Source organism: Malus sylvestris, chromosome 6 (genome assembly GCF_916048215.2).
Source record: "Malus sylvestris chromosome 6, drMalSylv7.2, whole genome shotgun sequence".
Lineage (NCBI taxonomy): Eukaryota > Viridiplantae > Streptophyta > Magnoliopsida > Rosales > Rosaceae > Malus > Malus sylvestris.
Window position 1 is genome coordinate 24,491,852 of NC_062265.1, and position 67,012 is coordinate 24,558,863.

The window sequence follows — 67,012 nt, forward strand, 5'->3', positions numbered from 1 at the left end:
TAAGATGCTTATTGTGTCATAGGAAACTATAATCTGTATTTGTTTGTTGTGTAGATTTCAAATTGGTATGAAATTTAGTGTATTTATGATCAATGCGAAACCCAATTTGTTGAATTACCCGTAAGAGTAAATTATGGAGGTTCTGCTATTTTTGAATATTTTTAATTCAACAAGATCCTTTTCATATATGATTATGTACATGGTTAAGAATTTGGTGTCCAGTGCAGAAAGAACCTCAAGGACCATTCGCAAAAGCATATGGAATGTCCGGGGAGTGCATCCGGAGAAGGAGCATCATCGGCTATGCCAACATTTGGCAGCAGCTAGGTTGAACATCGTAATGATTTGGTGACGGCTTTGAATTTGTTTCTCTCTCCCTCTGGTTTTGCTACTTATAGAGCACCTGCTGCTTGCTTACATGTACCTATATCCATTTTTCCGACTAATGTACTATGTTTAATTGATCGGAGACATCCAAACCATCTTTTTTTTTATTTTTTATTTTTTATTTGTACAAACGAGCCATTACAAATGATTATAAATTTGGAAATGATTTCCATACTCTCATTTTTCCCTTCCTCTGTTGGATTCAGGACAAACATGACATCTTTGAAAAGTCATGTTTCAATCTAAAGTTCAAAGTAGCATGACAAACTGAACACAAATAGTACTATTACTATTTTTTAAACTGAACATTGATACTATCACTATTTCTCAAACTGAACACAGATATTATCACTATTTTTTAAACTGAATACTGATATTATCACTATTTCTTAAACAGAACACTAATACTATTATTATTTATTAAACTGAACACTGACTATTTCTTAAACTGAACATTGACAATTTCTTAAACTGAACACTACCAATTTCTTAAACTGAACATTGATACTATCACTATTTCTTAAATTGGACACTGATTATTTATTAAACTGAACACGAATACTATCACTATTTCTTAAACTGAACACTGACTATTTCTTAAACTGAACACTACCAATTTCTTAAAATGAACACTACCAATTTCTTAAACTGAACGCTGATATTATCACTATTTCTTAAACTGAACATTGATACTATCACTATTTCTTAAATTGGACACTGACTATTTATTAAATTGAACACGAATACTATTACTATTGCTTAAATTGAACACCGATACTATCACTATTTCTTAAACTGAATATTGACTATTTCTTAAACTGAATACTGACTATTTCTTAATCTGAACGCTAATACTATCACTATTTCTTAAACTGAACACTGATACTATCACTATTTCTTAAACTGAACACTAATACTATCACTATTTTTTAAACTGAATACTGATACTATCATTATTTCTTAAATTGAACACTGACTATTTATTAAATTGAACACGAGTACCATCACTATTTCTTAAATTGAACACTGATGCTATCATTATTTCTTAAACTGAACATTGACTATTTCTTAAATTGAATGATGACTATTTCTTAAACTAAACACTAACTATTTCTTAATCTGAACGCTGATATTATCCCTATTTCTTAAACTGAACACTGATACTATCATTATTTCTTAAACTGAACACTGATACTATCATTATTTCTTAAATTGAACCCTGACTATTTATTAAACTGAACACGAATACTATCACTATTTCTTAAAATAAAAAGTGATTATTTCTTAAAACTGAACATTGACTATTTCTAGAACTAAACACGAGTATTATCACTATTTCTTAAACTGAACACTGGTACTATCACTATTTCTTAAATTGAATACTGACTATGTCAGTTTAATAAATAGTGTAGTACCTATGACAGTTTCATAAATAGTCAGTTTAATAAATAGTGTAGTACCTGTGTTAGTTTCATAAATAGTGAGTTTAATAAATAGTGTAGTACATGAGTCAGTTTCATAAATAGTGTAGCATCCGTGTAAGTTTCATAAATAGTGAGTTTAATAAATAGTGTAGTACATGTGTTAGTTTCATAAATAGTGTAGTAACCGTGTCAGTTTCATAAATAGTCAGTCAGTTTAATAAATAGTGTAGTATCCGTGTCAGTTTTTAAATTAGTGTAGTACCCGTGTTAGTTTCATAAATAGTCAGTGTTCAGTTTAACAAATAGTGATATCTCTCGTGTTTAGTTTTCAAAAATAGTGGTATTCAATTTAAGAAATAGTGTACTATCCGTGTTTAATTTCAGAAATAGTCTATTTAAGAAATAATGTAGTATCCATGTTTAGTTTCAGAAATAGTACCCATGTCCAGTTTCAGACATAACCATTTAAAAAAAAATAGTGAGTGGAGAAATAACATTTCAATTATTTTGGTTCAATTTCAGAAATAGTGTGTATTATTTTGCTATAGTTCCAGAAATAGTGTGGGTTATTTTACAATAGTTCCAGATATAATGTGTTATTTTGTCCGGAAAGCAATATCAATTTCGGATGCTCAAGCTCTAATTTGTACACATAATTCAAAACCTGTGGAAAGAAGAAACCAGTTTGTAGAAGACATTTCTACTTGTTACATAATCGAATGTTGTATATAAGACAAAACCTAAGAACCCCAAAGAGCTAAGAACGGCCACAAGCACAAGGTTAAAGGCTTGCCTGTTGCCTGTATAGCTTCACTTCTCATGGAGGTCCAATGTACCCCACAAGAACTGTTCGTCATGCGGCATGGGATGCATTAGATTTGCTTTTCCCGTTGGCGGATACCCTCGGCATCTTATAAGCCTGTTGATTGCTATACCCATTATGGTCATTCCCCTTCCTCTTCAAGCATGTGCTTCTACTCCACTGCAACATGTATTGTCAAATCAAATTTCATCACAGTGCCAATCAAGATACACTAATTCACACAGATTTCAGTACCAACTTTTTCATCATTTCTCATCAACCAAGCAGAAAAATAAAAAACAAACAAATTTGATTCGATTTAGTTTACTAGTGCTAAATCGTTAAAGCACTAACCACTAGAGGACCATTCAAAGATGAATGGATGAGATGGAAAATATACAGAACCAAAGTCTCCAAAGCATATGTTGAAATCAAAACATGATGGCACCAAGAATTCGGCTCCCATAATAGCACTTTGCCTTAATTAGTATGCTACTGCGTTTGAAAAGATGGTCTTTGCCAATGAGGCGATCAACCCATGCAATAAGAAGCACCATGGATATGTTTAGGGAAGCCAAATAACAAGGGACATAAATTCCAAAAAATCACAAACCACTCAGATCACCAAAAGCATACCATAAGATCAAAGTAAAACTATGACTTGAAAAGGACAGAAGCGAGAGAAGTCACCACTCCACAGAGTACTACTAATTGAATACCATTCAAGATTATCGGTTATAAGGCAAAAGTCAGCATATACTTTCAACAAAAGACTTGAAAAATAAGTTTCATTAGACAACTCAGAGCTTCCATAAAAGAATCCGATTATATGAATGAAATCTGGTAAATCATTCAATTCATATGTGACAAATTGAACTTCATTTTCATTTCAGCTCTGTGTGAATGACTCCTTGCTCATGAAAGCATAGCGTACATAGCTCTCCTAACTGATTGAAGGAAATATCGACCCCAATATTACAAGCTTGACTTGCCACAACAAAAACAAATAGTCTTTGCAGAAGAAAATCAAAAGTTTTTTAAATAGAATCAAAATAATGACTAATGACATAGACACGCAAGTAATAATTTAATTCAAGGGAAATGCAAGTTACACAACATAAACTCAACACAAAAACTTTACTAGACATAGATGGCAGCGTCAACACTAAGTTGTAACTTATACCTATCATCAATCTAATAAAATTAAGAGGTAAAAGCTAAAAACCTCTGCCCGAATCCATTGGACATCTTTCACCATAAATTAAGAGGCAAGGACATCGCAGATGTCATTGGCCAGCGCCTCCTCAACATTCATACCACCCAAAGCAGTCAAATCAATATCTCCATCTGGCAGATACGTCTTTAGAGGTATAACTAAATCGCGGCAAGGTAAGTTTCAGCTCCATACAACAAATTAATCTAAACAAACAATTTATATGCAGAATTCAACTTCACCCAAATAAATTTTCATGCCCAATTCATAAACTATACATACAAATATATCAGAAATTGGTTGTTTTGTTGCTCAATAAGCACAACAATTTGAATAAAAAAGTCAAAGACAAAGATTTATACCTTTGTTTTCTGAGATTTGTGCTCAGATCCTTGCCAATATTAGATGCATGCACATAAATATCTAAGTCTATAATAACGTGAAACAAAGAAAAGAGATGCACAGGTAGAAATAAAATACAGAGTAACAACTTCAATCTGAACAATCGAGACGGTGAATTTCCGATCGCAGTTGTTGTCCTTGCTTAGAAGATCTGCAACAGAAGCCAAAATGCATCTTTTTAGATGCTAATTGCGCTTAATCGAGAGACCAAAAATGGTAGAAAGATCGCAGAGATGAAGAGAGAGAGTGAAAACAATTGCTTAACTTTGGCTTTTTTGCCGATGGTGAAAACTCCAGGTCATTTTCTCATCTTTACAGAAGAGAGACAGAGTGAGAAATTTTGGAAGAGGGAGTGACAAAATCATACCATTTTGCATGTCGGAGATCCTCTGCGATTTTGATAGAGACAGAGATGGAGCTGCGATGCGAGATTAGAAAGAAAAATGGAATGTCTTGAATGCCAGGAAGAAATGAGGGAGAAAGAGAATAGCAGAGAGAATGAGAGATCCATAAATGAAGGGAGATATTAGACGGATGTAGGCTTTGCAATAGGGGTGGGTTCAAAAAACCGAAAAAAAACCAAAAACCAAACCGAACCGAAACTGAAAAAATCGAACCGAATGAAAAAACCGAACCGAATTGAAAAAACCGAACCGAACCGAATTCTTTTGGTTCGGTTCGGTTTTAGTGATCTAGAAACCGAACCAAACCAAACCGAACCGAATTAATTAAATTAATTTTTTTATTTAATTATTTGTTTTGGATATTATTTTCTAAACCCGATTTGTAAGTTAAAATGTGCTAAACCCAATGTGTTGCCAAACTTTAAACTCAAAATATTAAAAAAAGACCTATAAAAACTCTAAACCCTAATCTTTGAACAACATCATACAATTTAACTTTTCTAAGTCATTTGTACGATTTTTGTGTTGTGAGGTTGTTAGTTTGGACTTTGGAAGACTTGATTGATGATTTTAGTTCAACTTTAAATGTTTATTTTCATTGTCTTTGATTCTAGTTAGAATGCTTATGTTATGATTGTGTTGGATATGTTAAAATTTAAAATTTCAATGTTTTTCATTTTTTGAAAAAAAAAAACAAAAAACCGAAACTGAACCGAAAAAAACCGAAAAAAAAATGAACCGAACCGAAATTTCGGTTTGGTTTCGGTTTTGGCAAAAAACCGAACCCACCCCTACTTTGCAATCAGGGACAAAATCGGAAAGTCAATATTTGGGCCATTTTAATTGGACTGGTTTAGTGCTGGGCTTTGTCCTAACCATTAAATAAAGTTAGTACATGGTTTTTTGTTAAGATTCAAAGTTTTCAAGCCTTTTTCATTAGTTTTCTTATTCTTTAATGGGTATTTACTATTCACCTTAAAATTATAATCTTTTTTGTGAATGTTTGAAGAGATTGTGGTGAAAAATGAAAATTTGAAGCAAGAGAGACAGAGGTAGTTAGGGCTCTGACGTTTTGATTTTTAATTTTTTTTTTTTAATTTTTTAGCGTTTTAATTTTTTTTTATGTATTTATTAAAAAAATTATTAAAAAATAGAGCTTTTCTTTAATTATATGGGTAAATTTATAAGCATATTTTTTACTCAAGGGGTTATATGAAAGGGAGTTAAAACTTCAAGAAATGTTAGTGTAATGTTTCAAACACGAGTGAATTTTGTGAAGACTCGATAAGTCTAGTCCGATAATTTTCTATACAATTATATGATTACACTAAGGGAAAGAAAGAATAAATTAGTTGCACTATCATCATTTTTTAGGGAAAAGGATCCGAACTATCATCATTTTTTAGGGAAAAGGATCCCCGTCGGATCCTTTTCCTAAGGATCCCGGGGATTGTATAATTATGTATGTTCATCGTAAAATTAAATATAAATAATATCTAACGAAAACTGATTGCACGATGTACGATGAACATACATGATTACACAATCCCCGAGATCCTTAGGAAAAAGATGCGACGAGGATCCTTTTCCATTTTTGAGATTCAAACTTAAGATTTTTTACTCATAAGTAAAAAAAATATCGTATAACTAACTTGTAATACTAAGTAACTTTTGATCAAAGTTAATTTGCTAGGTGGTGATGAATGCGTGAGATTTATTAAAAAAAAAAAAAAACTTCTATAATTTATAAAGTCAGTCTCTTAAACCAGTCAACCGCTTAACATTTCCACCCAACCCGAAATCTGTATCTTCTTGTGGATGCGGAAGGCTTCGTGGAGGCTGGGCACAGGAGGAACATCCATATCCGCATCACGGTCCGCCACCAACTGCCACCGGATTCGAGCATTGGTCAATTTAGATCGAATCGAACACAAGTTTTCTGTTTTTTGCGTGTAGGGAGTTTGAAGCTCGTATATCATGGCAGTGGCCTTGGTTGGAGGGGCTGCGATAGGAGCACTGTTTGGAGTACTGTATGATGTCGTAAAGGAAACGATGGGAAGGACTGTTATGCAGTACAAACCCCTCCTTGAAGATCTCAAGTTCACACTAGACTGTTTACGACCGCGGATCATCCAAGAGATAGGAAACCATAACGTGGAACTGGGTCTCCCAAACGATGACATAGAACGTCTCCAACAACAAATGGAGGAGGGTATAAAGCTCGTTGGCAGGTTATCGAAGCTTAGCATGTGGAACTGCTACGTCTTGTGCAGTTACTGCAAATGCTCTAAGCCGAGCTACACCGATCGACTTATTCAATTGGATAGGTCTCTTAGAGCACTGTTAGAAGTGCTGAGGTTGCAGGAAGCCAGGGACATGAAGGAGAACTTGCTTTTGAATAGGAAGATCTACGAAAAACAAGATGAATTGGCTACAAGGCAGTCGGAAATACTGAAAATTGCAGGGGAGATACTGAGAGAGCAGCAGGAAGCAAAGGGTGTGCAAGAGCTTTCAGGGAGTAGTACACAAACAGTGGTGGTGCAGGAGCAAATTGGAGGCAGTGGTGTGCAGCAAGCGGCATCAATAAATGGAGGAGGGGCTGCTCTAGCAGCAGTGTTTGAGATACTATTTAGTGCCGTTCTACAAACGAAGGAGAAGACGAGGATGTTTAAACGCATCCTGGGAAATCTCGAGTCCACGCTAGACTCCATAAAGCCATTGATACAAGAGATTGCAGAATATAACAAGGTATTGCATCTTACAGAGGAAGAACTAGAAAGTTTGAGAGTGGAGATGGAGAAGGGTGTAGAGCTCGTTCGCAAGTGCTCCAAGGTTAGTCTTTGGGCAAGCAACAAAAAGTATGAATATATCAACAAACTTCTTGGATTAGATGAATCTCTTCAAAGATTGATAAATATACTGAGAGTGCAACTAGCAAGGGATGCGAGAGAAAGCTTGGTTTCGGTAACTAATATAGACACAGTGACCAAGCAAATTGAAGAGAGTGGTATGATACAACATGATCAAACAGAAAGTCAGCGTCCAGTAGTTGAACTTCCGTTGGCTACGGTTGGTTTGGATGTATTGAGTGTGCAGGGAGCAGGGAAGATGACGAAAGCAAGGGAATTAGAGGAGGGGGCCAAGAAAATTGAAGGGAGTGGTGTTGTACAAATTCAAACTGAAATTCAAGGTTCTTCAAACATGGTTTCAATGGTATGTCTAAATTCTCTTCATTCTTTATTCTTTTAAGTTAAACGTGCATTTGGAAGCCTAGTTTTGAACACTATACTGATGCCGGATTGTTCATGAACAGGAAGAGTCTGAAACCGAATTTGAGCCACAACAAGTCTTCTCCTCAGAATTTGGCACAATCCACGAGAATACGCAGGGTAGCAGACATGATACTTCTCCAAGGTTCTCCAATTGGTTCAGTAGTAGAGCCAAAAAAAGAGGAAAAAGTGGGAGCGAATATCGGCAGAAACATGTGAAAGGTAGTGAAAATCCGACGAGTTATTATTACAAGTGCACATATTCGTTTTTTGATACCAATAGTAGAGGAACCAAAACTTTTCCTGAAATTTTATCCACCACATGATGTGGCAACTCACAAGAAAGTATCTTAGGGACCGTTTGATAACTATTTCAGTTTCTAGTTTTGGATTTTATTGTGGTATATGTATCGTTGTCTATTATGGGTCATTGACAACGTCATGTACCTATAATAAGATAATCTTTATTAACATGGCATCAGAAATTTATGAATAATTTTTTCCTGGCAACAGAAATCTCTGCCATTCCTGATGTTAAACTATACACCTACAGAGAGTTGAGAATCGCAACTGAAGATTTTTGTCCAGAAAGTAAAATCGGGAAAGGCAGTTTTGGTTCTGTCTACAAGGTAAGTTCACATTTACATTTTTTAATGTATGCGTTTGTAAAACCATTGCTTCTGCATTTGGTAATTAATTGTCTACAAGGTTAGTGACACCTATTTCAATTGCTTCTGTGAATAATCATCAGGGACGCCTTAAAAATGGAACAATAGCTGCTGTAAAAGTTCTTTCAGCTGGAACGACAGCAGGGCGGATGGAGTTTTCGCATGAGATTAGAGCGGTCTCAAAAATAATGCATAAAAATATAGTGAGGCTGTATGGCTGTTGTTGTGAAGGAAACCGAAGAATTTTGGTCCATGAATACCTCGAGAATAATAGTCTTGCACAAACTCTTTTTGGTAAGTACATACCTTCCTTCTCGAGCTGAAATTCGTTTCTGGTCTTTACAAGAGAGTGAGTGATTACGCAAATGTGTTATTTCCATTTGATCTGAGTCAGTCCTTTTCTGAGCTTAATTTGTTCATTCCTGAGAATCGTCTTTAAATGAGCTGTTTTTGTTTCAGGTGAAGGTAAGAATCATGTCCAATTTAGTTGGCAAACGCGGCGTGAAATATGCATCGGGGTTGCATGTGGGCTTGCCTTCCTTCATGAGCGTACAAGTCCACCTAATATCCATAGAGGCATCAAAGCAAGCAATATTCTCCTCCATAAAGACCTAGTGCCTAAAATTTCAGATTTGTGTCTTGCGAAACTTTATCCAGCCAGCACGACGCATGCTAGGACCCATGTTGCAGGGGCAATGTAAGTTGTGATGTCTCTCTTTCTTTCTGGGGTCTTTAAAATTCAACAGTTCTCTCTCTTTGTTGATCTATCTTAATCCAAATATTTACTGCCTTGCAATTACATCTTTGTTTCTGGTATTAGAGGTTATATTGCACCGGAGTACGCAATACGGGGGCAGTTGACAAGGAAAGCAGATGTTTATAGCTTTGGGGTGCTCCTTCTGGAAATAGTCAGTGGCAGACGTAATACTAATCCACAACTTGACGGGCAGTACCTGCTTGAAAGGGTATGTATTTCAGGTTGTGTCATATGTGATTTTGGTAGATGATTGTTTTCTTACTCCCTGTTTCTTTTGTTTCTTGATCGTTGAGTAAACTGTCGAGTCAAGGAGCAAAATCACTCTGCCTAATAGTATATTGGATTGTCTGTTTATAAAGAATTATGCACAGCAGATACCGAATCTATTACCTTAGGCATTGTTGTTGATGATGAGTGCATATTCTTGTATTGCAGACATGGCAACTCTACGAACAGAGGGCGCTTGTTGGGCTGGTAGACACATCAATGCGCGATGATTGTGACACCGAGGAGGCTTGTCGATTCTTACAGATTGGTCTCATCTGCACCCAAGACACTCCGAAACTCAGGCCACACATGACAACTGTGATTAAGATGCTGACAGGAGAGGTGGATGTCATGGATCTTGAAGTACGAGACCCTGCCAGTAGTGTTAGCATACACTCCTCAGCTCCCATGTCATCACTTCAAAGTTCAAGCAAGACAAGTCATTAGGCAGCTCAAGGAGTTGAAATGGATACACGGTTAACTGCAACTCTTGTAGCAAATCTGGTGATTAGTTAAAATTATTCAGACAATTATGGTTAATCACATTGTTTGTACTGTATGTGTAAGGAAAAGTGTAACTGATCATCTATGTAATCATGAGCCAGAGCGTCTAACGACTTTTATCACTCACTCACCTTTTTCTCGGCTTCCAAACACGTCTCATGTGTTTTTCGTTCTTGATTTTCTTGCCTCCTCCAGTTTTCTTCGCCTTGCGCCATGGCTACTACAAAGAATACAATGACTGATTTTCTATCTGCAACCAATGTTGATGATGAGACGCGGGATGGTGGCGGCTTGGCGTTTAATTATTATTATTCTTCGTGCCTGGGAAAAAAAATATAAGAATTCATTTAGATAAATACAACAAAGTTTTTGAAAATCCTCCTCAGTTCTAATTTGACTACACCCCTAAGTTACGACTTTGAAATACATGAAGGACTATTTGTGATAAAAACTCATTCCTAATAGGATTTGGACTAAGGCTTAATTGGAATTTCGGAATTTCAGTTCCTAGTAGGCTAGTAAAATTTGGTTTTGTTAATATATAGATTCGGAATTTCAGTTCCTAGTAGGCTAGTAGAATTTGGTTTTGTTACCTTTATAAACGCTTAACCTTTTTCTTTGGGTCAAATTACAAAGGCTTAACCTTAGGCTTGCTGTTTTTCATACTTCGCTTGATATCCATTAAAACTTTAGAGAGAGTTTTTGGTGGTCGACCATCGTAGATAATGGCACTGGATGTAGTTCGAGCGGCTGCGATGGAAGTAGATGGGGTCACTGAATCATTGCCTTGATTGCCAACATTAACGCTTGAGGTTTTATGAAATTTTTTTTTTGCCCTTATTGGTCCGCATCGGTTTTTCACCTTGGACTATCCTTGAGGACGTCCCCAACATGGTGCAACTTAAAAGTTTGGTTTTTGAGCGTCGTTTCTATCTTGTAAATCACTATTAATTTGACACCCTATGCAAGGAATAACCAAAGACCAATAGTTGCAAAATAAGATGTGTACATGAAAAACAAACTATGAAGGGAGACACTCATCACTACTTGGGTGCTCCTTCCAATAGCCATGTCAATTATGGCTCTCTCCAAGCTTTCCTTCCATAAAGTGCATAATTTATTGATCAAGTTTCATCAATTGTAAACACTACCAGTCTACCACCTTCCCTTTGGTTGGTGTTAGAGTTGGAATTGAACTTCTCAACGATTTTAGCCCCCAATTATTTTGATTTGTCCCGACGACACCATTTTCGCTAGTACAAACTCATACTAAGCACAAAGCAACATCTTCATCATTTGACCAATTAGGTCCTCTAATATGATCTCTTGACATCTTGAAAAATTTGGAAATGAGAACAAATAGTTTTGGAAGTGGGTAGAAATAAAAAATAGAAGAATTGTATGAGAAAAATGAATTTTGTGTGGATATTTGAACAAATATATAGGTATTAATAGAATTTTTGGGTGAATTTTGATTTAATTTAATTGTTTTAACAGTTGGATTTTATTTTGAGTCGTTATATATATTTTTTATTACCATTAAATCATTGGATTCAATGTATTTATAAATTTCAATTCAAATATAAATAAATTTGAATCCAGACCATTAAATCAACCTACCTTCCAATCATCATGAGCCCCTGATCGAAAAAGAGTCCTTGCGGGAGTATTGGGTGGCAACAAAGATTTTAGCATGGGCTAAAATTAAATTTTGAGCCCAAAAATTATTTTAAGTCCAACAAATGATGAAAGTTTTGAGACGGAATTTTAACCTAACTATTGAAGTTGTTCCAATTTTTGGTCACCTCCACTTTTAATGCGTGCATTGCCATACTACTTCAATCAATGTTTTTGAGTTTTGACTCGAAATTCAACTTATAGAGACAACCACAAAAAGTCAAACTGGTAATAGAAGTTAACGCGTTAAATGTCTGTTGAGCGGCGTAAGGGAGGGACATTCCCAAGATTGGATTCCTGAGTTCGTCTCGCCGCTGTTCATTTCTGTAATCGGAGCTTCTCCGGGGAAAACAAGGAGGAGGCCTCAGCAGCCACCCACGCGGCGGCCACGCTGTTCGGATTTTGAGCAAAAATCTGGTCAGAAAAGTGAAAGCATCGATCAGGTTAGACTTCAGATTGAAAGACAAACAATTATACAAAGTTATGTGATTTTCTTGTGCTTGGTGGTGGTGTTGTAATCATGGCGCTGTCCTTAGTCGGAGGGGCGGCCATAGGAGCGCTGTTCGGAGCGTTGTATGATGTCGTTAAGATATCGATAGGCAAGACTGCTATGCAGTATAAACCCCTCCTCAGAGAACTTAAATTCACGTTAGACTCCCTAAGGCCGCGGATCATCCAACAGATAGGAGAACTTAACGTGGAATTGGGTATTTCGAACGAAGATATAGTGAGCCTGCAAAGACAAATGGAGGAGGGTACAGAGCTCGTTAGGATGTTATCGAACCGTGGCACGTGGAGCTGCTACATCTTGTGCAGCTGCTGCAACTGCAACAAGCCGAGTTATGCGGAACAACTTGTTGAACTGGATAGGTCTCTTAGAATATTGTTGGAGATACTGAAGCTGCAGGAAGCAAGGGATGTGAAGGAGGTCTTGGTTTTGGCTAGGAAGATCAATGACAAACAAGATGAATTGGAAAGGAGACTGGCCGATTTGCTCAAAGTGCAGCAAGAATCGGGGGACGGGGGAGAGTCTTTGGGAAGTGGTGCAGAGACAACACCAAATGAACAAAATGGAGAGAATGGTGGACAACAAGTGGCACCGTCAGGTGGAGGAGTAGGGGCTGCTGCTCTAGGAGCGGCGTTTGGGGTGTTGTTTGACACTGTTATGCAAGTGAAGGACACGACTACCATGCTTAAACGCCCCCTCGGAGATCTCAAATCAACGCTAGATTCCGTAAAGCCGTTGATAGAAGAGGTGGCAGAATGTAGCAAGGTATTGAATCTCCCAAATGAGGAATTAGAAGATGTTAGAATACAAATGGAGAAGGGTGCAGAGCTTGTGAGCAATTGCTCAAAGATTCGTCACTGGACTACCTATAAAATGTATGAGTATACCAACAAACTTCTTGGATTGGACGAATCGCTTCAAAGATTGTTAACTGTGCTAAGATTGCAGTTAGCAAGGGATGTGAGGGAGACCCTGGTTTCTGTAAGCAATATAGAGGCGGTGATCAATCAAATTGAAGGGAGTGGTGTGGTTAAATTACAAAATGAGCAAAATGAAGCTAAAGGTTCATGTGAAGCGCCCGCAGCCATGGCTAAGAGTGCAGTTGGATTGAATGCACTAAGTGTGGAGGGAACAAGGGACGTGACTGAGACATTGGATCCGGAAGCGAATATAAAGGTAGGGTGGCAGAAAGTTGAAGAGAGTTGGGTGGCACAAAGTACAACTGAACATCCATCACGTACAGTTGGACTGGATGCAATGAACATGCAGGTGGGAGCAAGGAGTATGGAGGAGACCTCTGTAAGTGATGTAGAGCCGGGGCTCAAGCGAATTCAGCGCAAAGAAGTATCCAAACTTGATGCGCCATTTAGGGTATTGGGGAAGGATGTTCTTAAGGATGAGGAAGATGAGGAACTTGGTGAGCAAGTGGAAGATCACCATGACAGGAAGAAGAAAGGAGCTGAGTCTGTGACAGGTGCAAGTGGAGACGGGATGGCGATTTGTAAAGCTGATGGGTGTGCAGTCGATCTGAGTGATGCAAAGGCGTATAATAGAAGGCATAGGGTGTGCGAACTTCATTCGAAGGCTCCACTTGTGATTGTGTCTGGTCTAAAGAGAAGGTTTTGCCATAAATGCAGCAGGTTTGGCCTCTCAACCTAGTTTTATAATTATCGCACTGCTAATTTTTTTGCTTCTATGATTTCTGTCTGGTTTGGTTTTCGGATTTCAGTCTTAGTAATTTACTTAGTTGTCCTGAATCTAAATGTTGTGTTGTAGATTTCATGATCTATCAGAATTTGATGACACCAAACAAAGTTGTCGTAGGCATTTGCCCTACATTGAACGTGATGGTACAGGCACTCAGTTAAAGGACGCAAGTGGTGATATAGATACGGTGATCAGTCAAATTGAAAGGAGTGGTGCGGTACAATCACAAAACGACCAAAGTGAAATTAAAGGTTCATATGAAGTGGTGGAAGCCACACCACCAGCAGTTGGATTGAATGTACCGAGTGTGCAGGGAACAAGGGATTCAAGGGAAACATTGCAGACCTCAGTGTGCAGGGAACAAGGGATTCATACAGAGCTAGGACTCAAGCAAATTCAGGGGAAAGATGTGTTTGATTCTGAACCTCCATACGCTGAATACAAGGAAACTGAATACGTACCTCCATCAGTTACAATTGACATGAATGTGCTTTTGAGAGGATTGAAGAGGTTTCTTCTTAATGAAGAGGTGTCAGCGGTTGTGCTAACGGGTCCTGGGGGAAGCGGGAAAACCACATTAGCAAAATTCTTCTGTGAAGATGAGGAAGTCAAAAATATATTCAAGAAGAACGTCTTCTTTGTTCATGTTTCAGAAAATCCTAACTTGAGCCTTATGGTACAAACACTATATCAACAGATGGGTTTCCAGATACCTGCGTTGCAAAACGAATCAATTGCACTTCACTGGTTGCACCAATTTCTCATGGAAACAGCACTGCACCCATCAGTGTTGGTCTTGGATGATGTTTGGCCTGGATCAGAATCCCTTCTTGACAAGTTTGATGAATTCAAAACACCAAATTACAAGATTATGGTGACATCAAGGTTTGAATTTCCGGCATTTGGTTTTCCATATTATCTGAAACCACTGAATGCTGAAGATGAGATGACTCTTTCTCATCATTCCCGCGCACACAACATAGAATTACTGGATGATGAAGACCTGATATGTGTTTCTCCACCACCCATCACATTTGATGATGAAGACCCGATAACTCATTTTCCTGATTCCTCCGCATCCTACTTGGGAGACGGAAGCTCTCATGTTTCAACAGCTATAAGGCCAATGGATCAATTTCATGATTCCTCCGCATCAACCTTGGGAGATAAAAGCTCGTATGTTCCAAAAGATGCAGGGACAATGGTGAGTTCTTAGTCTGCAATGAACACCTACAAATTCTCATGCTTTCGTTTTTTTCGTTTGTGTAAACGCGTTCATACTCTTACCAACGTGGCTCAGGTGCTTATCCAACTTTAACATGCTCTCTTTGTTTCGATTTAGTTTGAGCCCGACAACCCCGTCAAGTCTAAGCAGACATATATGCAGCAGAAGTTGGAACTGAAGGTGAGTGCCAGTGACAAAGCAATGAAGAAAGTCATGAAAGCTGTCCACGCCATAAAGGGTATTCTAATCTTTCTTGCCTAGTTTTGTTAACAGCACTTTATATGAGACGAATACAAAGTATTATGTAACGAAACCGTTTCATTTTTTGGGTGATTTGGATGAGCAGGGGTTCATTCGACCAGTTGGGACGCGGAGAACCAGAGGCTAACAGTGATGGGGCAGTTGGATCCGGCGCTAATAGCTACTAGGTTGAGAAAGATTGCTTCGAAAACAGAGGTAATATCAGTTGGGCCAGCGAAGGAAGAGATCAAAGAAGACAAGAAAGATAAATTGACCGAGAGAAAAGACGATAAGAAAGCTAGAAATCTCACTATGAAAGAGAAAATGGAAGACAAGAACCAAGAAAAGAAAGAGCGAAGTCTTACCGTGAAAGAGAAAATGGAGTTCGATAAAAGAGATGAGGAAGAGAGACTTCTAGATGAGGAAGAGAGAGTCATTACACCCAGGTGACACAGCCGTAAGGAATCTCTCTTCCGGCTCCTCCGGTGGCTGTCCTTGTATTTTGTTTGTAATCTGTAAAACGATAAAAGGGAACTAAAGAAGCAATCATCCAAGAACTCTGCTTCAGATGCCAACGATATCAAGGGTGAAGATCAGATAAACGTACATTTTTCGATCAATGCTGTAAATGTTTCAGATAGCAAAACAGAAAACAGGTGGTAATGTTGTACCGTGTTCCTGCTAGGGTGTATCATATCTGCATTTTTCTAAGACATTCATTTTATTCTTAATTATCTTTCAGGTTTTGGTACATCCATTTGCTTTAAGGTTTATATACACCGCGATCATCTATACGGTGCTGTGAACTACCTTTGTTTGGGTTAAAAACTGAACTTTAGGCCCAAGGATGGAGTCGGCCCAAAAGGAGGCCTGGAGGAATAGAAGATCAAAGCCCAGCCGAGACTTGGGAAGGCAGGAAAGGGCCTTTTCTGACTTGATACAATTCACAAAGGCCACTTGCCTACCTACCCAAGGACCAAGTGGTATAGGCTGATCAGACTGCACAGCCCATAAAGTACTTTATGGTGGCATTACATGTAATAAAGCTGATGAGTCATCACCCTCAGACCGCATTCGGGCAAAGCTGTTGCTACAGGAGCCAAACCGAGTAGTCTATAAAAGGAGGAAGAGAAGACAGGAATAAGGACACTCAATCAAACAAACAAAAGCACAAACTTTGCTCAAAAAGCCAGATTTGCCTTCAAACGAAGCTGTAGTCAGCCCAAGCTTTCATCCCCCTCAGGATAATCTTTTCTCCTAAACTTTGTAATAGCTCTGCTACCTTGTTCAAACTTGTTGTAGTATCGATTCACCCTTTTGTATTCTCCTTTCCCCTCTCCACCTAAGCTTTCAGACCTTTGACAGAACCACAAAGATAGGGACCTGCAAGACGATCAGCCTTAATTGATAAGGTTTAATCTTGCCCGACCTGCTTTGTTTTGTCTTTGTCTTTTCTTTCTTTAAAGTCTAGCGATATGTTGTATGTTTTTAGTTATATACAAGTTGTCTCTAGCAAAATCACGATGACAAAGCTTTCTCAACACTTGGATCTGATTTAAATATATCTTCAATGCTTAAATTAGATCCAAGTCCTAAGCCCGCAGGCATGTAAATCTGATTAGTTTAAAAGTCATTGGTCTCAAGGCATAAAAAAGAACTTTATGTGGACTTAACCCATCCACAACAATCCTTGATAAACGAGAAGTCCGAAGTTACTTGGGGCGCAAGTAATCGACCTATCTTCTAGTTTTCTTTCTATTATATCATGATTATCATAGAACGTTTAAGCATGGGATGGACTCTAATGGAAAGCCTCAAGGCCTAAACTTAAGGTCCCACAAAGGCATCCATTTGGATTCATCCTATTCAGCGATCTTAAGAGTCTAAGCATAAGAATGAACTCTGATGGGAAGCCTCAAGGCCTACACCTAAGGCCCCACAAAGGCACCCATTTGGGTTCGTTCTATTCCTTGGATTCGGGTAATCAAAAATATAATAGTTAGAAGACTCCTACAATCACAAGAATACATATGATGCGTTCGAGTACTGGTTTAGTTATGTATAGGAAGCCTCAAGACCTACATTTAAGGCCCCACAAAGGCACCTGTTATAACTAAACACGGTTTCTTGGATACATATATATATATACAATGAAAGAACGACAACCATTTTACATCTGCCATGCTAAAGATGGCAGTGGCACGCCTGAGCACCTAAATGTTAACCTTGATTGTGAGCCTCAAGGCCTATACCTAAGGCCCCACAAAGGCACCTCTCAAAGTTAACTCTGTCCTTCTCTTTCAGCCTTGCCCGAAGAGCCTTGCTCGAAGAGTCTTGCCCGACGAGACTTGCCCGACAACGCCCAGAAACGAAGCAGAAGCCCGACAGCAGCCCTCAATCGACGCCAACCTCCAGGGGAGCTGTGTGCTCGTCGGCCAGGAAACATCCCCAGCGGAAATTCCTGCCACGAACAACCTTGTTTCTTGGAAATGAAAAATTCGAGAATCTGGCACATTGGTGATTGCATAAATCGCCCAAAACAACCTTACTCTAGCACTACAAACATATTCTCTAACATTTCAGATCTTCGATTTGCCCGTCAGGGACGGGAGATGCGCGGCAACCATGTCAAGAAGAAAGCAGAGCTTGCCGAGAAACCAACCAGCCCAATGTTAAAGGACTAGTACTGGCTTCATCAGCTGACTTGAAATCGAAGCTTAGAGAATCAGGTAACTTTGATCCCCACCTCCAGGCGAAAGTACTGAAAGTGGTTGATGTTTCTTATGGAGGAGAGGATGGTTTCAATCAGGCTGTTAAGTTGTCGGCGGAGTTTCTGTCCAACGTGAAATTTATACAGGAGCACAACTTGTTAGGAAGACACCTTGAAGAGGTTAACCATGGGCGTAGATGACACGCTAAAGGCTTTGGAGATGGGAGCGATTAACACACTTATTGTGAGGGAAAATCTTGACAGCAATAGGTATGTGTTAAAAGAACTCGAAGACCGATGAGATTGTTGTAAAACATTGCGACTTTCGATATCTTGGCAGCCAAGGAGATCTAGAGGTTCAGGAGAGGATCTCGCTGCTGAAATGGTCAGTTGACGAGCACAAGTGTTTTGGTTATGATCTTAAGTTTGTCACCAACAAATCACACGAGGGTCGCAATTCTGTCAAGGTTTTGGAGGCATTGGAGGGTTACCGAATGAATATTTCTAGCCAGCTTACTGAATGAATTATTCACATCTTATTCAAATTAGTAATATGCCAGTTCCAGATACAATATTCACACAACAGACACAAGGAATCCACAACGAACAACAACAATTGAAATCTTCAATTGTTAAGAATTTGACAAGATAAATACAAGCACGAGCATCCATACACTTACATTTGACATGCAGATGGATGAACTTGAAAGCCTTCACAGATGCTACCAGTTTTCCTTTACTATCTTCGATTTCTCGAGAATGAATTTCCCTTCCTTGTACTTCTGTGTTTGTTCATAGGCTCGTTCATACTTCCAACCCAGCACCTCATGGCAGTCGCAGCAGGAGACATCAGCGACCGTGTGCAGACCAGTCATGAGTTGTCTGTCTTCTTTTGGCCCGACTGTAATGTTCATTGCATGTGAAAACAGAAACGCTCGACCATTTCTACCCTATGATTTAATAAAATAGATAGTCGAATCATGTTTCTTGCAATCTACTCAACATACTCAAATCCTGAAGACTATCGTTTACACACACAATAACCATATGAACACAATGCAGAAAATAGAAACTCTCAACCAAACACAAGACAACCACTCGGCTCCTGGCATAGATAACCGAGTACAAATTGAATCTTCATTTCATTTTCAACATGCAAAAAGGAAAAATCTTTATTCCTCATTTACTCCAAAATTCCAAATGTAGGGAACAGTAGACACCAATTCAACTCAAAATAAGAACAGAGATTCGTTAGTTAATTGAGTATGAACTGAATCTTCACTTCAAATTAGGAAAAAGCTAAAATTGTACTCCTCACTTACTCCAAATGGCAAATGTGATGAAACGTAAACACCAATTCATGTCAAAACGAGAACTGATGATCGTTAGTTAATTGAGTATGAACTGAATCTTCATTTCAAATTAGGAAAAGTCTAAAATTGTATTCCTCATTTCCTCCAAATGTAGTGAAAAGTAAACACGAATTAATTTCATTGTAAAGACCGGATTTTTATTAGTTACCCAATAAGCATAATGAGAGGCAATCAGAATATCCACAACAACTTGATCAAAGTAAAGTTGTTCACCTGGAAGGCTTTCGAAATGACATCGTCGTGAAGGGCAACGTGGTTTCGGCAATTGCAGCAGCTGTACAACCTCGGCCCAACCAATTCCGCCATCAATAATCGAGAAAACTACGAACAAGACCAGACCCCTTAAAGCCAAAATATACAAAATCAAGACCCTCTCCTTACAGAGCATCCAGCAATCGGCATAACTTCTTAGCAAAAAATCAAAATTACAAAAATTCGGGAGTAACAAAATGCTTACCTTTTTAAACCAAAAGATATTGGTCTATATGATTTTGGATATCAACTAATCTTGTACGCAATTTCTGTTGACAGAACAAAACAGGACAGTGATTACGTGAAGAATCAAACAACTTAAGCCAATGATTAAGAGCAGTAATGGTGATCAGTTAAGCCAATAATTGCACAAAAACCCAACTTCTAAAACCACCACAAGATCAGAAACAAGGTAAAACTAAATCACAATAATTGGAAATGAATCGTGGCTTAAAAATAAAACCCAGAATTTAAAAAGTGAAAATTTTGAAACTTTTTCATTAATTATGAAATGGGCAGTGGAGTGATCACCTGAAAATGCACGCGATATTGAAGATGTGAAGATTAAACGGATGGATTAAGATTGATTAAGAGTTGTACCTAACCAGTGTGCCATGGTGACTTTAGAGAGAGAGAGAGAGAGAGTTTAATCGTAGTAGCAGTAAAGGAGAGATGCGTCAGTGTTTGGGTGAGGAAGTAGGATTCTCTTTTTTCGTTTTTTCTCTGCCTCTCTTATTTGAATAATTACGATCAAGTCATATCAATATCTTATATTAATTTTATATAAAAAGAAAAGAATAAAATAGAAAATGTAAAAGAAGGGAAGAGAAGGAAATGAAAAGAAAAGGAAAGAGAATTTTACCCCTGTGTCTTATGATATGAGGTTATCTTAGGAATGATAGTGAGTAGAGATATAGGATTTTAATTTTTTAACTTTTGGGGGTGGGTGAGGTTATAATGTGGGTGAACAAATAAGACATTAGGATGGGTCTAGTAACCCATCACACAGAAAAACACCAAACAGTGAAACCCTAAAGAAGCTACAATCTCTGTAGCTACTGCCTCCGTGGCATAGCTCTTGCTCCATGACATGATCAACACAATATGTCGCCCCCTTGACCACTTGCGAGTGTCCCATTCTTGAGTAAAAGTAAGGTCGCATCATCTTCCCAGGACCATCACAACAACGATCGCTGCCACATGACATAGGAAGTCCACAAGAAAAAAGATCCCACATGCAACATCACTAACAAAGGCGAACAACATGAAGGGCCAACAAGGGTCAACAAAGGTGATGGTGTGAACACCCAAGCAGAAACTCTAGACATCCTCCCTAAATTCTGTGACAAATTGCGAAAGGGGTGTGTGGAATCACTCCACACACCCCTTTTTACTTCTTTCACACCTTTTTAATTTTCGGCCGTTAGATCGAATGAATTGAAGAAGATCAACAGACATAAATTAACAAGGAGTGTGTGAGAAGTAAAAAGGGGTGTATGAATAGCACACCCCATTGCGAAAAACACATACGGTAATCGATCGAACTTGTAAATGGATGGGAAGATGATGGAACCCACTAATGAAGATGATGGGGAGAGATGAATTGTGGGAGATGGAAGAAACTGGTGATTTGGATTTGGGGTAAAGCGATTGAAATCAAAGGCAAGAAGAGCGTAAAGTGATGATAGCTGCCACCGACCCTAGCCAAGACTACGGTCAGCGACGATAAGGAAAGACTAAAGACATGTCATTTCACCTAATCATCAGCCACATGTCTTTTTACTTAATTCTAGTTAGCTTTTACATTAAAAATTACTTTTACAATTTGAAAAACAAAAATAACCAAGGTTAAGGGAAATGACACGTGACAGATGATTATGTGTATGATGAACATATACTATAGTTTATGTTTATGATCTTAAGCAAAAATGCTCACTTAGTCATTAGAGATATTTCGATCATTTAATCTCAATAAAATAGTAGAATTATGAGGAATGAGTTCATTCACAGAATAGTGAGAAGGACTCTCACTGAAAGAGAGAGCAAGGACTTTCACCGACACTATTTATATAGTTTTGCATTCATTATCATGCCTGCATTAGGGATCCTTACATAAATTAAAGGCAGTGTCTCGTGCACATTATTATTTGTATAAAATAAATTTTTTACTACTTAATTGTTTATTTCATTAGAGCGACAAACATTTTTTTATGAGACAATTTGTCACACGTTATTATAGTACAATTTTTTTTTTTTAATTTATGTACACCAAGAAGATGCTCTTAGCTCTGATGATTGCATCTTGAGTCCCCATAAATTAAAGGCTAGGTCTCTTGCATATTAGCATAATTTCCTTATCTGTTTAGAGAGCAACGTGGCCTGATATTGGACAATATTATATGGGATATTACAAATACATGCAAGTTCCAACACCGGCAATAATGTCAATTTTGGCAATTGTATTATGATGCTAGGAAGACTAAAATTTTAAATTAAATTTACAAATCAAATGATGTGTATCTAATAAGATACAAGTACATTAACCGACACTTAATTAATAATTCAATCATCAATAACTATATCATTTGATTTTGAAATTTTGATTTCACTAACATTACCTATCGAAAACAGCTACAACTTTTTAAACTTTAAAATACTTTTTTCAAGTCTTAAACTTGAAAACACAATTCGTGAGTTTTTTAAGTTTTTTAACTCAACCGTGAGTTTTTTAAGTTTTTTAACTCAACCAACCTCTGCTCCCTCTCTGATCCTCCTCTCTCCTTGCCCTCTCTCACTTTCCAATATTTGTCGCTCTCTCTCACTCTCTATCCTCCAATTTTACAGATGTGTTGTCTCTCCTGTCGTTCTTCAATTTCTGCCTCTCCTCACCAGAATCACTAAATCAAGTTTAGCCTCTACGATCTCATTTGTCCAATAAACCTCTTCGACTCAGTCATCGACATTGCGTCGATTTTGAACCGCAATGAGGGTTTTTTCTACACGCCAGCTACCGTTGCCGTCATTGTGGAGCAAAAAATAATTCAAAAAATTATGCGATGCCATTTGGATTTTTGGTTTAAAATGACAAAATTATCTTTAAGGCACATCAGAATTCCCACATGCATGCAACGAACAATAACCACTCAATCAAGGAAGAGTCAAAGATGATCAATATGGTATTTATTCAAATCTCTTTCATCACTCCTCATCAATCCCTTATTGATTTTAGGCTTTTTAGTCAAAATGATCTCTAAAATTTGCATAACTCCTCACTTTGGTCCATGAAATTTGAAATCGATAAAATTGGTCCCTGAGTTTGTCCACGATCAATCATTTTGGTCATTCCATGAAAACCTCCATTAAATAAGAGTAAAATGACAAAAATACCCTCAATTTTTGTCAAATCATTTTAATCCTCATTTAACATAATTTTTACTAAAGGACCAAAATGATTGATAGTGGACAATCTCAAGAACCACTTCTATTGATTTCAAATCTTATGGATCAAAATAAGGAGTTATTGTCATGAACCATTTTGACTAAAAAACCTTGATTTTATTCAACAGGTAACTCCAAAAACTTTCTTTTTAAATTAGGAATAATTGTCATGTTAATTGCAGGATAATATTTCACAAAATATCTTACAATTGTTCACCCAATTACACCATATATGCCCAATTTATTAATTGCAAGATATTATTTCCCAAAACTTCCTATTTAAATTTCACTTTGCATGAACAATTCTAATGGCCAATTTGTTAATTGCAAGCCATTCCTTTTATTTCACACCTACAGCCTTGTCTCTAACTGGGCCTCTCTACCCTTATCTCTATTTCTCTCCCTAGAGTTGAAATCCCATCCCCAGAATTTTACTATTCATTATGTATCTCGTTATTACAAACGACTGGGTACATGCATAGTAAAAATTGGAACTTGGAACCAGAAAGATTTTACAAAATAAGTATCAATCATTTTATTCAAAGTAGAGGGCAAAGATAATATCATTAAATATAAAATATTATTGATAGAATAAAATAAGAAGGAAAAAAAAAAATGGAACTTTAACGAAATGCACCTGGTACCGTTCACTTTAACGAAAAACCACATTTTTACACTAAAAAATCAATCCTAGTACTATTCACTTTACCCTTTATTTTATCCTTATCATTCAAACTCAAAGTTTTCAAACCATTTTCATTAGTTTTCTAAAAAAAAAAAGAAAAAAAAAAGAAAAGAGGAGGAGGCTTCTGGAAGGCAAGAGGGGGATTGGGGGGAATCGGGCGATAAGGTGCCAAGAAGTGGAAAAAAAAAAATGGAAGGGGGGAGGAAAAAGTAGGGAAAGTTGAACGGCACAGGGAATCCTCCGCCTCGTCAAGGTGCTTTCTTTGTCCATTTGATTATTCAATTCATGAATCCCTCACTTTATCCGAACTATATTTCAGAAATATTTCTTGTTATTTTATTGATTTGGGTAATTGGGTATTTGCGGTGTGGTGAGTTTAGTTTAATTCTGGTGAACAAATGGTGGTTGCACGCTAGTTAGTGAATCTCTTAGTTTGTACTCTATGCCCTCTAGTTGATAGTTTGAAATTTGAATGTTTGACACTTTTTGACTTCAAATTAGTCTAATGGGTGTTTATTGAAGTCTCAGTTTGGTGTTGTACTGGCATTGCTTACCAGGATTAATCTGCATTTCAAGTTCATAGTATACTTTGGTTAGATTTGGCAGATTGTGTTTATTTAGGATTGGAAGGCTGGTACTATGTGTGCACAGGCTTATGGTATTCTGCTATACGAGTGCATAATGCTTGTTGGATCTCATAACATGTGGTACAATGTAGCTAGACGATATTAGTTCTATTGATTACCCTTAAGGTTATTGCTTTTGCGCAATGGTTATTTTCTCCCTTATGAACACAAATATGGGCAGTGAATTGTTTGCATAGTGTTTATATACATATGGGAAAAAGAATGGCAAGCAAATGTGTGTGATTGCCTACATTGGCATTTGTTTCTTTTATTGATAGCATAAAGGGGTTGTAAAATGTTATTCCGCATATCTCAGCCGTTAGTTGAACTCTTTCATATGCATCTTTCATATAAAAAATAAATAAAAAATAAAATAAAAAATTCTCAAGGTGCAGAGAGGAGAGAGAGAGAGGTGTGTGTGTGTATTTATATACATTATCAGAGATGAGATTGATTAATTACAGGAACAAGTTATAGCAGAGCTCCTCCGTTTCCTTTTTCCGTTAATCTCCCTATATGCCTTCGAGTAATAGAGATAGGAAATCTACTTCATGCCTTCTTGTCTGCAACCGGATTAGACGAAAGGGATTGAGGTTGATCCAAACCATTGGGCAAAAGTGTGATTACATTTGCCAAACCTGTGGCATGCTAATTATCAGTAAAGATTCTCATATTTTCTTTAGTACTCTTTCCATAGCTACTCTATATTACGTTTGTAGAACTCATCAGGTCCTCTTCTGGTGGTTTATATACATATGTATATCCGCAAGGATGCATGACTTTTAGACTTTAATTGGAGATCAGTTCGATTGCATATGTTACAAGAGTGAAGCTATACGATTGTTTATACTAAATATTGCTTCTGATCTTCGATAGAGCTTTCTATAGTAGTGGACTTGAGCAGGTTGTTAACATATATTTTATTTCTTACTACTTTTATGCAGTATTAGATTATATGCATGGACAAACCAATGCTCTCCCAACTTTACAGATGCCTATTTTAACATGTGAAACAATTTGACCTTTTGGGTACAAATGTTGAAAAAGGCATATATGGTAATTGCTCTATGTATGAAATATGTATTTAAGGTCTCCAGTTGTTTAACATTATCAGACCTGTTGCACATGTCTGGAGTTGGAACAAATATATACGTATAAAACCTGAAAGGGATGGAATTGTTTCTTATTAAGGATATATATATTATATTTCTGTTGAACTTACTTGTAAAACTGAAATTCATATCATGCATTGTCATAACGGAAGGCATAATTCAGTGAACTACGAATGGTTTGATCCCTGTTGAGGGTACGTAGGCAGTCTAACGAGAAGGTTAGATGCAGCCATAAAATATATGGAAATTACTACGCAATTTGGACCTTGAGTGATGCTTTACTCATATCCAGGAGGCAAGGTATGTTAGATATACGAGTATTTGGTGACGTCGCGTGTCGATCCTGAACGTATTTTGGGATCGGGGCGTGACAAGAGTAGTCGCAGAAGCGTAGAGATCTTGATGGTTGTTCGAATGAGGCTTATGTAAAGCCCTGTCCATGGCAGCTATTTAGCTTCCAAGTCTTATGTATCTGTTAGGCACCAGCCATTGCTATTGTTGCTTTCTTAACCCAAACCCAAATTGAAACCGAAATCTATGTATCTGTTAGGCACCAGCCATTGCTATTGTTGCTTTCTTAACCCAAACCCAGATTGAAACCGAAATCTATATCAAAACTCATTCTCCAACCCAATTCTTTAATGGGTATTTACCATTCACCTTAAAATTATAATCTTTTTTGTGAATGATTGAAGAGATTGGGGTGAAAAATGAAAATTTGTAGCAAGAGAGACAGAGGTAGTTAGGGCTCTGAAATTTTGATTTTTAATTTGTTTTTTTTAATTATTTAACGTTTTAATTTGTTTTTTTTTTATGTATTTATTAAAAAAAAATAGAGCTTTTCTTTAATTATACTAACAGAGAGCACACACTTTGTGTGTGAATAATTTCTCTTAATAAGTGCTTTTTAATATTACATAATTACTGTTTTGTTATCTTATGTAAATATTGTGTATCAAAAGTGAGGGTAAAATTGAAAAAATAAGTATATGATTGTCATTTTTTTTAAAAATGGTAAAATAGGGATATGATTGTCATTTTGTTAAAAGGTACAAAATTACTATTTTGCCCTCTTTTTGTCAATAGTGTGTATCAAAAGTGAGGGCAAAATAGGAAAAAAATGAGAAAAAAAGCTGACAATGAACTAATGAAGGTTCTCTTAATAGTATAGATGAGTAAATTAGTAAATTTGTAAGTAGATTTTTTACTCAAGGGGTAATATGAAAGGGAGTTAAAATTTTAAGGAATGTTAGTGTAATGTTTCAAACATAAGGGAGTTTTGTGAAAACTTGATAAATCTCAGGGTGTGTTAGTGTAATTAATCTGATTTTTTTTATACAATGATATGATTAGACTAAGGGAATGAAAGAATAAATTAGTTGCACCATCGTCATTATGCAATTCGATTTTTCACTCACAAATAAAAAAATATCATATAACTAATGCGTGAGATTTATCCTAAAAAATAAATAAATAAATAAATAAAAGAGAGAGAGTACCAAACTTTTATAATTTATGAAGTATGCGACAGGAACAAAGAGATTGAGGACATATGATTGGCGACAAAGAAAAATATTAGAAAACAGAAACCAGTTGTCAGTTGACTGACTCAGACTCTTTTACCAGTCAACCCTTCACATTTCCACCTAACCCGAAAACTGTAGCTTCTAGTGGATGAGGAAGGCTTCGTGGAGGCTGGGCACAGGAGGAGCATCCATATCCGCTCCACGGTCCGCCACCAACTGCCACCGGATTCGAGCAAAACTGGTCTGAATCCGACTGATCAGTAATTTAGATCGAATCGAATACGAGTTTTCTGTTTTTTGCGTGTAGGGAGTTTTCGGATGCTCGTATATCATGGCAGTGGCGTTGGTTGGAGGGGCTGCGATAGGAGCACTGTTTGGAGTACTGTATGATGTCGTAAAGGAATCGATGGGAAGGACTGTTATGCAGTACAAACCCCTCCTTGAAGATCTCAAGTTCACACTAGACTGTTTACGACCGCGGATCATCCAAGAGATAGGAGATCATAACGTGGCACTGGGTCTCCCAAACGATGACATAGAACGTCTCCAACAACAAATGGAGGAGGGTATAAAGCTCGTTGGCAGGTTATCGAAGCTTAGCATGTGGAACTGCTATGTCTTATGCAGTTGCTGCAAATGCTCGAAGCCGAGCTACACCGATCGACTTATTCAGTTGGATAGGTCTCTTAGAGCACTGTTAGAAGTGCTGAGGTTGCAGGAAGCAAGGGACATGAAGGAGAACTTGCTTTTGAATAGGAAGATATACGAAAAACAAGATGAATTGGCAACAAGGCAGTCGGAAATACTGAAAATTGCAGGGGAGATACTGCGAGTGCAGCAGGAAGATAAGGGTGTGCAAGAGCTTTCAGGAAGTAGTGCACAAACTGTGGTGCAGGAGCAAATTGGAGGCAGTGGTGTGCAGCAAGCGGCATCAATAAACAGAGGAGGAGCTGCTCTAGGAGCAGTGTTTGAGGTACTATTTAGTGCCGTTCAACAAACGAAGGAGAAGACGAGGATGTTTAAACGCATCCTGGGACATCTCGAGTCCACGCTAGACTCCATAAAGCCATTGATAGAAGAGATTGCACAATATAACAAGGTATTGCATCTTACAGAGGAAGAACTAGAAAGTTTTAGAGTAGAGATGGAGATGGGTGTAGAGCTCGTTCGCAAGTGCTCAAAGGTTAGTCTTTGGGCAAGCAACAAAAAGTATGAATATACCAACAAACTTCTTGGATTAGATGAATCTCTTCGAAGATTGATAAATATACTGAGAGTGCAACTTGCAAGGGATGCGACAGAAAGCTTGGTTTCGGTAACTAATATAGAGACGGTGACCATGAAAATTGAAGAGAGTGGTATCATACAATACGATCCATTAGTTGAACTTCCATCGGGGGACGGGGGAGAGTCTTCGGGAAGTGGTGCAGAGACAACACCGCATGAACAAAATGGAGAGAATGGTGGACAACAAATGGCGCCGTCAGGTGGAGTAGGGGCTGCTGCACGAGGAGCGGCGTTAGCAAGGGATGTGAGGGAGAGTTTGGTTTCCGTAAGCAATATAGAGGCGGTGATCAATCAAATTGAAGGGAGTGGTGTGGTAAAATTACAAAATGAGCAAAATGAAGCTAAAGGTTCATGTGAAGTGCCCGCAGCCATGGCTAAGAGTGCAGTTGGCTTGAATGCACTACGTGTGGAGGGAACAAGGGACTTGACTGAGACATTGGATCCGGAAGCGAATATAAAGGTAGGGTGGCAAAATGTTGAAGAGAGTTGGGTGGCACAAGGTAAAACTGAACATCCATCATGTACAGTTGGACTGGATGCAATGAACATGCAGGTGGGAGCAAGGAGTATGGAGGAGACCTCTGTAAGTGATGTAGAGGCGGGGTTAAAGCGAATTCAGGGCAAAGAAGTATCCGAACCTGATGCGCCATTTAGGGAATTGAAGGAGGATGTTCTGAAGGATGAGGAAGATGAGGAACTTGATGAGCAAGTGGAAGATCATCATGACAGGAAGAAGAAAGGAGCTGAGTCTGTGACAGGTGCAAGTGGAGACGGGATGGCGATTTGTAAAGCTGATGGGTGTGCAGTCGATCTGAGTGATGCAAAGGTGTATAATAGAAGGCATAGGGTGTGCGAACTTCATTCGAAGGCTCCACTTGTGATTGTGTCTGGTCTAAAGAGAAGGTTTTGCCATAATTGCAGCAGGTTTGGCCTCTCCACCTTGTTTTATAATTATCGCGCTGCAAATATTTTTACTTCTATGATTTCTGTCTGGTTTGGTTTTCGAATTTCAGTCTTAATAATTTAGTTAGTTGTCCTGAATCTAAATGTTGTGTTGTAGATTTCATGATCTATCAGAATTTGATGACACCAAACAAAGTTGTCGTAGGCATGTGCCCTACATTGAACGCGATGGTACAGGCACTCAGGTAAAGGACGTAAGTGGTGATATAGATACGGTGATCAGTCGAATTGAATGGAGTGGTGTGGTACAATCACAAAATGATCAAAGTGAAATTAAAGATTCATATGAAGTTGTCGAAGCCACACCACCAGCAGTTGGATTGAATGTACCGAGTGTGAAGGGACCAAGGGATGCAAAGGAGACATTGCGGACCTCAGCAAGTAATACAGAGGCAGGACTGGAGCAAATTCAGGGGAAAGACGTGCTTGATTCTGAACCTCTGTACGCTGAATACAAGGAAACTGAATACGTACCTCCATCGGTTACAGTTGGCTTGCATGTGCTTTTGAGAGGATTGAAGAGGTTTCTTCTTAATGATGAGGTGTCAGCGGTTGTGCTAACGGGTCCTCAGGGAAGTGGGAAAACCACATTGGCAAAATACTTCTGTGAAGATGAGGAAGTCAAAGCCATATTCAAGAACAACATTTTCTTTGTTCTTGTTTCAAAAAATCCTAGCTTGAGCCTTATGGTACAAACACTATATCAACAGATTGAACCCAAGGGTTTCCAAATACCTGCGTTGCAAGACGAATCAATTGCACTTGAATGGTTGCGCCAATTTTTCATGGAAACAGCACTGCACCCATCAGTGTTGGTCTTGGATGATGTTTGGCCTGGATCAGAATCCCTTCTTGACAAGTTTGATGAATTCAAAACACCAAATTACAAGATTATGGTGACATCATGGTCTGAATTTCCGGCATTTGGTTTTCCGTATTATCTGAAATCACTGAATGATGAAGATGAGAATACTCTTTCTCGTCAATCCGACACAGACATCGACTCACTGGATGATGAATTCCTGTCCGTCACATTTGATAATAAAAGCCTGATAGATCATTTTCCTGATTCCTCTGCGTCCTACTTGGGAGACAGAAGCTCTCATGTTTCTACAGCTATCGGGCCAATGGATCAATTTCAGGATTCCCCCGCATCAACCTTAGGAGATAAGAGCTCGTGTATTCCAACAGATGCAGGGACAATGGTGAGTTCTTAGTATGCGATGCACACCTACAAATTCTTATGCTATTGTTTTTTTGTTTGTGCAAATGTGTTCATACTCTTGGCAGTATGGCTCAGGTGCTTAACCAACCTTAACATGCTCTCTTTCTTTCAATTTAGTCTCCGCTTGACAACCCCGTCAAGTCTGGGAAGAAGGTGGTATTGAAGGCCAGTTTTAATGAGCATAAAAAGAAGAAAGCCCTGAAAGCTGTTTCTGATATTGAAGGTATTCTAATATTTCTTGCCTGGTTTTGTTTACAGCACTTCATTCAAGGCCAGTTTTAATGTAATAAAACCGTTTCATTTTTTTCTTTCCATTAATTGTTCGGTTGATTTGGATGCGCAGGGGTTGATTCGATCGGTTGGAATTCGCAGAACCAAAGGCTAACAGTGGTAGGACAAGAGTTGGATCTGGTGCTAATACTCGTAAGGCTGAGAAAGATCGCTTCTAATGCGGAGATAATATATGTTGGGCCGATGGATCAATTTCAGGATTCCTCCGCATCAACCTTGGGAGTTAAGAGCTCGTGTATTCCAAAAGATGCAGGGACAATGGTGAGTTCTTAGTCTGTGATGCACGTCTACAAATTCTTATGCTTTTGTTTTTTTGTTTGTGCAAACATGTTCATACTCTTGGCAGTATGGCTCAGGTGCTTATCCAACTTTAACCTGCTCTCTTTCTTTCAATTTAGTCTCCGCTTGACAACCCCGTCAAGTCTGGGAAGAAGGTGGTATTCAAGGCCAGTTTTAATGAGCATAAAAAGAAGAAAGCCCTGAAAGCTGTTTCTGATATTGAAGGTGTTCTAATATTTCTTGCCTAGTTTTGTTTACAGCACTTCATTCAATAATAAAACCGTTTCATTTTTTCTTTCCATTAATTGTTTGGTTGATTTGGATGAGCAGGGGTTGATTCGATCGGTTGGGATTCGCAGAACCAAAGGCTAACAGTGGATGGACAAAAGTTGGATCCGGTGCTAATACTTGTAAGGCTGAGAAAGATCGCTTCTAATGCAGTGATAATATCAGTTGAGCCGATGGATCAATTTCCGTATTATCTGAAATCACTGAATGATGAAGATGAGATTACTCTTTCTCGTCAATCCGACACAGACATCGACTCACTGGATGATGAATTCCTGTCCGTCACATTTGATAATAAAAGCCTGATAGATCATTTTCCTAATTCGTCTGCGTCCTACTTGGGAGACGGAAGCTCTCATGTTTCTACAGCTATCGGGCCAATGGATCAATTTCAGGATTCCCCCGCATCAACCTTAGGAGATAAGAGCTCGTGTATTCCAACAGATGCAGGGACAATGGTGAGTTCTTAGTATGCGATGCACGCCTACAAATTCTTATGCTATTGTTTTTTTGTTTGTGCAAACGTGTTCATACTCTTGGCAGTATGGCTCAGGTGCTTAACCAACCTTAACATGCTCTCTTTCTTTCAATTTAGTCTCCGCTTGACAACCCCGTCAAGTCTGGGAAGAAGGTGGTATTGAAGGCCAGTTTTAATGAGCATAAAAAGAAGAAAGCCCTGAAAGCTGTTTCTGATATTGAAGGTATTCTAATATTTCTTGCCTGGTTTTGTTTACAGCACTTCATTCAAGGCCAGTTTTAATGTAATAAAACCGTTTCATTTTTTTCTTTCCATTAATTGTTCGGTTGATTTGGATGAGCAGGGGTTGATTCGATCAGTTGGAATTCGCAGAACCAAAGGCTAACAGTGGTAGGACAAGAGTTGGATCCGGTGCTAATACTCGTAAGGCTGAGAAAGATCGCTTCTAATGCGGAGATAATATCTGTTGGGCCGATGGATCAATTTCAGGATTCCTCCGCATCGACCTTGGGAGATAAGAGCTCGTGTATTCTAAAAGATGCAGGGACAATGGTGAGTTCTTAGTCTGCGATGCACGCCTACAAATTCTTATGCTTTTGTTTTTTTGTTTGTGCAAACGTGCTCATACTCTTGGCAGTATGGCTCAGGTGCTTATCCAACTTTAACCTGCTCTATTTCTTTCAATTTAGTCTCCGCTTGACAACCCCGTCAAGTCTGGGAAGAAGGTGGTATTCAAGGCCAGTTTTAATGAGCATAAAAAGAAGAAAGCCCTGAAAGCTGTTTCTGATATTGAAGGTGTTCTAATATTTCTTGCCTAGTTTTGTTTACAGCACTTCATTCAATAATAAAACCGTTTCATTTTTTCTTTCCATTAATTGTTCGGTTGATTTGGATGAGCAGGGGTTGATTCGATCGGTTGGGATTCGCAGAACCAAAGGCTAACAGTGGATGGACAAAAGTTGGATCCGGTGCTAATACTTGTAAGGCTGAGAAAGATCGCTTCTAATGCAGTGATAATATCAGTTGAGCCGATGGATCAATTTCCGTATTATCTGAAATCACTGAATGATGAAGATGAGAATACTCTTTCTCGTCAATCCGACACAGACATCGACTCACTGGATGATGAATTCTTGTCCGTCACATTTGATAATAAAAGCCTGATAGATCATTTTCCTAATTCGTCTGCATCCTACTTGGGAGATGGAAGCTCTCATGTTTCTACAGCTATCGGGCCAATGGATCAATTTCAGGATTCCCCCGCATCAACCTTAGGAGATAAGAGCTCGTGTATTCCAACAGATGCAGGGACAATGGTGAGTTCTTAGTATGCGATGCACGCCTACAAATTCTTATGCTATTGTTTTTTTGTTTGTGCAAACGTGTTCATACTCTTGGCAGTATGGCTCAGGTGCTTAACCAACCTTAACATGCTCTCTTTCTTTCAATTTAGTCTCCGCTTGACAACCCCGTCAAGTCTGGGAAGAAGGTTGTATTGAAGGCCAGTTTTAATGAGCATAAAAAGAAGAAAGCCCTGAAAGCTGTTTCTGATATTGAAGGTATTCTAATATTTCTTGCCTGGTTTTGTTTACAGCACTTCATTCAAGGCTAGTTTTAATGTAATAAAACCGTTTCATTTTTTTCTTTCCATTAATTGTTCGGTTGATTTGGATGAGCAGGGGTTGATTCGATCGGTTGGAATTCGCAGAACCAAAGGCTAACAGTGGTAGGACAAAAGTTGGATCCGGTGCTAATACTCGTAAGGCTGAGAAAGATCGCTTCTAATGCGGAGATAATATCTGTTGGGCCGATGGATCAATTTCAGGATTCCTCCGCATCAACCTTAGGAGATAAGAGCTCGTGTATTCCAAAAGATGCAGGGACAATGGTGAGTTCTTAGTCTGCGATGCACGCCTACAAATTCTTATGCTTTTGTTTTTTTGTTTGTGCATACGTGTTCATACTCTTGGCAGTATGGCTCAGGTGCTTAACCAACCTTAACATGCTCTCTTTCTTTCAATTTAGTCTCCGCTTGACATCCCCGTCAAGTCTGGGAAGAAGGTGGTATTCAAGGCCAGTTTTAATGAGCATAAAAAGAAGAAAGCCCTGAAAGCTGTTTCTGATATTAAAGGTGTTCTAATATTTCTTCCCTAGTTTTGTTTACAACACTTCATTCAAGGCCAGTTTTAATGTAATAAAACCGTTTCATTTTTTCTTTCCATTAATTGTTCGGTTGATTTGGATGAGCAGGGGTTGATTCGATCAGTTGGAATTCGCAGAACCAAAGGCTAACAGTGGTAGGACAAGAGTTGGATCCGGTGCTAATACTTGTAAGGCTGAGAAAGATCGCTTCTAATGCAGAGATACTATCAGTTGGGCGAGCGAAGGAATGGATCAAAAAGGACAGGAAAGAAACAATTCAATCCCACCGTACGTATTACCCAGTTGAACAAAAAGAATCATCTGTACTTGCTTAGCCCTAAATTACAAAGTTAACATTTGTACTTGCTTATACCTACTCCAACCCTTGGAGTAAAACTCAAATTTTAGGTTTTAAACTTACCCGAACTTGCTCCAACTGTAAGATCCCAAATCGCCTAGGGGTGAGGATCTTGTAGATGTGACACCAACCCTTGGGGCAAATATGTGTTAAAACTCAAAACTCATTTCTGGGCTAAATTTAGCCCATGATTCCCTCAGGGTTAGTGGGGCTGACTCACCATATATGTATATTTTTTTTTATTTATAAATTCATTGAATCCAACGATAAAAAAAAAAATCTCTAGTCCTAATTTAAATTCAATGGCTAAAGTGATTAAAAAGAAATTCTTTTATGTGTTTCATAGTGTTTCACGGTTTCATGGTGTCAGTTAATGATTTTTCAATATTTGTCGAAATTTAAATATTTTCATGTTAAAATGTTTATAAAATTAAATTAGGATAGTCTACATAATTTTTTTCTTATAAAAAAGTTACTTTAAAAAAAAATTAGCCTAAATTCATTCTTTAATAATTTGGGACTAAAATTTTAATCAGAAGGGTTGGAGCAAAAAGTTGTTTATGTGTTAAAACCTAAATTTTCTGGGTTAAAAATTTTAGGTTTTAACCCAAGGATTGGAGATGACCTTATTTGGTTAACGGTGAGTGAAGTTGTGGTGCCAAAGTACAACTCCAGTCAGTTTAGTGGGAAAATCAGAGCAACATAATAGTAGGATTGAAGTGGAGTTGTATCTCATTTTTCTACTCCCTAAATTTCTAGAGGGCATAAACTTACCAACACTATGAAAATAGTATAATGGAGAAACAAATTGTCATCTATGATAACTCTACAGAAGAAAATGCAATATTTTTGTATGTTTTTCCATTTATATCAGTCTATAACCTCGAGACTTTCTAGATACTCTTGACATGTGTGGTGTGACACACTCCGATCCGGATCTCGGTAGGCACTAAAATTGAGGCATGCTTGTCATCATCCAGATGGTAATGAAGCCATGATCTTCGACCCCCAATTACATACATACATAATAATAGTTCAGAGCACAATTGTCTAATACCAGTTTACGGATAAAGCTGAGTAGATAACCTACTTGATAATGATGTGTCAGCGCCTGGAATGATGCCTCGATGTCAAAAATGCTCATGTCAACTGTTACGGATTCATGTATGTACTGAGCACTAAGTCTAAGTTTATACAGGTATATACATGCCACAAGATAAGTAGTAATGATTCCAACGTTCATAAAATCATCATCGTCATAAATCATAATTCATAAATCCGGTAAAGTCTATACCAAAGACAAATCATAAAAATATCACATCAAAAAATCAAAGACATGATACACCGTTTAATTTTATTTAATCTTATGACCGCATCTAACTTTCAAGTTAGACTGCCTACATACTTTGTGAAGAGATCAAGCCAATTATAGTTCACCCTTTATACGAGAATCTCAATATATACCACTTAAACATTGAATATCGTACTTAATAGAAATAAATGTCTCGCTTAACCATAAAATAGAGTGACGATGGGCAAGTTCTACCTGCTAGGCTCTAGTGGGCCTCTAATGATGCTAATGTCAATATTCGAGAATTATTCGGGATAGGTTGGCCCAAGTCAACCCATCTGACAAAAAAATGGTTTTCTTTAGAGTCAACCACCCTAATTTTTCCCATTTCAGAAGATCCACTCATTAGATTTCCGATCCATAAGTTCCTATGGCCAACACATTATGTTTACAATAACATATTACAATTTTATAACGAACCAACGTTCAGATTTCCGTCTGCAACAAATTCAAGTGGCAGTTAATTCTGGAACTATGTTCAAATGATCAAATTTGAAGAAACGGGTCGTAGGTCGAAACCCGAACAAGTCAATAGTCAAAGTTAACGGTCAACGAGGCATAATATTCCGTCGCCAAACTAAATATTCCCTTAAAACTAACATAATATTTTGATCATGATTTGAAAATGGGTCGAGTCAGATTCGGGTTTGGATTTGGTCATATCAGGTCGAATGCGGGTTACCGGATTCAGGTTGGGTTCTCGGGTCGAGTCAACCCGGTTTCACGCCGTTGTCTGGATTTTTTCACCAGAAAACCCAGAATTTCCTCGAGCTTGTATCATTGTCATGTCTCCACCATTTCACACGGTCCATACATGAAAATTTAATTACTCAAAGAGATGAACACAGCTTGATGCTCCCTTCCCTCTGGAAATCACTTTCAAGGTAAAACTTTCGATGCCATCCAAGTTGCATTTCTTATAAGCTAGTAATCCACAATGAAATCAAGATTAAAAAGAAAACCCATAACTTGAAAATTGGAAATTATGAAACTTTTTGTTTAATTGTGAAATGCGCAGTGGAGTGATCACCTGCAAATGCTAGAAATGTTGGAGACGTGATGATTAAATTGATGGATAAAGATTAATTAAGAGTTGCAGCTGGCTATTGGGAAAAATGACATGTGAAAACAGCTGATGTTCCAACATAAAATCAGTTGTCAATATTGGTAGTAGCACAATCTCTTATAAAATCTTGCAACATTTCTCCTTTCAAGAATTTGAAACTCTTTTAACTACACATTCTCACATCACCTTGAGCTAAATTACAAAGTTACCGTTTGAATGTACTTATTTGGTTGACGGTGAGTGAAGTGGTGGTGCCAAGGTACAACTGTAGTCAGTTTAGTGGGGAAATTGGCAGCAACATAATAGTAGGATTGAAGTGGAGTTGTATCTCATTTCTCTAACTCCCTAAATTTCTACATGACATAAACTTACCAACACTAGTGAAAATAGTATAATGGAGAAACAAATTGTCATCTATGATAACTCTACATAAGAAAATGCAATATTTTTGTATGTTTTTCCATTTATATCAGTCTATAACCTCCAGACTTTCAAGATACTCTTGACATGTGTGGTGTGACACACTCTGACCCGGATCTTAGTAGGCACCAAAATTGGCATGCTAGCCATCACCCGATGGTAACGAGGCCATGATATGCATGAAAATAATATAAATAAAATTATCAACTAACCAAACTTACCAAAAATTTGACAAAACTTCCTTTAGAATAGGGATAAGCCCAAATTAAAACACCGGCATGAAATCAAAAGGGCCACACTTAATGGGTCTCGGACCCCCATTACATACATAATAATAGTTCAGAGCACAATTGTCTAATACCAGTTTACGGATAAAGCTAAGTACATAACCTACTTGATAATGATGTGTCAGCGCCTGGAATGATGCCTTGATATCAAAAATGCTCATGTCAACTACTACGGATTCATGTACATACTGAGAACTAAGTTTAAGTCTGTACGGGTGTATGCATGACACAAGATAAGTAGTAATGATTCCAACGTTCATAAAATCATCATCGTCATAAATCATAATTCATAAATATGGTAAAGTCTGTACCAAAGCCAAATCATAAAAATATCACATCCCAAACTGTAAAACCCCTCCCCAAATTCTTTGTAATTTTGTACCAAATATTGTTGAAATGACAATTTTACCCCCAAAATCCTACCCTATCCGGATCCATTTTCAGATTTCTCTTCTCTCTCCGTCTACCGCGTGGCAGTCCACTAACTCCTCCCTACCATTTTCTCTCATTCCTCCGAGTCAGCACTCTCATTTCTCTCTCTCAGCTCACTATTCTCTCTCTCACACACACTCATTCTCTCTCTCTGACCCTCTCTTTCTTCCCTTCCTGGCCACACCCAGACACCCACACACACACACATAATCGCACCACAACAATTACAGCACCACCACCTCCATCACCTTGCTAACTATCTCTCTATCTCTCTATCTTTATCTCTCTCTTTCTATCTTTATCTCTCTCTCTCTCTCCCTGCCTCTGTGGAGCACAGATGATCTTCGGTGAGTCCGACGACTTTAAGCCCAAAATTCGGCCACGATAAGAGACCCTAAAGGTATGGAACTCTTCTCCTTCCTCATAGTCCATGGTTTGATTGTTCAGTTTAGTGTAGAATCGAGGTCGATCAGAGCTCGGGAAGCTCCGGTCTTCTACCTCGTCAAAATCGGGTCAAACCCGACTTGAGATCCTAAGATCCGGATTGATACCCAGCCCAAAACCCTTTAGAACCTAGGTCTTTGGGCCGAGACGACACGGACCTTTGGTCCAGTTAACCTAGGTCGTTGGGACTTAGAACCCGACTAGTGGTGAAGCCCAGACCTACCGAACCCAAGCCCAAACCCTAGTGGGCCCAAGCCCAGGATCCGTACCAAGGTCCGACCCGGATCTGGCCTAACCCGGTCTGATCTTTGATCCAAGCAAGTGCATAGGCAAGTGGAACACACGCGCCATCGTCCACGGCTACGCCGGTGACTTTTCCAGCGACTTTTCTTGGCCCTCAGCCACCGAAGCCGCCACATTGCGACAGTGCGTAGGGGTACCTGAGGTCCATTTTTATGTTTTTCGACATCCTGAATCCATTTATGACGTCCGTTTTTTGAAATTCAATCGTTTGAGTATAGTTTTATTAATTGGACCCTTTATGTGCTTAAGTGAGATTATTAACGGCAATTTCGTCCTTCCTATTTCGTACGGCTATTCGACAATAGAGTATCTGTGAGTGGACCCCTTCTAAAATGCATGTTTTAATAGTATAATTGCATACATGAAAAGCATGATTTAATACATATTATGAGATATTATGCTTACTGAGAATAGTTTGAATTACCATATTTTATCAAACTGATGTTCTTTGTAGTATATATGATGGATGACTATATAATGCTTACGAACATGTTTTTACACACTTCTTTATAGTATATATGATGGATGACTATATGCTATGAAGATGTTTTTTTTGATATATGTACTTATGTTGGAACGAGTATATTCAATGCTTTGTGCTTATCTAGTGGTCGATGTTCCACCTACGGGCGAGGGATATGGTTATTGGCTGCGGGCTAGGAGAAATAATCTCTGGCTTCGAGCCGAGAGTCATGGAGTTGGCATTGGGCCGCGAGAAATAATCTCTGGCTTCGAGGGCAGAGACAAAGTAGATGGTATTGGGCCGGGAGATATTGTTATTGGATACGACTTTTTAGTACTGTTTATACCATACTTAGGGCCTCCGTATTTAGATCTCGTATAAATATTCGAAGGACTTAAATGTAATTATGTAATAAAGGAAGGGGCAAATATGTAATAAGTGATGAGCCCTTATTCTATAAAAGGACTCATCACCCTCACAATTGAGGGAGGCTCACTCTCACCCTCAGAGACCAATTCCTAAGCCCTCTCACCCCCACTCAAAGCTCTCACTCTCGGAGCTCTCTTTCCCTCAGATAAATACATATTCAGTGTGGACGTAGCCCAAACCTTGGGGTGAACCACGATACATCTTGTGTTATTTATATTTCATGTAGATTCACGGTCGGATTTACGTTGTTCCAAGACCTCCAGTTTTGTGCATCAACATTTGGCGCCGTTTGTGGGAAACGACACAAAAAGCTATGTCGGTTCTCTTTCATTTCTTCACATCCACCGTGAATCTGCAAAAACCCAGAACCTCCCTCTTTGGGCTTTTCCAGAAAAGCTTCACAGACTCTGTGCAGTTCAAAAAACCCTTCCAAAAATCCATTTTTCTTTCTCTTGAATCTTCCTCTTCTTCCCACTCCTTCCAACCTGCAGAAATCCTAAGCATTGAATTCCCCAGTTTCTCTCATTCAATTTGTTTAGGTGGTTGCCTGCTCCCAAAGTTTAATGTTAAACCCTACTTTGAAAATTGAAATTAATTGCGAGATTGAGAGGCAAAGGCAGAGGAGAAATCGATGGGGAACAAGATCGCTCGAACGGCGCAAGTGTCGGCGTCGGAGTACTACCTCCACGACCTGCCGTCATCCTACAACCTGGTCCTGAAGGAAGTTCTAGGGCAGAGCCGCTTCTTCAAGTCGATTGAGTGCAAACACGGCGAGGGTTTGGTTCTCAACAGTCACGAGTCATAACTGAGTCACCAGTCTGAGGCGGTTGCCAATGTGGACGGTGTCCGTTCAGGATCAAGAGACTGTCACACAGAACGCCTACCACGCCGCCGCCTACTCCTTCTCCGATGACACCCTCGTCCTCGTCCTCATCACCAACCAACTTTGTAAGGACCTCACCTCCATCAACGAGTTCGAGCAGTGAGGTTTTCATTCAAAAGAAAGCAATCGCTGTGCTCTTGAGTTTGTTTGATAAATACCCAGATGCCTCCTCTCCAGACCATCAAATCTCGATCCCTGTTCCTCAAGACTGCCACTTTGAGCGTTGTCTTTTGTGGGTCGGTCGTGGATTGCGAATACGCCACGCTGACTATTAAACGTGGGTTGCAGGTTGGACTGGCTCTGCCTCCGAAAACAGCGTCGACAGCAGCTGGCGAAGAACACAAGATGACGTCGTAGGCGGATCTACCGAGGCGGAGAGAAACAAACTTGTGTTCTTCAACGGCGGGATTTACAGCTTCGATTTGAGGGACTTGTTGAGAGCGACGACTGAGGTTTTGGGGAAGGAAAGCGTGGCAATACGGTGCCGCTGCGCGCGTTTTACTTTTCGAAGGACGAGCGACGATGAGCTGTGGATGAGAGCAGAAGAGTTTTCAGAAAGTAAAAGCAAAAAAAAAAAAAACAGAAAAGAAGATGCAATAAACAGAAACAAAAGAGAAAGCAAAAAGAAAAAAGAAAAAAGCATGGCTACCCACTAATGCACAGCAGCCCAAACTCCAAGTTGATTAAGGGAATCAACTTGGCATGACAACGCAGAAGATGCCCACCAACTTTCATCATGCATGTTCCCACTCTTCACAGACGACACTATGATGTTAAAGTGAAAAGAAAAGGCAAAAGAGAAAGCAAAAGTAATGAATAAACACCCCACCAGAATGATGTGATTTACTTTTTTGACAGATGTATGATGTAATTTATTTTTCTTATCTCCCGGAGACATCTGTATAAACCTCATCAGAGGGTAAAAAAAAATGGCAAAGCCCAAAACAAATGGGCTGGCATGTTGTGGAGGGTGAAAGCCCATAAGCCCGAAATAGCACCAACCAGGTGATCAAAAGTACGCCAAGTACTCCAAAATTATTCGGCAAACCGCCGCTATTACCACCAACCAGGTGATGAAATGTACAACCCGTACTCTAATATCATTTGGAAACTAGCCATTCATGCCACCAACCAGGTGATGAAATGTACAACCCGTACTCTAATTTGGCAACTAGCCATTCATGCCACCAACCAAGTGATGAAATGTACAACTCGTACTCTAATTTGGCAACTAGCCATTCATGCCATCAACCAGGTGATGAGATGTACAACCCGTACTCTAATTTGGCAACTAGCCATTCATGCCACCAACCAGGTGATGAAATGTACAACCCGTACTCTCCTTCATGCCACCAACCAGGTGATCAAAAGTACGCCTAGTACTCCAAATTATACATGAGTATTACTCATATCATTCATACATAAACATTCATGAGCATCACTCATGACAATCATACATAAACATTCATGACTATCATTCATGAGCATCACTCATGTTAACATTCATGAGTATCACTCATGACAACATCCATGAGCATCACTCATGTCACTCAACATAAACATTCATGAGCATCACTCATGTCAATCAGCTTCAAAAGCTTCATTTACATAGCTCTAGCTTCAAAAGCTTCATTGACAGAGCTCTAGCTTCAAAAGCTTCATTTATAAAAGCTCTAGCTTCAAAAGTTTCATTTACAGAGCTCCAGCTTCAAAAGCTTCATTTACAAAAGCTCTAGCTTCAAAAGCTTTATTTACAGAGCTCCAGCTTCAAAGCCTCACTTGCAAAGCTTCACCTACAAAGCTTCAGTGCAGGATATAAAAATACCGCCTCCGAACAACCGCCACTTCGGCCCATACATGGATTCAATTTGAAGTCTCCAGCCAACAGACTCTATTGACTGAATACTTAGGGGACTACATTATGTACCATATATTGGGCCTCAACTGGGCCTCATGAAAAATACTCGGGGGACTTAAACTTATGTATTGAGGAGCGAGCCCTTATTCTATAAAAGGGACTCCCTCACTTTCATTAGAGAGCACCCATCACTTATGTATTGAGGAGCGAGCCCTTATTCTATAAAAGGGACTCCCTCACTTTCATTAGAGAGCACCCATTATTCATGTATTGAAGAGCGAGCCCTTATTTTATAAAAGGGACTCTCTCACCATCATTAGAGAGCATCGCCGCCAGCTGAGCAACCGCATCGCCGCGAGTATCAACTCTAGCACATTATTCATGTATTGAGGAGCGAGCCCTTATTTTATAAAAGGGAATCCCTCACCATCATTAGAAGAGTATCGCCGCCAGCTGAGCAACTGCCTCGCCGCGAGCATCAACTCTTAGCCCATCATTCATGTATTGAGGAGCGAGCCATTGTTCTATAAAAGGGACTCCTCACCTTCAACGCCACAAGCCGAACCAACCAAGGCAACATAAGCCACGAGCCGAGCAGCCTAGCAGCATGTGCTACTTCTAGTTGAGCATCATTTCAGATTGAGCACCGCCTCATATCGAACATCAGTTCAAGACAACATCTAGTTACTTCGGCCCACACATGGACTGAATTTCAAGTCTCCAGCCAAAAGACTCTCTTGACTGAAGACTTGGGGGACTACTGTTTATACCATACTTAGGGCCTCCGTATTTAGATCTCGTATAAATACTCGGATGACTTAAATGTAATTATGTAATAAAGGAAGGGACAAATATGTAATAAGTGAGGAGCTCTTATTCTATAAAAGGACTCCCCACCCTCACAATTGAGGGAGGCTCACTCTCACCCTCAGAGGCCAATTCCTAAGCCCTCTCACCCCCTCTCAAAGCTCTCACTCTCGGAGCTCTCTTTCCCTCAGATAAATACATATTCAGTGTGGACGTAGCCCAAACCTTAGGGTGAACCACGATACATCTTGTGTTATTTACATTTCATACAGATTCACGGTCGGATTTACGTTGTTCCAATACCTCCGGTTTTGTGCATCAACAAGTACACTATATACGAGATATGTTTTGGAAAGATTTTATGGCATGCTAGGGTTTTCGGAAAACTTATTACATACTATGCTTTTAGTTTTCATAAAACCTTGGGGTTAGTATGTTGATAACTGTTTCAGTATTATATATATATATATATATATATATATATATATATATATATATATATATATCAACTTGGTCCACTAATGTTTGTTTTACTCCCCCTTTAGGACTTAGGAACGAGGCTTATGATCCGCACTACGAGGCATTCCCCTACTAGTGATATCACATCGTTCTCTCTACTATGACACTATTGCAATAACACCTCTCTATTTTACTTTCCGCTTGTACTCCAGATTAGTTGTATGCTCTTAACATGCCATGCATTACCATTATATTCATTGTTGGCAACTGAATATTATTATGGTATTTTGTAAGACTTATATTATTATATTATTTATGTAATTCGAGCGAAGTTTTATGCATGTTTCACATGTTCTCAGCATTTGCATTCATAAATGGCTTGTGTCACCCTCGGGTGTCGGCCAACACGTGACCATCCCGATGTCCCACGGACATCGGGATCAGGGCGTGTCATAAACTCGAAGACATGATACACCGTTTAATTTTATTTAATCTTATGGCCGCATATAACTCTCAAGTTAAACTGTCTACGTACCCTATGAAGAGATCAAGCCAATTATAGTTCACCCTTCATATGAGAATTTCAATATCTACTACTTAAACATTGAATATCGTACTTAATAGAAATAAATGCCTCACTTAACCATAAAATAAAGTGAAGATGGGCAGGTTCTGCCTACTAGGCTCTAGTGGGCCTCTAATGATGCTAATGTCAACATTCGAAATTATTTGGGATATGTTGGCCCAAGTCAACCCTTAGATAAAAATATGGTTTCTTTTAGAGTCAACCACACTAATTTTTCCCATTTCGGAAGATCCACTCATTGGATTTTTGATCTATAAGTTCCTAAGGCCAACACATTATGTCTAAATAACATATTACAATTTTATAACGAACCAACGGTTAGATTTCCATTTGCAACAAATTCAAGTGGCAGTCAATCCTGGAACTGTGTTCAAATGATCAAATTTGAAGAAACGGGTCGAAACCCGAACAAGTTAACAGTCCAAGTTAACGGTCAACGACGCATAATATTCCGTCGTCGGACTGAATATTCGCTTAAAACTAACAAAATATTTTGATCATGATTTGAAAATGGGTCGGATCAGATCCGGGTTTAGATTGGGTCGGATTTGGGTTACCGAATTCGAGCTAGGTTCTAGGGTCGAGTCGACCTTGTTTCACGCCGCTGCTAGCGTCGGAATCTAGGTTTTCTCGTCGAAAAACCCAAAATTTCTTCGAGCTCGTATCATCGTCGTTTCTCCACCATTGCACACGATCCATATATGAAAATTTAACTACTCAACGAGATGAACACAAGTTGGTGCTCCCTTCCCTCTGGAAATCACTTTCAAGGTAAAACTTTCGATGACATCCAAGTTGCATTTCTTATAATTCTAACCTAAATGTGTACAAGTTCATCGTCTCCTTGTCATATGTTTACATCTTTAGGAAGCCTTGCATCAAGATTAGCTCGATGACTGTATCTTTATTTTGAGGAAAACATTGAGAACTGTTTGCTCCCTAAATCCGCCATGGGCCTTGCGGGCATGCCGGGGATTTGCTCACATACGAGATTGGTGGGGGTGCGGGCGTGCCACTACCAGATGCCGCTAGTAGACGGGATTTGAATGATTAAGGTTGCGCCTGAGTTTGACTTCGAACCAAGAGATTGTGCCATTGAGTGGGAGTTACTCAAATTAAGGTTCTTTGTTTGCCTTAAAAATAAGGACTTTACTTATATGGAGAGATAGAACAATATGTAAATGACAAGGTTGCTTGGAAATATAAATGACAGAGGAAAGTGACTAATATTGCAGATTACTTGCAGATTAAATGACTGAAAGAGGGTTGTACATAAAAGCTACAAATAAGATCGATACTACAAGTGAGTAGCAGAGCTAATAAACAAGAAAAGCAAAGGATGCTTGGCTAAAAATGAATGTCTACAAGGAAGCTGATGAGCTAATTTGAGTAGAGTTTTGATTGGTTGTTTTGAGTGTCCATAATCCTTCTCCATCTGCTTCTTTATATAGAGGTCTGGAAGAGCCCCCTTGCTGAGGACATTACACTTGCCCGAAAGAAGCTTGGGCAGCTTGCATTTCCCTTGCCAACTTGCATGGAGAAATAATATTAAAAGGGAAACTTGCATTTCCACCACATGCTTTCATCACATGTTTTCCCACTTGTAATAAACTAACATTTAAAAGAAGCAAGTTGGCTTTTTTCACATGTTCTCTGCATCCACATCCGTATGTTGCCTTCCAACCCTTTTGCAAGCATGCAATTTGTTGATTAAACAAAGGCTTGACAAACCTCCACCACCCAAACAAATGGAAGAATCAATATTATAGTGTCAAACCCCTCCACTTGATAGCTAAATATCTTCAAAGTTAGTCTTCTTGCTCATTAATCCTCCAAATGCCATATTTTACCCAAATTGCCCAAATAAGTAAAAATGGGTATATTTTGAGTGCAAATAGTGCCCCCCAAGTTTTACAAATTTGAGCAAAGTTTGTGAAACTTACGACTCCAATGCTGCCAGGATTGATGTCGAAGGAAGAGACACGTCTACCTCTTCGGTCATTCTATCGTTGATAAACTTTGGCAAGAGCAGCAAGGCAATTGGTAGTGCAACTAGCATTGGAAAGAATGTTGTTGTCTGGATTGTGTTCCTTCTTGATACCAAAAAACATGGGAGCATCCTTGTTGGTCACAAAAAATAGTAAACTGGAAAAATGCCCGAAGTCAGGCAAACTAGAAAACACAGAAAAAGAATGGAGAAGAGAGAAATTTGGGCAACTTTCCTTTTCATTCTTCTTTTTCTTTTTGGCCTCTTTTCATATGTAATATAATATAATATAATACATATAATACATATACAAATATAGGTAGAAGGCCCATTCGGGCAAGTATAATATATATATATATATATATATATGGAGCCCTTTCAGGCAAAGTGAAGGAAAGAGAAAGTAAGAAAGGAAAAGAAAGGGAAATGAGAGAAAGAAGAGGAAAGATAGTGACAGCCACTTGGGCTACAGGGAAGAAAAGAAGTAGGCTTATAATATAATATAATATAAACACAAATAAATAAATAAATAAATAAATATATATATATGTAGAAGGCCCATTCGGGCAAAGTGCCCAGATTCTCTTTCTTAACTCTTTTTCTATAATATAATATATTTCAAATATATAAGGAGAGTAAGTACTTGTCTCCTTTCAAGTAGTATAATATAGATATATAGAGAGCCCTAATGGGCAAAATGGAAGAAAGAGAGAGACAAGGAGAAAGAAAGAAAGAAAAAGAAAGAGAGAAATAATAAAAAAAAAAACAAAAAGAAAGAGAGAAGAAGTCCCTCTTTCGGGTAAAAGAGGGGACAGAAGAGATAAAAAAGAAAAAGAAAAAGAGAGAGAGAACAATCCTTTTTCGTTCCTAAACTTTGCATCTTTGGAATTAGGAGAAGTGAAGAGATGTCTCTCAAAACAGAAGCTCCAAACAGCAAAGCCAATTTCCAGTGTGTTTGAGAAATTCAAAGCAGAAGCTCCAAACAACAAAGCCAATTTCATCATCCTCTTGGCTGACGAGGACCTCTACCCCTTTCTACCATAACAAAGAGGGTGTGCAGGAAACAGAGCAATCAGCGCAGTATGTAAAAAGAACACTTCATGTTTGCCAGATCGAATATGGGGCCCCACATTTGATTGACAATATCTAAATCAATTGTAGTGGAGAAGATATCATGTCCCTCGGGCAAAATTGTAGTTCCGTCGGGCCACAACAACATAATTTTCTGTCATCTTCCTCCAGCTTTCGAATTTCACATTTAGATGCAGCTCCATTTTTCTATTTTCTCACACATGAAAACTAGTCTCCAGTGATTAATAGTAGCCACATCAAAAGCTCTTACTGTAGCCTCCAATGGTAGTCGTCGAAGTAGCCCGACCCTTGGTTGTAGGAGCTGGTGAGAGTTGGGGAGACATGCAGAGTCTGTTGGTGGTGAGCAGGGAAGACGTCAGTCTCGTCAGGCATGGTTATGATTCCATCGGGCACCACCAGTCGGGCAAGATAACCCTATGCTTTCTTGCAATAGCCATTAAGAAACAGATGACATGCTTTTCAGCAGGAAAGCCATAGTTTCGGCTTTTTATGAAACTCCTCACTCCATGAATTTGGGTACAGCCACTGGATGGTTTTCTAATTTCAACTTTTGGGTTCGAGCTAAATACACCCATTGGATAAGAGAAAAGTGGAAAGAAGGGTAAAAATGGCTACTCACAAACTGCCAAACTCTTTATATTTTCTGTTATTTTTCTCTACATCATCTAACCCTAAAAGAAACAAAGAAAGAGAGGAATAAAGCCCCCCAGCAAGAAAGTAAGAAATAAAAACAAAAACAAGAAAGCAAAATCTTTTTGTGGTTTTTGGAATTTTTAATTTTTATATCTTTTTCTTTGTAACAACGCAAGAAACAAACAAAGAAAACACAGCCATTCAGGCAAGTGGAAATAAAAATAAATAAAAAGAAAGACTTACCAGGCTACTAAAACGGTAAAACATAAAGAACAAAAAGACAAAGCCTTTTTGGGTGAACCAAAACAACAAAAAGAAAGCCCTTAGTCTGGCAACAGAAATGCCCACTTGGGCAAGGTGAAAAAGGGTACCAAGATTTTTAAAAGCAAGAGGAGAGAGAGCCCTTTTCGGGCAAATTAAAACAAACCAGATTTTAATTTTTTTTTTATTATATTTTCTTTGTTGTCTTTTTCAAAACTATAATATAATATAATATACTATATATATATATATATATAATATAAATATGACAAGCCCATTCGAGCAAAGAACTTCCACTGCCCTTTTTCACATATAATATATAGATATATATATAAACATAGCCCTTTCGGGCAAAGCAGAGGATAGGATAGAAAGAGCTAGAAAGAAACAGGAAAGAAAGAGAAAATGAGGAGAAGGGTACTCGAGAAAATGTACAAAAGAATAACACAAGAGAAAGTTATTCGGGCAAATTGGGTGAAGCCCTTTGGCTGCTCAAGTATTATTCTTCTCTCAACACTCAAATCTTTTCCTTTTTTTTAAAAATTAAGTGTAGAGAGATCAGACCCACCATTTTAATTGGCCATGCCATGTAGCTTGGGAACCATAGGAGATGGCCATTCATGTTTGACCCCAAGCTTTGTCCTCCTTGAGATCTCAGTTTGGATGGCATGCTTGTGTTGGCGGGGAGGAGTGTATGAGCTTTTTTCTTCTTCTTCGGGCTCCACATGAGGTGTGAGTTCGAGCCCCCCGAGCGTTGGTGTTTGGCCTACAATAGCCACAAGCTCTATCTTAGCCGTTATCAGTTTCAATATGTCGGCTTGGTCTTCTACAACCATATCTATTTTCATAGATTTTTCATTGGGTGGGGCCATTGTTTGGCCTTCATCAACGTGTATGATTTGTTCTTCCTTGGTTGTAGTAGGGTGAGTGTGCTTTGTAGAGGGGATTTGACACATTTGATCTATCAACTTTCTCAAAGTTTCTCCAAAAGTTGTATAGCTTTCCTCCACCTTTCTAAAACACTTAGTCACCTCTTCATCATATTTGATGCTTGCCATATGGAGTTTGGACACCTTCTCTAATTTGCCCACATCCTCTCTGCAGAGCTTTTCATCCGGATGATCATGAGTTGGCATTTCATATATTGACTCTATGTACTCATTGGAAGCCTTTTGATACTCAAAGCCATTGGTTGGCCTATCATAGTATTCAAAAGTGTGATTGTCTTCAAAAGAATAATAACCTTCATCATAACCATAAGTTGGCCAATCTTCAAGAATATTATTTATTTGATGGCCATTAGTTGGCTGACAATCATATTCCATGGGACTTGAGTATTCTTCAGCCATGTACCCATAAGTTGGCAACTCATAGGTTGGCTCTATGTGATAGCCATAGCTTGGGCGTTCTTCAACACCGCCATCCTCCTCATACTCCAAAAAAGCAGAAAAATCATGAACATAAGGATTGTTCATGATCTAACTTCATATAAGGATCCCACCGGGCGTGCCAAAATATGTTTGCTCCCTAAATCCGCCATGGGCCTTGCGGGCATGCCGGGGATTTTCTCACATACGAGATTGGTGGGGTGCGGGCGTGCCACTACCAGATGCCGCTAGTAGACGGGATTTGAATGATTGAGGTTGCGCGTGAGTTTGACTTCGAACCAAGAGATTGTGCCATTGAGTGGGAGTTACTCAAATTAAGGTTCTTTGTTTGCCTTAAAAATAAGGACTTTACTTATATGGAGAGATAGAACAATATGTAAATGACAAGGTTGCTTGGAAATATAAATGACAGAGGAAAGTGACTAATATTGCAGATTACTTGCAGATTAAATGATTGAAAGAGGGTTGTACATAAAAGCTACAAATAAGATCGATACTACAAGTGAGTAGCAGAGCTAATAAACAAGAAAAAAAAATGATGCTTGGCTAAAAATAAATGTCTACAAGGAAGCTGATGAGCTAATTTGAGTAGAGTTTTGATTGGTTGTTTTGAGTAATCCTTCTCCATCTGCCTCTTTATATAGAGGTCTGGAAGAGCCCCCTTGCTGAGGACATTACACTTGCCCGAAAGAAGCTTGGGCAGCTTGCATTTCACTTGCCAACTTGCATGGAGAAATAATATTAAAAGGGGAACTTGCATTTCCACCACATGCTTTCATCACATGTTTTCCCACTTGTAATAAACTAACATTTAAAAGAAGTAAGTTGGCTTTTTTCACATGTTCTCTGCATCCACATCCGTATGTTGCCTTCCAACCCTTTTGCAAGCATGCAATTTGTTGATTAAACAAAGGCTTGACAAACCTCCACCACCCAAACAAATGGGAGAAACAATATTATAGTGTCAAACCCCTCCACTTGATAGCTAAATATCTTCAAAGTTAGTCTTCTTGCTCATTAATCCTCCAAATGCCATATTTTACCCAAATTGCCCAAATAAGTAAAAATAGGTATATTTTGAGTGCAAACAATAACACTTATGTGCGATTTATTAAATGGGTCGGTACAAGCATGACACGAAGTAAGATTAGTCTGGTTTTAAATGGGTTGGCTTGTTGTGCACCTGGCTTTAATTGAGGGTTTTATTGATCGAAAAGTTTAGTCGTTATCTTGTCAATTTCTGAATCGACTTGTGAAAATCAACTCCGTCGATCAAGATGCAAGCAAACCTTTTCAGAGCAATCTTCATGCTTCCCGCTCTTGGAAAGTTACTTTCAAGGTGAAACATTCGATGGAATCCTCCAAATTTTATGGTGCATCTCTTATGATTCTAAAAAAAACTCAAATGCAACACAATTAAATTCAACAATGTAATGAATCCTTCGAACCCATTATACATCATTTCTACCAAATTCAATAGATAACTAAATTCAAATGAATACATCAAGACCACTTCCTTGGCTAGGCCAACTGATATTTGCTCTCATGAACTGAACTTCCCCAACTCAAGCACTGGTTCCACGTGACCATTTATCCTATCAGTGAGTCTCACATTGATGGGAGGAGGGACCTTGCATGGGCTTATAAGATGTTAAGCTACCCCTCATATTGTCAATTGGTGGTTTTAGAGTAAAACTTCAACTTCTTCACTCTGGATATTATAAAAGAAACTTAGCAAGAAAATAAATACCATCTAGTCCGCACATATCTCTCATGCCTTTCCTGATATTTTCCTTGCCAACACATGTCATCAAAACCACCTGCTACATAATTCAAACCAGCTAGAAGAAAAGGAAGAACAATGGTTATTAAATGTCTATTTATCTATGCAAGCATTTGTAGAGTAATCTTCGTGCTCCATCTCCTCGTGGATGTCACTCTTAAGGTAATATATTTGATGGCATCTAAACACGCGTATTACTTTGTCGTCTTTTTCTCTTGCATTTGCATCTTTAAGAAGCCAGCCCTACATCAAGATTCGCTCGATGGATGCATTTTTAAGTAAAGTGAAATCTGAGGTTTCGTCAAGTGCTTGAAGCTGCACCATCTGCAGTTGGGATCAAATGTTCTGAACATCAAAAATAGGACTTCTCAAGTTTAATCATCTGTAATTTTTGAGAGAATTTTGTATTAGATGTTTATTCGTTATATGCTTAATTGTTAAGTGTCAATTACCTTAGACCTTTATGTTTTAATTAGATTGAAACTAATGCAGCTTTGCTGTGTATATATATATGAAGTAAAGATACTAGTAAAAAGCTTTAATCCCCAGATGCAATATTTTCAGTAAAGATACTAGTAAAAAGCTTTAATCAGCTCTTCAATTTGCCATAAGTTTGTTTATTAATCCAGCAACAACCAGCCCAATGTCAAAGGATTAGTACTGGCTGAATCAGCTGACTTGAAATCAAAGCTTGGAGAATCAGCTAATTTCGATCCCTGACTACCGGCAAAAGTACTGAAAGTGGCTGATGTTCTTATGAAGGAGACAGGAGAGAGTGGTTTCGATCGGCTATTAAGTTGTCGGCGGAGTATCTGTCCAATGTGAAATTTATACAGGAGCACAACTTGCTAGGAAAATACTTTGAGGAGGTTAGCCAGGGCGTAGATGGCACGCTAAAGGCTTTGGAGATGGAAGCGATTAAGACACTTATTTGTGTGGGAAAATCTTGAGATCAATAGGTATGTGTTAAAGAACTCGAAGACCGATGACATTGTTGAAAAACAGTTCGACAAGGAGCAGAAAAACAATGAGCAACTTTCGAGATCTTGCCAGCCAAGGAGATCTAGAGGTTCAGGAGAAGATCTCACCGTTTTAGTTGCGATCTTGAGTTTGTCACCAACAAATCACACGAGAAGTCGCAGTTTTTGGGGGGCATTGGAGGGTTTCTCCGATACCAGCTTGATATGAGGTCGTTCGATGAGTTTGGTGACGATGAAGTTGATGAGGATGGAGAAGTTTACGATGTTGAAGAGGCTGCTGATGATTCAACTTAGTATCTTTAAGTGGATTTCTGTGAAACAATTTACCAAGTTCAGTTCCATTCTGGTTCATCTTTGAGAAGCCGATGGAGCTAAACGATTTTGTTCCTAAACAAATGCTATTATTTTATCTACATGTGATGTGATGACTTTCATTGCATTTTTATTTTGATTTGGTCTCCTTAAGGATCTTAATTGATAGGTAATGCTGCCTATTTACTACTAATCATAATGCTCATGCATATCTGAAACAAAACATGCTGTTCTTCCAACATGGCAGCCCTGCACATACTTCACTCACAAGTAATCCATTATACTCGGAATGTCATTGACAGCCGGCTTGCTCAAGACAGCAGCCTGCTCTGGGGAGTATTTACGACGCAAGTTACTGAAAGAATATTTCTAGCCGGCTTACTGAATGAATTATTCACATCTTATTCCAATTAATTATATGTCGGTTTCCAGATACAATATTCACACAACAGACACGAGGAATCCACAACGAACAACAACAATTGAATTTTTCAACTGTTAAGAATTTGACAAGATAAATACAAGCACGAGCATCCATACACTTTCGTTTGACATGCAGACAGATGAATTTGAAAGCCTTCATAGATGCTACCAGTCTTCCTTGACTATCTTCGATTTCTCAAGAATGAATTTCCCTTCCTTGTACTTCTGTGTTTGCTCATATGCGCGTTCATACTTCCAACCCAGCACCTCATGGCAGTCGCAGCAGGAGACATCAGCAACCGTGTGCAGCCCAGTCATGAGTTGTCTGTCTTCTTTTGGCCCTACTGTAATGTTCATTGCATGTGAAAACAGAAACGCTCGACCATTTCTACCCTATGATTTAATAAAATAGAGAGTCGAATCAAGGTTTTCGCAATCCACTCATCATACCCAAATCCTGAAGACTATCGTACATACATACACACAATAACCATACGAACACAATGCAGAAAATAGAAACTCTCATCCGAACACAAGACAACCACTCGGCTCCTGGCATTGATAACTGAGTACAAATTGAATCTTCCTTTCATTTCCAACATGCAAAAAGGCGAAATTTTAATTCCTCAGTTACTCCAAAATTCAATGTAGTGAAAAGTTAAAACCAGTTCATCTCAAAATAAGAACGGAGTTTCGTTAGTTAATTGAGTACAAACTGAATCTTCATTTCAAATTAGGAAAAAGCTAAAATCGTATTCCTCATTTACGCCAAATGTAGTGAAAACTAAACACCAATTCATATCAAAAGAAGATCGTTAGTTACTTGAGTATGAACTGAATCTTCATTTCAGATTAGGAAAAGGCTAAAATTGTATTCCTCATTTCCTCCAAATGTAGTGAAGTAAACACCAATTCATTTCATTGTAAAAGACCGGATTTTCGTTAGTCATCCAATAAACAAAATGAGCGGCAATCAGAAAAACCACAACAACTTGATCAAAGTAAAATTGTACACCTGAAAAGCTTTCGAAATGACATCGTCGTGAAGGGCAACATGGTTTCGGCAATTGCAGCAGCTGTACAACCTCGGCCCAACCAATTCAGCCATCGAAAATCGAGATTACTACGAACAAGAACAGACCCCTTGAAGCCAAAATATACAAAATCAAGACCCTCTCCTTACAGAGCATCCAGCAATCAGCATAACTTCTTAGCAAAAAATCAAAATTACAAAAGTTCAAGAGTAACAAAATGCTTACCTTTTTAAACCAAAAGATATTGGTCTATATGATTTTGGATATCAACTAATCTTGTACGCAATTTCCGTTGACAGAACAAAACAGGACAGTGATTACGCGAAGAATCAAACAACTTAAGCCAACGATTAAGAGCAGTAATGGTGATTAGTTAAGCCAATAATTGCACAAAAACCCAACTTCTAAAACCACCACAAGATCAGAAACAAGCTAAAACTAACTACAATAATTGGAAATTAATCGTGGCTTAAAAATAAAACCCAGAATTTAAAAAGTGAAAATTTTGAAACTTTTTCTTTAATTATGAATCGTCAGTGGAGTGATCACCTGAAAATGCACGAGATATTGAATATGTGAAGATTAAACGGATGGATTAAGATTGATTAAGAGTTGTACCTGACCGGTGTGCCATGGTGAGAGAGAGTTTAATCGTAGTAGCAGTAAAGGAGAGATGCGTCGGTGTTTGGGTGAGTTGTAAACTTTCTGATCAGGAAGATGACAAGTTGCCTCGAAGCTGTCCAATGAGAAAATGACATCAGCTTTGCGCTATATTACAAAATTAACCATCCATGTATAACTATTCGGTTAACGGCCAAAAATGTGTGCGCGTCAAAGGACCATTCTAGTAAATCTAGTTGGAAAAGTCGGCAACTCTTCCGTAGATTTTAAAGAAAACTAACTAAAAGTTTTAAAAAATTGCCCTTTTAATAAAAAATCTTTTTTAAAGGTATAGTAAATAGTAACAATTAAAGGTAAAAATATGATTTTTCGTTAAAAGTAAACAGTACCGAAAGTATTTTATTAAAATTCAATATTTTACATGGATGATTGTTAACCGTTGATATAATATGAGATTGTATGCATTAGCCAGAAGTCTTCGCACTACTGTTACTAGCACAGCTCAATCAATCATTTACTTGATGGTGCTTTTTTTCTTAGGAAAACTAATGAAAAGGGCTTGAAAACTTTGAGTTTTAATGATAAGGACAAAATAAAGGGTAAAGTGAATAGTATCAGGATTGACTTTTTAGTGTAAAAATGTGGTTTTTCATTAAAGTGAACAGTACCGGGTGCTTTTCGTTAAAGTTCCCTTTTTTCTTTAGTCAAATGGTAAATATATTACCAACAAACAGCAACTGTAAAGATTAAAATTCAAATACAAAGTTAGCACAAAAGAAAAAGAGTGCTGATATTTCTACTCCTATGTCTTATGATAGGAGATTATTTTTGGAATGATAGTTGGTGGAGAAATAAGGTTTTAATTTTTTAACTTTTGGTGGTGGGTATAATTATAACGTAGGTGGATAAATAAGACATTGTGGTGGGTCTAGTAGCCCAGCACACAGAAAACACCAAATAGTGAAACCCTAAAGAAGCTACAATCTCTGTAGCTACTGCCTCCGCGGCATAGCACCTACTCCATGCCACAATCAACACAATATGTCGCCCCCTTGACTGCTTGCGAGTTCCCCATTGTTGAGTAAAAGTAAGGTCGCAGTATCCTCCCATGACCACCACAACAACGATGGCTACCACATGACATAGGAAGTCCACAAGAAGAAAGATCCCACATGCAACATCGCTAACAAAGGCAAACAGCAGGAAGGACCAACAAGGGCCAACAAAGGTGATGGTGCGAACACTCAAGCTGAAGCTCTACACATCCTCCCTAAATTCCGCGACAAATTGCAGAAAACACAAACGATAATCAATCGAACTCGTAAATGGATGGGAAGATGATGGAACCCACTGATGAAGATGATGTGAGCGATGAATTGTGGGAGATGGAAGAAACTGGTGATTTGGATTTGGGGTAAAGCTATTGAAACAACAAAGTGATGATAGCTACCCCCGATTCTAACCATAACTTGGGACCCTTTCATAGATTAAAGGCAGTGTCTCATGCACATTATTATTTGTGTAAATTAAATGTAAGTGGTCATTTAACATAGTGTGAAAAAAAATTTATTTTTTGCATGATAGTATGATTTTGAATTCCGTCGACACCTAATTTAACACATAATTTAACAAAATTTATCGTTTTGACAAAAAAAAAAAAGAGAATTTGGATGCAACTCTAAAAATATCAGTTTGAGGCAGTGCCTCATGCACATAATAAAATAAAATTTTGACTACTTAATTGTCTATTTCATTTGAGCGATAAATTTTTTTTATGAGACAATTTGTCACATTATTATAGTACATTTTTTTAAAATTTGTGTACACCATGAAGATGCTCTTAGCTCTGTTGATTGCATCTTGAGTCCCCTTAAATTAAAGGCTAGGTCTCTTGCATATTTTCAAAATTTCCTTATCTGTTTGGAAAGCAACATGGCCTGATATTGGACAGTATTATATGGAATACGAATACATGCAAGTTGCAACACCAACAATAATGTCAATTTTTGCAATTATGTTATAGACAATGTTAGGAAGACCAAAATTTTAAACTAAATTTACAAATTAAATAATGTGTCACCAATAAAAAAACACACACATTAATTGACACTTAATTAATAATTCAATCATCAACAATTAAATCATTTGGTTTAAAAATTATAGTTTCCCTAATATTATTAATTAGGTTACTATCATACTTCCATATAAAACAACTTTTTAAACTTAAAAACACAATACGTGAGTTTTTGAAGTTTTTTAACTCAACCTCCCTTTGCTCCCTCTCTGATCCTCCCTCTCTCCAATATCTTACTCTCTCATGCCCCGACATTACCTATGTTGTCAATCAAGTTTGTTAATACATGCACAATCCAAAAACCACTCATCTTCAAGTAGTCAAGCGCATTTATCGCTATATCAAGGGCACCGTTGCGCATGGTCTCCTCTTCTGTTCCTCAGCGGACTTCTCTCTTCATGGATTCTCCGATGCTGATTGGGCTGGCTCTGTTGATGATCATCGATCCACTAGTGGTGCGTGCATTTTCCTTGGCCTGAACCTTCTAACTTGGATTGCTAAAAAGCAACCCACGGTGTCTCGCTCAAGCTCTGAAGCTGAATATCGCGCTCTTGCCACCACAACAGCTGAACTACGGTGGTTCTGCTATTTGTTTCGTGAGATTAGTCTTCCTCTTTATACTCCACACAAGCATTTATGTTGATAATGTATCCGCTCTTCAAATGGTTGCAAATTCAATCTTCTGTGCTCGCACTTGGCACATAGAAATTGACTACCATTTTGTTTGTGAGTTAATTGCTCACGGGGTCCTTGCCGCTCGGCATATTCCTTCACAACGTCAAATTCCCAATCTTCACCAAAGGACTATCTCGTGAACGATTCTCCATCCTTATTTCCAAGCTCAATCTTCACTTTGTTCTGTTTCGCTTGAGGGGGGATAAAGAGATTACTACAAGTCCAGCAAATCAAGTAGACAAATCTGCCATTATGATGTGATTTGCTGCACTGCACGATTCACTTAGTCTATGTCTTTACTGTTGTATTGTATTCTAATACTTGCCTTCTAAGGCTTTACAAAGTCAACTGATGTAATATGTATACATAAATATACTAGAAAACTTCATTTTAATCCTTGGCAAAAATGACTTTTAGGTACACATTTCGGCACATATATTTCAATACAAACATTTAGGTACATTAATTCAATATAATACATTTTGGTACTAACATTTCGGTGCATACATTTTGGTACACACATTTAGGTACATTAATTTAATATAATACATTTCGGTGCATATATTTCGGTACATACATTTTGATACTAACATTTAAATACATTAGTTCAATATAATACATTTTGGTAATAATATTTAGGTACATTAATTGAGTCTTTCAAGTTTGAAGAGTGTTAAATAAAATTAAAAAACTCTTTTTTGGTCAAAAATAAATTAAAATTTGTATATTAATAAATTTAAATAGTTTCATATATTTGTACTTTATCTAGTTGTAACATCCCACATCGCCCAAGGGAGTGATTCTTAAATGTATATTCTCATTCCTACCTAGCATGAGGCCTTTTGGGAGCTCACTGTCTTCGAGTTCTGTAGGAACTCCGAAGTTAAGCGAGAAGGAGGCCAGAGCATTCCCAAGATGGGTGACCCATTGGGAAGTTGCTCGTGAGTTCCCAAAAACAAAACCGTGAGAGAATGGTAAGCCAAAAGCAGACAATATCGTGCTACGGTGGTGGAACGGGCCACCCGGGCCTTGGATGTGACACTGGTTGTCTATTTTTTGCTATTGTAAATTAGGTAATGTCCACTGAGTTCCTTCTAAAAAGCTATTATCTATGGGTTTGGCTTCTATCATATTTACATATTTACTACCAAATGTTTGAGCTAAATTTTGAAATTCTAAATTAAACTTATGATTATATCTATCAGACACTTTACCAATATACATTAAGCAAATACACAAATTTTTATACTCTCCTTTCATATTATAATTTTGTGTTCTTATGCTTACTTTAATATATTTACTAAATTCATTAATTGTCATAACATAATTTATTAAGCATAAGTTTAAACCTACTGATTCTTTATCTAGCTTACTAATTTCTTTCAAAGCTTGGATATATTTTCTGCTAGTTCTAGAATCGGTCATTAAACTAATAATTTATGTATTTTATTATGCAACTTATCTACTTGTTCACTCAACTCTTTTTGCACTAATTGAATTTTTTGACCTTCTAATTTTAACTGCTCAACTATTTCTAATGATTTTAAGTTCTACTTGCTTCGGCTTACTATCAATGAGGTCAACAAGCTCTTTTCTCTCTCTTTTGCTAGGAAACCTTTGAATATTTTTATTATTACCTTCTAACTGAGATGTAATATAATCTAAATTTTGTCTAATTGTTTTTATGGAATTTTTCTGGAAATGCTCTAACAACTGGTTTAACAAATAATTATGTTTATGATTTTCTAATTTTATATTTTCTGCTTGACTAATAATAAGATCTACAATACTATTGGCTTGTGGATTTTCTTCACTATACAAAATATGATTATGCTTTCTCAATAGTAAATAACAAACTAAACTATTTTGGTCAAAGATTATCTTTCTTTTTTGAGGTTTACTAATTTTTAAATTAAGATAATATATCATAAACTACAGTCTACCTTTCTCTAAAGTTACGACTAACTGGTTTCTTAGAAACTCTCTTTCTTCTCTCAAGGTTTCTAAAACTTGATATGTTGCTCTTTTTGCTTCTAAAACTTTATGTTGCACTTCTGTGTTATTATATTTACGGATAAATGAAGGATGTTCAAGATAACCAAGATAAAACTTCTGCTTCTTCAAAGTCCTGCTAATTCTTTTGGATATATATGCTAATCTTCTCTTTATGCTAATTATAGTTGGGTGTCTGGGACAATAAATACCTGATGGTTGTGGTTGACAAGATCTATAAGGAAAATAATATCTGTTGTTCATACAAAATAAACAAGTGTGATATCAGTTGTGTTAATGACTTCCGTCCTCAAGGTACTTTACTATTATAATTATACTATTAAAATGCTAAAGTTGGCTCTGATACCATATTCACACAGCAGACCCGGTTAAATAGTCGGATGACCATTATAACAATTAGACATAAAACCTTGCACATGGAACTTGACATGTTTCAACATGACAACCACTCACAGTACAAGTATAAGGCCTTAACGGCTAAACTCAGAGGTACGAAGAACTCATAGATACCCTGATTAATGTCCAGTTATTTATATGGCAAGCATTCAACTATAACAAAATGCTCGAACAAAGTATGATCATCAGTTTAGCATGTTAATATTATAACTACAATAGTATTTCCCTGTTTTGGACTACAAATCTAATTAAACAAACACACTAAAGAAAGAAAAGAAAACTTACTTAAGACTTAGAGATTGCTTGAATATGTACACTTGAACTTTTATTGATATATAAAATATTTACAAAGAGAAGTGTTTACAAAAAAATGTTTATAAAAGATGCTATGGAGGTTTTGGATGCTTGAGTGTAAGATGATTGAAGGATAGTGTGCGTATGGTGGTGTGTCTCTACTGTGTTGAGATATTGAGGTGTGTTTTTACAATGAATGAAACTCCTCTTGTATAGGCTAAATGAGGATACAATGGTATTACAATTATGTATAAATAAATGGTGTGGACATCTCATTGGTACTTGTCATTTGTCACTATGCTTCTACTGTTGCTGAAATTGTCAGCACTGTTTCTGAAACGTGGCCTGATTTTTGCTTTGCATGTGAACTTACTTGTCTCGTTTTGTATGTGAATTTGCTGCATGGTTTATCTCCTGGTGCCCAATTTTCCTTTTGCATGTGATATCCCTAAAATGTTCTCTCCCTTGTCTTCTTTTACATGCCCATTTTAGGTATTATTGAATTGTTTTGTCCTTATGATTAAAAGGAAAGTTTTTTTTGTTAGGGGGGGGGGGTTGGTTAGTATTCTACAAATTATTCTCACTTATTCTCTGCTCTTTTGCGTTCATACGTTTCCTTTCCAATCTCAAATTCTATATCTCACTCCCCATTATTTGTCGATCTCTCTCACTCTCTCTCCTCCAATTTTATTGATATGCTATCTCCTGTTGTTCTTCAATTTCTCCCTCTCCTCACCAGAATCATAGAATTAAGTTTAGCCTCTACTCCAATAGACCCCTTCGACTCAGTCGTCGACATTGCGTCGATTTTGAGCTGCGGTGTGGGCTTTTTCTACACTCCAGCGGCCGTTGCCGTCGTGGTGCAGAAATGGAACCTGGTTTAGTTTCATCTCTGATGCCTTGAAATTCTTGCTCAAGGGTGAGTTCAACCAAAAAAAGTTTTTTTAGTAGGATACCAAATGGGCTCTAAACATTGACAATATAACATGTCAAAAATTTAATCTTATGTACAATTGAAAAAATGCAAATAAGATTGTCATATATTAACTCATAATAGCATTGCTATATTTCAAAGGAAAACTAATGAAAATAGCTTGAAAACTTTGAGTTTTAACGATAAAGACAAAATAAAAGATAAAGTGAATAGTACCAGGATTGACTTTTTAGTGTAAAAATATGGTTTTTCGTTAAAGTGAACAGTACCGGGAACTTTTCGTTAAAGTTTCCATATTTCAAACTAAATATGTAGACAACATAAATAGAGTGACGTAAAACACGTGTGGCCATGGATCAGACAAGCGAGCCAATTTGTTCTGATGTAATGAAAAGTTTGAAGTTTTATCATAAAACCAATTAACATCACAAAAAATAGCTCTTAACTAATTATAACTAAATACAAATTCCTTATCTTGCTAATATGAAACTCATTTTCAACAACGTGAACGATCATATGTAATCTTTTTGTTTTTTATTTCAAACAAAAAGTCAAGGAAACTTTACGTGTGCGAATGTGTATCATCAAATTCCACTTGCAAATCTACAGAGGTTCAAGAATAATATTTTGAATCTAGACCAGAAAGTGCACTTTAGACACTCACAAGCGTAGAATAAAGAAAACTTTAACGAAAAACTCTCGGTACTGTTTATTTTAACAAAAAATCATATTTTTACACTAAAAAGTCAATCATAGTACTATTTACCTTACCATTTATTTTGTCCTTATCGTTAAAACTCAAAATTTTCAAGTCATTTTCATTAATTTTTCTTATAATAAATTGGTATTGGGTTGGGTTGGAAGGGTAGGTACCACACTCCATCGTACTAATTTGGTCACCAACTATAAAATTACGTGACAAACCAGCTAGCAATAATTGACCCCTCAAAACTCTTCTCATTTGCCATCTTATATTGTCGTGCAGTACATGATCACTACCAGGGGCGGAGGGACCATAGGACCACAGTAGTCCTAGGCCCATCCTGCTTTTGTTTATAACTAAAAATTAGTACTACTTATTATTTTATTATTTTCAGTTAAATCATTCATATTTCCTAGACAAACTATCCGGCTCTCTTTAAATATTTTAAGAATATCCGGCCCTCTTTAAATAACCCTAAAGCCTACCTATAACCTATTCCAACTTCCAACACTTCATCTTCCATTCATTTTCCCAATACTAAAAATTAGTATTTTATTATTCTCTAATTCTAGCCTACTGTTGCTCTGCTGCTAGTTTGAAAAAATAGTCAGAACACTTGAAACACCCCTACCCTCTTTTATATTTTAAAATTGTTTTAAAGCCTTAATTGGTGAGCCCGTGGGGCCCACCTTGTTTATTTTTTTTATGTTTTCTGATCTCTCTCTTCTTCTTCTTCGTTTCTCCCTCCCGTAGCTCTCTCCTTCTCAACACTGCTTCTCTCAGTCTGATCCCTCCCGTGGTACACAAGCCGTACAGTGTATCAATCTATCAAGAGTATGAACTTCGAATCTTCATAGTTGTCATTTTCAATTTTTTTTTTATAATTTGCTAATTCATATATGTTGTCATCTACAATTGTAAATTAATTTAACAAATAATATTTTTTTTGCAGATTAAAGAATTCAATTATTCCATCATTCCATAAAAAAGACATTGAAGTTTAGTTAATTGGTCAACAACCCAAAGTATGTATTTTACTCTCAATTCCTGTTACAATTTTTTGTTTATAAATTATGATTAAATTGATGTCTTGCAATTTCTCTTAACTATTGCCTAATTTGTTTTAGTTTGTAAAATTAGCATATATGTTCATATTTCTTTTAATTTAAAGTTAGTCAATCTATGTTTTTTTACTTTTCAGTTATGGAAAGATATTTCAAAAGAAAAACACAACCTGAGATATTAGAACCGTCTCCAAAGAGTCCAAAGAACAATGAAAGTAGTTCAAAACAAACTTGTGTGGATTCTATGGAAATTAACTCGGAAACTCTCCAGTATGATCCTGGATTGCGTAGACCGATTTTGAGTTATCATCCTAATGTTCGAGACCAAGTTCGAAGAGCCTATCTCCAAAATAAACCTTGTCAACCAAAAACCCATGCATTTCCCTACACAAATTTTGGGACAAAGCCTAGAAGGTTCAATCCTGCTTGGTTTACTCAATTTCCTAATTGGTTGGAGTATAGCACATCACAGGATGCTGCCTATTGTTTATGTTGTTATCTTGCACAAAAGATGGTTGGAACCAAGAAAGATCATACTTATCCGTTAGTGTACTTGCTTTTGACACTGGCACTCATCTTACCGGTTGCAACAGCAAGTGTAGAGCGAGTCTTTTCTGCTATGAATATTGTTAAGAACACCCTACGCAATCGAATGGGTGATTTGTGGATGAACGATTGTTTGGTTGCTTATATTGAAAAGGATATTTTTAATAGTATAGAGGACGAGGCTATCATGCAACGGTTTCAAAATATGAAAACTCGTCGAGGACAATTATTTTAATTATTGGGAATATGTAATATTATCAATGCTATGTTATTTTGAATTTTGGTTACTTTTCATATACATACTATGATGTTTTGGTTAACAGTTTTGTAACTACTATCGATTTAATTTTTTTTAATATTTGTGAGAGGCCCCTCCTAATCCGAAATCCTGGCTCCGCCACTGATCACTACCCGGCCAATAGCAATCAAAAATCATATGTTAGGCTTATGGAGTTCTTAGCAATGTTTCAATTATTCCCGACTTGTGTGAATAATATAGAATAATACTTCCATATCATTTCCAATAAAGAAAAAAGTCTTCATTTCTTACTAACATGATATCATTTCCCTGTATAAATTAAAGAAATTATTTAATAATGAATTTTAGATGATGATGATGAAAAGAATGAGTTGCTCTAATTATCACATTTTTTATACGGCGAATTTTCTAAAATAGTTCAATATCACAAACTATCAAACAAAAAATTTAATAAAAATTTACTTCTATGTTATTGAATTAGAACAATTTTGTAAGTTATAGAATTCAAATTTGATTAAATTGATGACTTAGCCTAGTTATCCACAAAGTCAAGTTAGTTAGGTCCATCGAAAGATTGAAAATAGAACTCTAGTGAAAACGATAGATATTAATAATAATGGACTTTGGCTATATAAATATAGGCCAATATTTTTCTCAACCCTCATAAAAATAAATGGATGAAATACTAAAAGTAATAGCACTGAATGAACCTTTTTTTCAGGTAAATGACAGTACTTTTATTTCATCATCGAAGAGAGTTACAATCTTCCAGTAAAACATCGTGAATTAAATCTGGAGGTCCATCGAGCCAATAAGAATTCAACCAAAGAAATAGAGTCATTCGAACTAATCTATAAGCCATTTTGTTAGCTAAACAACGGACATGTGAAACTCGCACATCATCAAAGGAGTGAAGCCACATTTTGATGTCCCCCGTGATAAAACTGAGGATAAGCCTTCGGTTAGAGAGAACCCACCGTCTACACTAGATCTAGGTGAAGTGAATTACTCTCCACCAGGATATTAGGAACGTTGAATGAACCCTAAAACAATAACTTGTACAACAACTCAAATTAATAACTTAAATCAAAACAAACTTTAAGACTCACTGATAAAATGGCCCCTCTTAAGATAGATTTCCAAAGAAAAGTAGGATAATGTATTGATGCTAGAAAATAATAACTTAAATCAAACAAACTTTAGGACTCACTAATTGTAAGTTTACAAATTTCATTAAATAATAAGTAAAAGAGCTACAAACATTAACCTTCACTAAATACATAGATTTTTCAATATTTCAGAATATAGGATGATACACCACGTGTCTCTATACAAGTTATGAGATTCTTGTGTTAAAAAATAAATAACATAAAAAATAAAATTTCCCACCACTTGTGTATTAACACATGGTGTACCACATGTGTTATGGGCACAAGGAAAAAATTCTCCACTAAATAATCAAAAGCAGCTAAATCTTAAACAACCAAACAAGAAAAAAAACCTTCAAAAACTCTAATTTAAAATTTCACTTGAATATATAGCATGATTATATAATAAAATTGGAATTTTTTTTTTTAAGGGTGTTGTTATTGACACTTCATATATTGTGCACTCCAAAATTTTATATTCAGGAAGAAAACAATGTACACTAATAAAAGTGCACAATGAGATTTTAAAATGCTAATAAAAGTAAGTTTTTGTTGTACGCCTAATTTACTGAACAATATAAAGGACAGAGAGAGAAGTTGCGGCAACAGTAGAGAGAAAAAGATAGATGTGTAATTGTGAGGTGTATGTTATTTCACCCCATTTTGCCTTTATTGTAGTAGGGAAGATAAATTCCTTATCCCAATAGGATTACAACTCTAATAGGATAATATCTAATTTAAGAGATATGGTTAGAATCCCATAAGCATATCCTAGATATGTTAGGATTTGCATAATCATATTCCTAATCTAATAGGACTGCAACACTTCACTTTGAGTGTGTAAATACTCAAACAAATGGCGCATCAAGTCTTCAACAATGAATTAAGTTTAGTTGATGAAGTCATCGACACAATGAGTGAATGCAAGTCTCAAATCAACAAAATAATGTATAAAAGGTAAAACTCACAAAACCTTGCTATGGTAAAACCCAAGGTGAGAGAAGAACTCATAGACTAAGGAGAAAAATGAGAAGCTGCATTAAGTCAAAACTAAATGTCTTCTAGATGCATGTAGAAGAGCTCACAAGGGTATGACCAACCCAAGATGGGTGCCTCGTCAAAACCTAGTTATGTAGCAAAAACCCAATGGGAAAATGCTCCTAATCGTAGGGAAAAATAGTATATTAAGATCAAGTGAATATACTTCTGAATACTCCCCCTAGTTTGATAAAACTTCCAAATGAGAACTATAAACATTGCATATGAATAGTTAGGTATACCAATTCCTTGAACAAACTTCTGGAAGGTTGACTTTGGCAGTGACGTCGTGTAGAGGTCGACAAGGTTGTTTGGGATCAGTTTGCATGACTACAATCTCCTGATGCTTTGGTAATGTGATGTAGACGCAATATGTCTTAGTGTTAGCTTTGTTGATGATGTCTTGGTCGGGTTGATACATGGGCACAGTCTTTATGGATCATCATCGGGACTCAACGATGAATGAAAACAACAAGTATTTCGAATATGCTCAACAAAAACTCTCAACCATGTCTCACGTGTGGTATAGTGAAGTAAGGTGAGTCTTGGAACGATTCGAAGATTTCACAACTAAAGTCATATCATCAACTTCCAAGATATTGTGATATCCCTAGCAGTAAAGACATAACCATCTTGGGACATGCCTTGTGTGCGTTTGATAAGTAACATGCGTTAGCATAACAAACAAGGTAAGCATCATTTCGAGGATCAGGGGGTCGGATTCGCTCGTTATGCGTTGAGATTAACCCAAGTCTTTAGTACCTTCAAGGAAGCAAAAAAACCGTCTTTAATACCAATTCAGTGGTTGCATGTAGGCGCGATGCTGCATCTTTACCAATAGATCAATAGTGAATTAGATGTCATGTCTAACGCAATAAGCCAAGTACAACAAAGTACAAAGTTGAACTTAGTTATGGAATTTCGGATTCCATAACCTCTTCAACGGTCTCATTTGCATACAGTGTATGGAAGATCATTAGATACTCAAAGGTAACACCTTGGGGGTGTAGTTCGACTGTTAGACCAAAGTACCGTCAAAGCAACGCTTAAACTTCAGGTCAAGGCATAAACGAGTTTTT

The 67,012-nt window shown here is 37.6% G+C and overlaps 5 protein-coding genes, 3 long non-coding RNA genes and 2 pseudogenes across 15 annotated transcripts in view; 7 read left to right on the forward strand and 3 right to left on the reverse strand.

Annotated features, from left to right (window-relative positions):
- The window catches only part of LOC126627081 (uncharacterized), a 465-nt gene extending 348 nt beyond the window's left edge, over nt 1-117 (forward strand). The window contains exon 2 of the long non-coding RNA XR_007624882.1: nt 1-117. This exon is cut by the window's left edge and continues 150 nt beyond it. This is a non-coding gene — a long non-coding RNA (uncharacterized LOC126627081).
- A 2,260-nt stretch (nt 118-2,377) lies between these two features.
- On the reverse strand, nt 2,378-4,697 carry LOC126627080 (uncharacterized). The gene is made up of 3 exons (XR_007624881.1): nt 4,596-4,697; nt 4,307-4,379; nt 2,378-3,127 (listed from the first exon to the last, which is right to left on the reverse strand). It is a non-coding gene; the product is annotated as an uncharacterized LOC126627080 (long non-coding RNA).
- A 2,690-nt stretch (nt 4,698-7,387) lies between these two features.
- Nucleotides 7,388-10,223, forward strand: LOC126627069 (cold-responsive protein kinase 1-like). The gene is made up of 7 exons (XM_050296492.1): nt 7,388-7,845; nt 7,946-8,123; nt 8,415-8,530; nt 8,653-8,863; nt 9,029-9,266; nt 9,390-9,534; nt 9,762-10,223. Exons 1-7 carry the CDS (start codon nt 7,426-7,428, stop codon nt 10,038-10,040), a joined length of 1,587 nt encoding a protein of 528 aa, XP_050152449.1. The 5' UTR covers nt 7,388-7,425; the 3' UTR covers nt 10,041-10,223.
- A 1,760-nt stretch (nt 10,224-11,983) lies between these two features.
- LOC126627064 (uncharacterized) lies at nt 11,984-33,902 on the forward strand. Of its 3 annotated transcripts, XM_050296484.1 has the most exons (4): nt 11,988-13,922; nt 14,059-15,193; nt 15,332-15,452; nt 15,561-16,185. In XM_050296484.1, the coding sequence occupies exons 1-4, from the start codon at nt 12,295-12,297 to the stop codon at nt 15,902-15,904; spliced, it is 3,228 nt and encodes a 1,075-aa protein (XP_050152441.1). In that variant the 5' UTR covers nt 11,988-12,294; the 3' UTR covers nt 15,905-16,185. The 3 variants fall into 3 exon arrangements, with proteins under 3 accessions (XP_050152442.1, XP_050152441.1, XP_050152443.1); XM_050296485.1 differs by lacking the exons at nt 15,332-15,452; nt 15,561-16,185 and adding an exon at nt 33,830-33,902 and having other exon boundaries at nt 11,984-13,922; nt 14,059-15,147; XM_050296486.1 differs by lacking the exons at nt 15,332-15,452; nt 15,561-16,185 and adding an exon at nt 32,494-32,551 and having other exon boundaries at nt 12,053-13,922; nt 14,059-15,147.
- LOC126627076 (eukaryotic peptide chain release factor subunit 1-3-like) lies at nt 16,192-18,703 on the forward strand (annotated as a pseudogene).
- Nucleotides 18,682-20,058, reverse strand: LOC126627078 (protein yippee-like At4g27745). 2 transcript variants are annotated; one of them, XM_050296501.1, is made up of 3 exons: nt 19,995-20,058; nt 19,751-19,878; nt 18,682-19,114 (listed from the first exon to the last, which is right to left on the reverse strand). In XM_050296501.1, the coding sequence occupies exons 2-3, from the start codon at nt 19,841-19,843 to the stop codon at nt 18,887-18,889; spliced, it is 321 nt and encodes a 106-aa protein (XP_050152458.1). In that variant the 5' UTR covers nt 19,844-19,878; nt 19,995-20,058; the 3' UTR covers nt 18,682-18,886. The 2 variants fall into 2 exon arrangements, with proteins under 2 accessions (XP_050152458.1, XP_050152459.1); XM_050296502.1 differs by having other exon boundaries at nt 19,751-20,000.
- LOC126627065 (uncharacterized) lies at nt 27,210-31,361 on the forward strand. Of its 3 annotated transcripts, none has more exons than XM_050296487.1 (3): nt 27,210-29,387; nt 29,524-30,631; nt 31,299-31,361. In XM_050296487.1, the coding sequence occupies exons 1-3, from the start codon at nt 27,508-27,510 to the stop codon at nt 31,314-31,316; spliced, it is 3,006 nt and encodes a 1,001-aa protein (XP_050152444.1). In that variant the 5' UTR covers nt 27,210-27,507; the 3' UTR covers nt 31,317-31,361. The 3 variants fall into 3 exon arrangements, with proteins under 3 accessions (XP_050152444.1, XP_050152446.1, XP_050152445.1); XM_050296489.1 differs by lacking the exon at nt 31,299-31,361 and adding an exon at nt 31,158-31,230 and having other exon boundaries at nt 29,524-30,585; XM_050296488.1 differs by lacking the exon at nt 31,299-31,361 and adding an exon at nt 30,727-30,787.
- Nucleotides 33,903-51,681: 17,779 nt separating the features above from the next.
- On the forward strand, nt 51,682-52,693 carry LOC126625550 (eukaryotic peptide chain release factor subunit 1-3-like; annotated as a pseudogene).
- A 400-nt stretch (nt 52,694-53,093) lies between these two features.
- Nucleotides 53,094-54,593, reverse strand: LOC126627077 (protein yippee-like At4g27745). Of its 3 annotated transcripts, none has more exons than XM_050296499.1 (3): nt 54,394-54,593; nt 54,150-54,277; nt 53,094-53,527 (listed from the first exon to the last, which is right to left on the reverse strand). In XM_050296499.1, exons 2-3 carry the CDS (start codon nt 54,240-54,242, stop codon nt 53,300-53,302), a joined length of 321 nt encoding a protein of 106 aa, XP_050152456.1. In that variant the 5' UTR covers nt 54,243-54,277; nt 54,394-54,593; the 3' UTR covers nt 53,094-53,299. The 3 variants fall into 3 exon arrangements, with proteins under 3 accessions (XP_050152456.1, XP_050152457.1, XP_050152455.1); XM_050296500.1 differs by having other exon boundaries at nt 54,150-54,312; XM_050296498.1 differs by having other exon boundaries at nt 54,150-54,591.
- A 7,587-nt stretch (nt 54,594-62,180) lies between these two features.
- LOC126627013 (uncharacterized) lies at nt 62,181-63,808 on the forward strand. The gene is made up of 3 exons (XR_007624837.1): nt 62,181-62,712; nt 62,831-62,903; nt 63,080-63,808. It is a non-coding gene; the product is annotated as an uncharacterized LOC126627013 (long non-coding RNA).
- Nucleotides 63,809-67,012: the final 3,204 nt, after the last annotated feature.

Coding starts and splice junctions, on each gene's coding strand:
- LOC126627069 (XM_050296492.1), top strand. CDS start 7,426: ATGGAGAAGGGTGTAGAGCTCGTTCGCAAGTGCTCCAAGGTTAGTCTT. Junction 8,124..8,414: donor TCGGCAGAAACATGTGAAAG/GTAGTGAAAATC, acceptor TCCTGGCAACAG/AAATCTCTGCCATTCCTGAT. Junction 9,267..9,389: donor ACCCATGTTGCAGGGGCAAT/GTAAGTTGTGAT, acceptor TTCTGGTATTAG/AGGTTATATTGCACCGGAGT.
- LOC126627064 (XM_050296484.1), top strand. CDS start 12,295: ATGGCGCTGTCCTTAGTCGGAGGGGCGGCCATAGGAGCGCTGTTCGGA. Junction 13,923..14,058: donor TTTTGCCATAAATGCAGCAG/GTTTGGCCTCTC, acceptor GTTGTGTTGTAG/ATTTCATGATCTATCAGAAT. Junction 15,453..15,560: donor AGCTGTCCACGCCATAAAGG/GTATTCTAATCT, acceptor TTGGATGAGCAG/GGGTTCATTCGACCAGTTGG.
- LOC126627078 (XM_050296501.1), bottom strand. CDS start 19,843: ATGGCGGAATTGGTTGGGCCGAGGTTGTACAGCTGCTGCAATTGCCGA. Junction 19,115..19,750: donor TCATTTCGAAAGCCTTCCAG/GTGAACAACTTT, acceptor ATTAAATCATAG/GGTAGAAATGGTCGAGCGTT.
- LOC126627077 (XM_050296499.1), bottom strand. CDS start 54,242: ATGGCTGAATTGGTTGGGCCGAGGTTGTACAGCTGCTGCAATTGCCGA. Junction 53,528..54,149: donor TCATTTCGAAAGCTTTTCAG/GTGTACAATTTT, acceptor ATTAAATCATAG/GGTAGAAATGGTCGAGCGTT.
- LOC126627065 (XM_050296487.1), top strand. CDS start 27,508: ATGGCAGTGGCGTTGGTTGGAGGGGCTGCGATAGGAGCACTGTTTGGA. Junction 29,388..29,523: donor TTTTGCCATAATTGCAGCAG/GTTTGGCCTCTC, acceptor GTTGTGTTGTAG/ATTTCATGATCTATCAGAAT.